The sequence below is a fragment of the Microcebus murinus genome, chromosome 2 (genome assembly GCF_040939455.1).
Source record: "Microcebus murinus isolate Inina chromosome 2, M.murinus_Inina_mat1.0, whole genome shotgun sequence".
Taxonomy (NCBI): domain Eukaryota; kingdom Metazoa; phylum Chordata; class Mammalia; order Primates; family Cheirogaleidae; genus Microcebus; species Microcebus murinus.
Window position 1 is genome coordinate 20,983,406 of NC_134105.1, and position 72,089 is coordinate 21,055,494.

General features: G+C 47.3%; 2 long non-coding RNA genes across 2 annotated transcripts; one reads left to right on the forward strand and one right to left on the reverse strand.

The window, feature by feature from the left end:
- The first annotated feature begins 6,833 nt into the window (after positions 1–6,833).
- On the forward strand, positions 6,834–24,406 carry LOC142876367 (uncharacterized). Its single transcript, XR_012923263.1, has 3 exons — positions 6,834–6,898; positions 22,963–23,200; positions 24,029–24,406. It is a non-coding gene; the product is annotated as an uncharacterized LOC142876367 (long non-coding RNA).
- Positions 24,407–45,048: 20,642 nt separating this feature from the next.
- On the reverse strand, positions 45,049–47,920 carry LOC142876368 (uncharacterized). The gene is made up of 3 exons (XR_012923265.1): positions 47,752–47,920; positions 47,241–47,376; positions 45,049–45,222 (listed from the first exon to the last, which is right to left on the reverse strand). It is a non-coding gene; the product is annotated as an uncharacterized LOC142876368 (long non-coding RNA).
- Positions 47,921–72,089: the final 24,169 nt, after the last annotated feature.

Below are 72,089 nucleotides of genomic sequence, written 5' to 3' on the forward strand. Positions count from 1 at the left end.
ACTGGGGACCAGCGCTGATCACCTGGGGGATGAGCACAGGCTTGGGGACTTTGCCTAGGGATGGTTCCCACCCAGCTGAAGGGGCTTTAAGAACAGCAGGCGCATCCTTCAGGCAAAGTCATGCTCCAAGGCAAAGGCCATTTGCAAGATGAACAATGGAGCATCCATCAACCCACAGGCCAACGGCCAGGAATTCAGAACCACAGGACAATGGGAGAGGCCAGAAATGAGGCCGGACAAGAGCCTGAGAAAGGGGGCAAATTAGTCTACTGAAGGAGGAGCATTTTGAAGGCCATCCTGTGTGGGAGAGAAGAGCAACACAAACTGCCCACCTTTGCCTTCCGTTGGCCTGACGGGTTTGGCCACCTCTGCTCAGACCATCTATCGTAGCCATACACACCAACTATACAATGTGAGAGCAAGTATGCTGGAACCGCTGCCTGGCTGTGAAAATGTAATGCCCAATAGTGCTCTGAGCGCCGAACTAAGTCCCTTTGTGTTTGTCCAAAGTTCTCCTTCTAAGGCTTTCTGTTATCTCAAACAACAGCAGACCATTTACTTTGGGGCAGTATTGAGATCATGCTTTTAGCGTCCTGTACCTGGAAGGCTGACCTGTGGTGCCCAGGTTCCTTGCCTGGAGTCCATATCCCTAATTCCATACCCATTCCTCCACTGGGATTGGGGACACCTTCAGAGCAGAATCAGTGACGGAGACAGAAACAAGATGGGCAGATGGAGAAGGGAGAGCCAGCAGGGCATGGGTGCACAGAGGGCATTTTCTTACATACAGACCCCAAACAGTGGATTCGGGGTCAAAATATTAATAGCAAACCTGTATTGGGGAAAGCAATTTTACCCAAGAGTTGCATATGAAGCCAAGCTGCCAGCCTTGCTAAGACAACAGAAATACATTCTCAAATATGCAAGGACTTAGGAAATATGGCTTTTACATCACCTTCCAGAAAAATCTACTGGAAGACTTAATCCACCCAACCGAAAGATAATTCAGAATAAAGAATTCACATTGCTAAAGCTGTGGTATGGAGAGACTGGAAATACTGAATCATCCTAAACATGGAATTACATTGGAAAAGCTGCTATAACTATGGTTATAAAACAGAACATAATTTTTATGGTCTTGAAACAAAAGCTCCATGATATTAAATGATTTAATGATAATAGCCTGGAACAAAAATCCCACCAATAAAAGAGAGAGGCGGGGCAGGGAGTGGAGTGGGGTGATAATGTGTCTCAGAGCCCTCTTCTCCCATAGAAGGATCAATACACACGTTAGATGACCAGTGGGGAAAGGCAGGTCCAAACACATGATTTAAAAGTATATAAAAAAAACTTAAACTAGAGCACATATCAACCAAAGTATAAAAGAAGGGGCAAAAAATAAATAAATAAAAACAAACCATAAGATAAATAACAGATGGCGAATGAAGCATCACAAAAGTATAAATATGTTATATGGAAATTAGTGAAAGAAACACCACCTAACATATCGCTATACCAATAATTGAATGCAAGATAAATAAAACCTGTAATGGATCCTCTCACATTGGGTTAAAAGATGCATTATTTTGTGTTCTCTACCAGAAATACCTCTAATGATGAGCAAAAAAAAAAAAAAAAATGGGCCAATAAAAGCAACACCAAAAAAGGAAAGACCCCAATGTAAATAAGAGTTCAAGAAAACACAGATGAGGCAAACGGAAAAACAAAGAAATTACACGGGACAAAGAAGCCCACTTTTTAATGATTAAGGGTACAATCACAGTGAAGATAGAATGGTCTTCAATCAGTCGTTCCAATTATAGAACATTAAAGTGTGTGAAATAAAAACTGCAGATTTTCTGCAAAGAAAAATCCAGCAGAAACGTAATATCAGGAAGAAACAAGAATCACTCTTGGTTGGCAATCTATCAAGAACTAAGGTTATTTGAGAACATAAATAGAATAATTAATAAGGTTGATAGATTAGAGATATGAACAACTCTTTATGCTACAAACAAGAAATATACCTTGTTGAAAATGTTTGTTTATTTAATGGATCAAATATTACATCCCAAAGAAAACCCCAATAAATTTCAAAATGTGGAAACAATGTCCTTCCCATTCTCTGACTGAGGTGGTATTGCAGGGGTGAAGAGAGAGAGGCTAAATCAGGTAGAAACTGCTCCACAAAATTATCTTAAATTCATATGAAAGCATGAATGTATGAGGATAGGTAGGAAAACCCTACGAGAGAAATTAAATCATAGCAGATATTGATACGTCTGAGAACTAAGTCTATAGTAACTGAAAGGTAATCAATGCAAGAGACGTGAGGCATGATCGTTGACACAGTGGAACAGAAAAAAAGAATAAAGAATGAAAAAATAGACCCACATATGTGCATATGTTAAGTACATGGACAAATATATGAATTATATGTGTATATTTCAACTGCACAAGGGAAAGATGGGTCATTGAATGAGCTAGATTGTGACCCTTGGCTCATCCCTTCGAGACACAAAAACAGAAGGTTCTAGAATATTTTATAAATGTAGGATAGGAAATAGTTTCCTAAGCATACCAAGAAGCCTGGGGATAATAAAGGGTAAGATCGTTGAACTTGACATAAAATTAGAAACTTCTGTGTGCCGATGAAACCACTGACCAAAAAAAAAAAGTAAAGAGGGAAAAACAGGGGAACCAATTGATTTCTGTAGAAATCAAGATAGGGTTACTCTTGGCAGAATGCATAGATTAAATGGGGAAGTAGGGGTTTTGGGGGCTCTGGCAATATTCTGTTTCTGAACCTGTTGCTGTTTATTATATGTATACTTTTCTATTAAACATTAAAAATATACCATGAACAAGGTTGAGACACCATGTATTTGCCACACATAAGACAAAGGGTTATTGTTAATGCACAAAATGTTTCACACAGTGTGGCACACAACATGAATACACAAAGAACTCCCTTAAGACAAGATGCATGTGCTAAGAACTCCCAGGGACAATCAGAAAGGAAGATTCCAAACAGCCAATAAGCAAATGAAAAGATGTTTAATTTCTCTGCTAATCAAAGAAATGTATATGCAAAGAAGGGCTGTTTTCCACTTACTAGATAGATAAAGACTAAGAAAATTGACAAACCCACTTAGTTTATTGGAAAATGGGCACCCTGGTGCACAGAGGATGATAGCGCTAATTGATTCAAACTTTTCAGGAAGGCAGTTTGGCGATACGTGTCAAAATGTAAAACGAGCATGCCTTTTATCCTTGTAATCTCACTCCCAAGGAATGTATCGATGCAGGTGGCCATACAAGCTAACAAAGAGGTGTGCAGCAGTGGTTCATTGGAGCATGATTTACTTTATAAGGTTCAGTAGCCACAAATAGAGAATTGATTTGTTATATTAATACAAATCTAGAATATGGAATATAATGCAATGATGCAAAATGATGTAATTCTGCAACTATATATATATATATATATATATATATATATATATATATATATATAGTCTTTCCACGGTGCCTTGTTTAGGGAAAATAAAAAGTGGCAGGAACTGAGAAGCCTATTCATTGGCGTGAAGAAATATAAAAAAGGATATTAACCAAAATGTAAACAATGGTTCTATTCGCATGGTATGATTTGGAGGAAATGTTTACTTCTTTGTACTTTTCTCTATTGTTTGAAGTGTTTATGATAAAACGTGATGTTTTTTAAAAAAAGCTTTAAAAATGCAATAAGGTAAAACATTTTTTAAGCTTGAAAAAATAAGAAAAACAACTATGGTAGTAAGCCACACTAAATTTTCAACAGAAAAAAAAAATCTTTACAATTAGTTTTCTTTTTTAGTTGGTATTCTGTTAAGTTAACCAGAATGATTTTAAGATTTAACTTAAGTATCCTTGTTTTGAGATTCAGTAGACGTTTTGGACACTATATATATACACACACACACACACACACACACACACACACACACATAGTGCTTTATTAAATGCTATTTACTTTGGAAGATGGAGCACGTTGTTTGCCAGTTACTGCTAGATCAGATCTGGTTGCATTTGCCCTGCTTCTGACTGGGAACCATATCCTAAGCTCACTTACTGATGTACAACCACCCACACATTCAGAAACTCAACTCCAAATTTATGCCTACTCCTGGAAGAGCTAACATTTGTTGGATATTTACAATGTTCTAAAGGTGTCACATTCTTTATTTCATTCTATCCTCACATCTGCTCTATGCTGTAGGCATAATTATTTATGAGGGATCTGAGGACTGAACCATTTAAGAGACTTGACTAGGATCATGCATTTTGTAAGTGGCTGAGCTCCGACACAAGGCGTGCCTCCCTCCAAAGCTCCAATAAACCATGTACAGTACCAAGAAATAAATATAGTAAACCAAGTGCAAGACCTTTAAAGAGAAAATTATGAAACTTTATTGAAGGCTATAAAAGGAAAACTGAACAGAGGGAGAGATATAACATGTTTATGGGTAGGAAGGACCCATATCCAAAAGATGTCAATTATTCCCATGCTAATCTATAAACACAATACAATTGCAATTTTAAAAAACCTCAATGGAACTTCAAGTGAGCATGATAGGCTGATTCAAAAGTTTTCATGGAAAATAATTTTGAAGGACAAGGACAACTTCCCTTCCCTTCCCTGATGCCAAGGTTAATGATAAAGTTCTAGTGTTTTATTATTTTTTTATTTCAAAATATTAAGGGGGTACAAATGTTTTTGTTACATGGATACATTGAATAATGCTGAAGTTAGGACTTTTAGTGTGCCCCTCAGCAGAATAATGTTCACTGTACCCGATAGGTAAGTTTCTATCCTTCATTCCACTCCGTGTTGCCCCCTCCCCCCCCGCCATCTTGGTTTCCTTTACATTTCTTTGTGCCCATAGTTTAGCTTCCACTTATTAGTGAGAACATGTGGTATTTGTTTTTACATTCCTGAGATATTTCTTTCGGGATAATGGTCTCCAGTTCCATCCAAGTTGCTGCAAAAGACATTATTTCATTCCTTTTTATGGCTGAGTAGTATTCCAAGGCATGTGTGTGTATGTGTGTGTGTGGGTGTGCGTACACACAACGCATTTTCTTTATCCACTCATTAATTGATGAGCACTTAAGTTGATTCCATATCTTTGCAATTGTAAATTGTGCTACAATAAACATTTGAGTGCATTTGAGTGACTTTTTGATAAAATGACTTCTCTTATTTTGTGTATAAATACCCAGTAGTGGGATTGCTGGATTAAACGGTAGATCTACTTTTATTTCTTTGAGAAATCTCCATGTTGTTTTCTATAGTGGTTGTATTAATTTGCAGTTCCACCAATAGTGTATAAGCATCTCTTTTACTCTGCATCCATGCCAGCATCTATTGTTAAATTTTGACTTTTTAATAATGGCCATTCTGACAGGGGTAGGTAACCATGTGCTCATTGTGGTTTTAATTTGCATTTCCCTGATGATTAGTGATGTTGAACATTTTTTCATATGTTTGGTGGCCATTCATTTGTCTTCTTTTGAAAAAATTCTGTTCAGTCTTTTGCCCACTTTTTGATGGGATTGTTTGTTTTTTTCTTGCTGATTTGTTTAAGTTCTTCGTAGATTCTGGACATTAGTCCTTTGTCGGCTATATAGCTTGTAAATGTTTTCTCCCATTCTGTAGGTTATCCATTTACTCTGTTGAGTATTTCCTTTGCTGTGCAGAAGCTTTTTAATTTAATTAAGTCCCATTTATTTATTTTTGTTGTTGCTGTATTTGCCTTAGGGGTCTTAGTCATAAATTCTTTGCCTAGGTCTATGTCTAGGAGAGTTTTACCTATATTTTCTTCTAGAATGTTTATGGTTTCATGCCTTGCATTTAAGTCTTTAATTCATCTTGTATTAAGTGGTGTTAGTATGGGACCAGGTGAATAGGGCAATGGAGAAACCAGAAACAGACTCAGATATACACAGGAACTTCATATGTGCAGAGGAAACGCTGCAAATAAGAGAGGAAAACTAGATAAGATGATAAATAACACTAGGAAATTGGGAAAAGTTTACATCTCACATGAAAAATAACTGTACAAAGTAAAACTTTACTGTGAAAACTATAAAAAATAAAATTTTCAAATAATTATAAAAACTAAGAAACTATTTTTATGATCATGAGGTGGAAAAGAATTTCTTATATAAATACACAAAAGCATAAACCATAAAGAAAGAGATTGATAGAATTGACTACAATAAAAGAACTTCTCTATGATAAAAGATACCATAATCAAATTTGTTTTTTTTAAAAAAAAACAATGCAAGACACAGACTGGAAGAAGATGTTTTCCCTGTATATTGTTAATAAAAATTATTATACATTATATGTAAAGAATTCCTAAAAATTATAAAGAAATGACAAACTACCTGATTTTAAAATCTGCACAAAGAAAGCACGCATGGCCAATAGTCAAAAGTGACATGCTCAATCTCACCAGAAATCAGAGAAATGCAAACTGAAGTAATGATATAGCATCTCATATTCTCACACCCAGCAGGTGGAAGTGTAAATTGTTGCAAACACTTAGAGACTGGCAACATCCTCTGAAGCTGAAGACACATGGACTCAATGATTCTGCAATTCCACCTGTAGGAATCAATCACAGAGACTCTTAGACATATGTGCACGGGGAACACTGGCGAGCAGGTGCCTCCACCATGTGCACAGTAGAGAAAATTTAACATCCTAAATAACCATCACTAGGAACATGGTATAATCACAGAAGGGAAAACTACAGAGCGGTTAACATTAATTAATTATGTCTGCAGGTATCAACATGGGTGAATCTTGTAGAGAGAATGTGAGAGAAAAAAGGTGGTGGCAGGAAGACAGGTAGGTATCAGGACAGTATAGTGACTACAGACGCAGGTTCAAAGCCCAGCACCGCTGCTTTCCAGCTGCGTCACCTTTTGTAAGTTGTCTTGACCTCTTTGTTCCTCAGATTTTTGATCTGAAAACTTGAGCTAGTAACACCTGGGTTGTGATGAGGAGTAAGCATATTAGGACCACTTAGACATGGTGCTTGGGGCACAGAAAGCACTTGGTAAGTATTAGCTATTTGGTAGACATACACATGTTCTCTGTGTTAGAAATTGGTGAAACCCCTGCAGAGGCAGGATAAGCCATGGGATTGGGCACAAGTTTGACTACACTTGAAACATTTTATTTCTTTAAAAAGCAAGGACGAATGAGTAGCAAGAGAGAGTTCCTTTATGGTGATGGATGTTTTGTATCTTGATTGTGGTGGTAAGTGTATGAATTTATGCAAGTGATACAACTATAGAGAACTTGACATACAACACACACACACACACACACACACACAAATGCATATTGAAACCAGTGCAGTCCGAATAATTCTATAGCCCAGTTAATAGTATCACGCCAATGTGGGTCAGATTCCTGGTTTTGATATTATTTCATAGTTATGTGAAATGTCATCTTGGAGGGAAGCCAGGTAAAGGTCACATGGACCTCTCTGTGCTATTTTTGAAACTTCCTGTGAGTCTATAGTTATTTCAAACTTAAAAGTTATTTCAAAATAAGGGAAAGAAGTTACAAATCTGAAGTAAATAAGCAAGCTTTTAAATCTCTTTGGTGGGTATGTATTTGTGGTGGTAATTATAATGAAAGCAATTACTCACACATTCTCATAAGCCAGGGGATTTATATGTATTAACAACTTTATGAAGCAGGTGCTATTATTATTCCCTTCTAAGAGAAGTTGAAGCTAGTGTACAGAGAGATGAAGTAACTCACCTAAGATCACACAGCTTCTGCGTTAAGGTGCTAGATTCCAACCCAGGCTGCCTAGCCCCTGAGTCAAGCCTCTTAACTGCTAGCTACACTGTAGCACCTCTCTATTTTATACTATATTATTTTCTGTAATTTACTATATGTTTAAAATATATCAATTTGTAAAAAATAAAATAAATATTGGAAAATATCTTTTCAAGACAGGGATACTATAACTTGCCTCGTGGAGTATTTGTAAGAATTCAGGGACATATTCATAGAGGATAGTTAGATCTGAGGGTGCCAGAGCCCACTTCTGACCAGCTCACCCCATGGCTGACCACATGCTTCACCATGTAAAGCCATGTGTGCACAGCACTCTACAGTCTACAGTGTACAAAACCTTCGAAAATCCGTGTCATCCTATTTGTAACTGAGAGAGTCCTGCATCAGGCCCACTTTATGGATGAAGGACTGAGGCCTGGAGCAGTCACATGGAACAGGGGTTCAAACCAGGTCCGTGTGAGGGAACAGCCCTTGGTCTTAGCCACTGGCTGCAGTGACCCTCGGGGACACTGTGAGGCACCTCCTGGACCTGGCCCAGGAAAGAATCCTGGCAGCTGGGATTTCTGTCATCACGCAGTCTTCAGGGGCTTGCTCAGAAGCCATGAGCGTCTCCACCACAGCCACACCCGCCCGGGCTGCCGCGCCCTAAGACTGACAAGGGCGGGACAGGCGTGTCCAGCAGTCGGGCCCCAAGTGGACCCTAGGAGCCACTCCGCTCTCCAGCTCTCCGGGGTCGCTCAGGCCGCGTCTGCACTGCCCCGGCCTGCTCCTTCCCGCCCTTCCACGGGTGTGGGCCCGGGAGCGCGTCCCAACACACATATTCCCGCCTCGCCACCTCCCAAGTCAGCTCCCCAGGGACCCGCAGGAAGAGGGGTCCGGGGATGGGGGTTTTCCTGGAGAGATGCAGTGAGGCCCGGGGAGGCATGGAGGCCCCCAAGGCTTGCTCTCAATCAGAAGCAGAGTGGCCTGGATTGAGAGCCCGGGGACGGGACACCGGGGGCCAGCCACGGAGGGCCGGGCGGCCCCTGCAGCCGCACAGACAGCGGCCCGTGGGCGGCCTGTTCCAAGGCTCCCGCCGAGCTGCGGCCGTGGGTGGGCCGAGGCAGCGCTTCCCATTTGTCTCTTATTTTTAGCCCAGTTGCCTCTGCTACAAAATCAATTATTCGAAGCACTTTCACTGCCTTACCCCCTCTGGATCTGCACTGCGGAATTTTGTAAACAGGGTTTCTTCCGGATTCCTCCCTGTCCAAGTTTGTGACTCCTTTCTCCAACAGCGAGAACACCGACTCTCATTATCCCCCCGTTTGACACCCGTCTGTCGCGGCCCCAGCCTTGTCCCCGCGATGTGCCCCCCCACCTCTCTGGGGCAGTCCACACCGCGCGTGTGGTGGGCACTACGAACTGCTGTCGGAGGGATGGATGAACGAGTGAACGTTGGTTCATTCATGAATGTGGGCAGCACAGAGCCCACGGGGGTTTATAGTAATTATATTATTATTATTAAATGAACAAATACACGTGGGAGGAACAGCAGAACTCGGTAACTCATCATTCACCAAGGGAATCAGGCCTGAAGTTTATCGTTCACGCACCTGTGAGCAATGTGTTACTGAGCCATTTGGGAGTGTCAGCAAGATTGAGAGGGATGTCTGTCCTATTCATATTCATAAATTCATCCGGCCCAGAGTAGAATTCAGTGACCATGTAAACCAGGGGGGAGGGACTCCAGTGAGTCCTATGTGGTACGAGAGGAAGGTCAAGGTCAGGGAGCAGCGCCTCTGGCCACACCTCGGGGGCTCCCACACTGCAGGTGGGCGTGAAAACCAATCAGCACAGCTTTTAGGGAGGAACGTCCAAAAGCAATACTAATAGTAAAGTGCTAATAAACGATTGGGCTGCTTTTCTGTGTCAACATGACCCCAGGAGATGAATACCATTACCACCTTCATTTTCCAGAGGAGGAAACTGAGCTCTGTAAACTTTTCTCCCTTTTTCGTATTTGTCACTCCTTTCTCTGACAGCGAGAGCCATGGCTCTTGTTTTCCTTAATCTATTTACCCGTGTGATCAGAAAGGCGAAGTCTTTCACCCACACACCCGCAAGCGCTTGTTGGAGCCGCTGGCCCGTCTATCTGGAGTGTGCGGTTTGACAAGATCTCTTCCGTGGTCCTCCTGACGCTGTTTATTTCGGCGGAACAGCACATGTTCCACCGGCTGTCCTTCTGATGATTAATTTTATGTGTCAACTTGACTGGGCTAGGGGATACCCAGATAGCTGGTGAGACATTACTTCTGGGTCAGTCTGCAGGGTGTTGCTGGATGAGATTAGCATTATCAGTAGACTACGTAAAGCGGATCTGCCTTCATCAATCTGAGCGAGGCGTCATCCAATCCATCCCCGCCCAAATAGCACAAAATGTCAGAGGAAGGGCAAATTCATTCTTTCTGTTGGAGCTGGGACATCCATCTTCCCCTGCCCTCAGAGGTTGGCATTCTTCCGACTTGTGGACTCACCCCCTCAGGCCCTGGTTCTCAGGCCTTTGGACTCAGACTGACTTATGCTACCAGCTTTCCTGGCTCTCCAGCCTGCAGCTGGTGGGTGGCGGGACTTCTCTGCCACTGTGACGTGTGAGCCAGTCCATAGATACATAAATACATAATCAAATGCTTCCTACTAAGTCAGAGGGTCTCAAGCCCTCCAGCATCTCATCTCTCTCTGGGCCAGGCCAAGGCCACTTCTGCAGGACCCTGGCACAGCTGGGTCCACAGCCTGGGCTTCATGGTGACGTGGGGCCTCACCAGACAGGAAGCTGTTTGGGCCAGTGTCTGCCTGGCCCTGCAACACAGGTGCGAAGCACCTTGCTTGACCCCAGAGGCCCTGGCTCCGCACCCCTGTCCAGAACTCGCCCTTGGGCTTGCTGCAGACCGAAACACTGCGGGGGAGGACAGGGGGAGGAGGCGCATTTGTTCAGGCTGAGGGACCTGTTCTGTAGGTAACCCGAGAATGTTCGGGAACGGAAAGGCCGCGTGGGGGCTGAGAAGGCAAAGCAGTCAAGGCGCCGCCCACAGCGGGAGGGGAGGTGTGAGCCTCACTGCCATCTGGGGGCCGTGTGTGCGGAGGACACGAGGGCCCAGCCCCCACGAGGGGACACTGGGGCACATCCTACAGGGGGGCCGGTGTCAGACCTGCCTGGTTTTATTTTCGATGTCTCAAAGAGGCATAGAACGTAAGGTCACCGAGATTTCTCCATCCTACAGTTACTACCGAATATCACGTACCTTTCATATCTACATTTTTTTCTCCTAAAATGTCAAGTAGCTCTTTCCTAGAAGCCCCGAATGGAGATAGGGGAGATTGGAGACTAACGTTGTCCCCTGTACGAGTAACGGGACTGAATGGCAGTAAACGGCCCACGTGGGTGTCGACACCTGGAACCCACATCGTGGGGACGCAGGGCACAGAGTCTTCGGAAGCCAGCCCGGCATCTCGTAAAGAGCTAAACAGGCACCTACCATGTGGTCTGCCCGCTCCTACCCGCTGCTGGGCATTTGCCACGTCCACACAAAGACATGTATGACATGTGTAGCTCCTCTATTCATGGTAGCCCAAAACTGGAAACAATCACCATGGACTGGTGAACAAACAAACAAACTAAACAAACAAAATAAATGTGGTATGTCCATGCAAGGAAATGGCACTCAGCCATAAAAAGATGTAAACACTGATACATACAACAGATGATTCTTAAAGGCATTGTACTAAGTTTTTAAAAAATAGACACAAAAGACTGAATATGATTTCACTTATATGAAATTTTAGACAAGGCAAAACTGTAGTGACAGGAGACCAGGTGACAAAGGCTATGACTTGTGGGAGGGGACTGACTATAGATAGACATGAGGGACTATTTTGGGGTTAATTGAAAGGTTCAAATTGTGATCGTGGAAGTGGCTAAAAAACGATTAATATGTATACATATGTCAAAACCCATCAAACTATATATTTCAAATTGCTAGATTTTATTATGTCCACATTACATAAATAAAGCTGATTTTTAAAGTGCACACCTAAAGTGCCTTTCAAGGCAAGTCCAGACTTTTGGGTGTATAAAATGTAGTCTGGGGGAAACCTGCTTCATTTCTCCAGTATTGTATGCCAAGGGAAACATCTCCCGTTAAGAACCTGACCAGAGGGAACATCAACTTCTCTCTCTTTATTTTTTTGCTGTCAACTAGCTGGGTGACATTGAAGTCAGTTTTTTTCCCTGTCTCAAAGGCCCCACTTGAAGGATGAGGTAGGGGGACCCTCTGAGGCTGCCCCCACTCAGACTCACAACCCTGCCGTGCCTGGGAAACACGTGCTGCCCCACCCTGCCCCTCCAAGCTCTCCTCTCCCTCTTCCCGGCTGTCCCCTCCGCCTGTGCTGTGGGCTTTCCCATTCCCACTCCACCCAGGGCAGGTTTGGTGCTAGTAAGGCTGGTGCCTCCATTTCCCAGGACCCCAGCCCTCTGGGAACCTCCACCTGCGCTGCCCCCTCGCCAGTTAAGCAGACGGGAGCTCTGAGTGACCCTCCTGCTCACTGCCCGAGCACCAGGCGCTAACTCACTGCGAGGAGCCAAGTCCTTGTGGCAGGGAACTTGCACGTAATTGGAAATATCTTTAACACCCTATTGATGGCTTTCCCTCTTACTGCTCTGTGACAAAATGAAACAGTAAAAGATATTGATTTTGCTCTGGCAGGGGAAGGGGGAGGAAGGCTGGGTCTTAAAATGAAATTATGGTTATTGTTCTCCTGGTAGCATTTCTTCTGTGCCTCTGTGACAGATGGCTCTTTAAGTGACAACAGATTTGTATTTCATTAGAGCACTTTAGTCAAAAGATCAACGATGCCTCCCAGAATCTCGCTGCCCACCCATGGGGCAGATGGACGTGGCTTGAGACGGCTGAAAAGACCCGGCTCGAATCAGGCAGCGGCCAACACACGCCGGACTCACAATTACTGCGCGTCGATTTCCAAAGTGATGCCGAAACCCGGCGGCTCGTACGGCCTGCTTGCTCTGTCTGTGTGGAGAAGGCCTTCTCTAACAAAGCGGTTCTTCCTCCGGGGAAACGGAGCCCTTTGCAGGCAGGATGGATTTCTGGCAGAGCGGGGGAAGAGATGAGGAGTCAGGACACCCCGGGCCATGCGTCCATCCTTATCTCGTGGCTTCGCTGCCAGGCCCACGTCCTTGTTGTTATTCTTGGCTGCTCTTTGTGAAGCATCCACGACACGCCAGCCGCTGGGGCCGCTTCCAACACGGGCTCCTGCGAGGCCATGCCGGCACCAGATGAAGGCAGGTACGCCGCGTGGGCTCCCGGGCAGAGCTGGGACTTCCAGCAGTGGAAGCCTAGAAGATTCCGGCAGGGCTCAGGAGCCGGGCAGCCTGACTTTGAATGCAGGCGAGTCCATTACCAGCTAGGTGACTGGAAGTCACCTACCTCTCTGTGCCTCCCTTGTGTCATCTGCACAGTGAGGGTGACCATGCACCACTAGTGAACACGAGCACTGTCATCAGTAAATGAATCAGTTAGTTCTGGGCTCAGGTTGAGGCTCTGCCACGTCCTGCCATGCATTCTTGGGTCAGTGACTCAACCCCCCTGGCACACGCCCCCCATCTCACAGGGATGCTGCAGGAAGGGGCTGGTGCCAAATGAAGTGCCCCAGTCGGGGCTCAGTCCCGGTGGGGGGCACAGAGGCCCACCCTGAGAGCAGAGCCTGCCAGCCTTCCAGGGCCTGGGGAGAAGCACAAGCAGACATTTATTTGCAAGAGGGATGGTTGGTTATCCCAGAAAGGACATGGGGGAAATGAAAATAAATCACAGCCTTCCCACCCAACTTTGTAAGCATCATTGATTTGAGACAGGAATCACTTCGGGGCTACAGACATATTGATCGATTGGGCCTTTTAATGTGATCTGTGCTGCATACACGATCGGTTCTGTTTCCCACCCCCACAAATGGTGGATATGTCAAAGCATGATCGGTTCTGAGCCTGCCCTCCTGGCAGGTCTAAGATCAGACCTGGTAAGGGAAAGGCACAGGGTTGAAGCTGCAGCATGAAAACTTCAGGCTAGACACCAGGACTAGACACCAGAAAGGAAGGACTTCCTTTCTGCTGTAATTTTACCCATTGCTAGAGTAGTTAAGGAATGCAGAAATCTAGAACAGTTCTTGTCCTAATAATAACTAGCACTCACTGAGTGCATGTGATAGGCCAGGCTGGTTCTAAGCACTTCCATGCACGGGCCCCTGTAATTCTCATGACAGCCCTAGGAGAAAAATGCTATTATTGTTATTCCTGTTTTATAATCAGAAAATTGAGGTTCAGAGGAGGCTAAGTAACTGCCTCAAAGCCACAACTAATAACTGGAAGAGTCAGGATTCAAACCCAGGCCTGGTTCTAGAACCTGTTCTCCAAACCACAGTGGTGCCTCCCTCTCTTGCTCGTTCATTCATTCATTCTTTGGCGATTATTGATATAAAGCCCCACCTGGGGCCAGGCCTTGCGCCAGACTCTGGGTGCACAGGCAGAAAGGAAACCCAGGCCCTGCCATGGGCTGCTGGGTTGGGGATGTCTGTGGCACCCGGGCTGGTGAGCGACACTCACCATGTGACACATTCCTGGTGTTTCTTCTCCTCTTTTTTCTCTCTCTGGTCTGTGCTCCTGAGCTGGCTTGGAGAGGTGTCCCCCAGGCCTCTGCCCTACCCACTTCCAAAATTACAAAATAAGCCCATCTGTGTACAGCGGAGGCTCCACTCAACCCTGCAGAGGCTGGGGACAGTGCACATCTCCGCTACAGCCACATCTTCAAGGGGAGAGCAGCTGCCCCACCTCACCTCCTTCCCAGGGAGGTTCCCTGGGGTGTGTGCACGTGAGCACTTGCTAAGCTGTCCCGTGCAGCGTGTGCACCCTGCCTGGTGAAGTCTTAGAATCCCTTCCCCTCCTTGCTCTTAAGGCCACTCACAATGGAGGCTAGATCCAGGGAGGATCACTTTGGTGCTTCTGCTGTCCAGGAAGTAGCTTCTGGCATAGTGGGGTGGCCCCTCCCCCACCTGTCACACAGGGGGAGGGCCCTCATCAGCCGGTTCTCCGAATCGGGAACCACCCCGCTTAGCAGGACCATTTGCTTCAAATACACCAGCTGTCGCAACATTTGTCAGCCCTGCCCCATTGGCCGGGTTCCCTGGGAGACCCCCAGCGGCAGGTCTGCCCTCTGAGTCTGAAATGAGGCTGTGGTTCAACAGGAAGCTCAGATTTCCCTGTAGACAAGGAAGGAAGCAGTGAGGGTCAGTCGTTTGGACTGAGCATTCTATGTTATAGGTTTAGATCTTGGAACACACATCTCAGCCGTCTCTGAGCCTCACGTGGTAGACTCATAATGGCTCCCCAAGATGTCCACCTCCCAATCTTCGGCACCTGTGAATATGTTAACTCACGAGGCAAAAGGAACTTTGAAGATGTGACTAAATTAAGGCTCTTGAGATGGGGGGATTATCCTGGATCGTCTTGGGTGGGGCTGCTGTACTCACAAGGCGCTGTATAAGAGGGACTGGGAGGGAAAGAGAAGACAGTGGAAGCAGCAGTAGAAAGTGTCAACCTCAACAAGCAAAGAGAGGCTCTAAAAGAGAGAAAATAATATTTATTCGGGAATAGGGCATTGCCATGGAATATGCAGGTGATAGTAAACTGTGTGTCTACTCGGGGAGGTAAGGGGAGACAAAGGTTTTCAAAGGAAGGTGAGGAGGATTACATAATTGTTTTGAGACAGTTTTCCTTGGCTACAAGTGTCAATAACAAGAGCCTTTTGTGATAGTTTTATAGGCATTTATGCATGAGTACTCTTTCCTCACAGCCTCCCCTGGCTCCATTTGTCACCGGTTTTTGTTGTTGTTGTTGTTGTTGTTTATTTATTTAACACGAGTGACTTCATTTTGAATCTGACAACTTTCACATTTCCCCTTTTTGATCAAGATCTTTCTTTAAAAGCATCACTGATCGATCATGCTGCAGTTAGGTCTCCATGTCCCTCACAATGGCAGAGACCTGGCCTGGGTGGCTGATCTGGTCCCACGTTGGAGGGAGTGAATGGTGGCTAAGAGTCCCTGTCAAAACCCTTTTAGCCACATTGGAGCGACTAGGAAGGAAGGTTTAGAGGGAGGGGCTCTCAGGCCAAGTCTACCTGGAGGCTGTTATTAAGTTCAATTTTGTCTGTTTTGCAGACATTGCTATCATCTCAAAGTGCCAGGGCAGCATTACTCTGTTAGGAGTTGTCCTTCTGCAAAAATTTAACAAGTAACAGATACTAAGTTCGAAAAGGGAAAATACAAAGTCAAATTAATGGTAATATGACAATCCAAGTTTGCATAATGGTTTTGAGCCATGAACCTAGGCTTAAAGGCAACCAACCAATTAAATAAATCAAATGACTTTTCTCCTGTCAAGGGAAAAAGGTAGACACAAAAAGGGGTAAGAGTTATTATGACAGGAGTCTTGTTTTGACATCTCAGGAAAAGCTGTCTACGGCATGAAAAATTCTACTTCTCATTTTGGTTTGCAGTTTCGATGTGTCTGGTTATGGCATCAAGCAGTTTGGTAAACTTTTTGTTTGGCTCATACATCAGGCATCAGACTTGGTCCTTAAGATTTATCCAGTTTCAGCTTATAGGGCTTCAGGAATAGAGAAGTTTCCATTTTTAGTAATTCCATGGAAGAAAGTTGGATTGGAGGAAGCTAGAAGTCAGGGTCAAGTCTATTCTATAGGCAGATGACAAGAACTTGGAAACAATGCATAGAGCTATAATCTAATAATAGGTATATTGTAGCTTTTGGGGAGGAGCGGGGGGGGGGGGGGGCGGAGGAAGGGGGTGGGAACATAGTTTTTTCTCTCTACATTGATTACATAGGAATCTCAGATTTAAAAACCTCTTGAATCTAGGAAGCCAAATCAAGGCAGGCTTTAGATTTTACCTGCAATCTTATGGTTCCAGAGCCTCATAGGAAGTGACAATTTTTGTTTACTCACTGTAAAGATGGGAACCCTTGAAGTCAGGCATTCTATGCAAATTTTTTAATATGATATTCCAGTCAAAGCCTTGGTAATAAAACCAATGTTTCCAATTGTCTCCTGCTATAAAGGGAAAGCAGATTTTTTACTGGACTTATGCAAATAACCATATTGCAATAAGAATATACTCACAAATATTTTCCTAACTTTGAAAAATTTAAGTAGGGAGAAAAAGAAAATGTTTCCATCATTGTCCACAAAAGTCTACTTTACCAAATCGCTGTAGACTATAGATAGCTTAAGAAAGAACTTTTCCTTAAAATTAGAAGACAGAACATTTAAGTAGAAAACCAACGTTTTGAATAAAAGTCATAAATACATTATCTTTATCAGTTACTTAATTTCATGTAATTAATTTTTGTTCTGCTTGGGTCTTGATTAGCACTTTCATGAGCCTATCAGTTTATTAGAGTTTTGAAAAAATTATATTTAGTCCATTAATCTTAAAGCTATTAGAAACCTGTATTTAAGAGTACTTGTTAGAGTCTTTTTTGTGTAAAGCAATTTTGGACTAAAGCTGATTGCAAATGCTTTTAGAGAAAAATTAAAATAATAATTGTGAATGACAACAATTTAGGATAGCTGATTAAGATCTGATGAATGTTCATTATAATCAATTATAATGAAAATTTAGTTATTTTATGGCATACAACATAATATCCAGAATTATGACTAATGACATATTAGATTTCTAAGAGTTTCATACAATTTTGGAACATTCATGTTAATAACACACCAATTCATGTAACTGAAAGAAGATCTAGCATCACTTGTCATTTGACAATGTTTCTCATACAATTGACCAAATAAGGCTAACCATTTGACATCTCTACAAGATGAGAGATACGTTCTTTGATGTTCTCTGGGGCCCAGCTGGAAAATTTCAAAGTTAATTCTAGGTCAGAAAGACTTAATTTAGATTGCGATCCTGCTGAAGCCTGCCAAAGGTGTCAAAAGGTTCAAAAAACACCTGGTCAAAATAGGATCATAGGTCACTGTGAAAATAATAATCATTCATTTAACCAAAGTAATTATCAAATGACTTCAAAAGTTATAGAGAAATTTGCATGAATTTAGGCTGGGCACAGTGACTCAAGCTGTAATCCTAGCCCTCTGGGAGGCTGAGGCAGAAAGATTGCTTGAGCTCAGGAGTTCGAGACCAGCCTGAGCAAAAGTGATATCCTGTCTTTACTAAAAGAAAACTTAGCTGGGCATTGTGGCATGTGCCTGTAGTCCCAGCTACTTGAGAGGCAGAGGCAGGAGGATCACTGGAGCCCAGGAGATTAAGGTTGCAATGAACTACAGTGATACCACTGCACTCTAGCCTGGGCAACAGATAGAGACTCTGTCTCAAAAAAAACAAAAACAACAACAAAAAAAGAAATGTGCATAGATTTAAATAGCCTTAACATGTTCAACGCTCAGTTTTCCTAGGTAATCAAAAATCTAATAAAGATAACACAGAAAATTATGTTGATAAAACATAAGTTCTTTGGTATTTTAGGCAACTTACAAAAAAAGGTAAAGAAAATGCCTCTGCAGTGTGACGGCTTCTCCTTATGGGAAGCCCAGTGTAGATATCCTAGAAGTTGAATCTAATAAAAAGTCTTGAATTTAATCAGACACATGAAAAATGTGTGTTCAGGGTTGTGAGTGTACATCCTATTACAGAGGAATGTTAACAAGAAAACTAGTATTTTGAGCAGGGGAATACATACATGGCTCTTAGTAAAAGTAAAAGCAAGTGAAATTTCAGAATAATTCAGACACACCAAAAGAAGCCAAGAGCACAGAATTAAGTTACAATGGAAGAAAACATTGCTTTTCTATGACTTTAAGAGAGACCATTTCAGTGCCAAGTCAAAACAGTGGAGTCAGAACTGGAGAAAAAAGTTTCAGGTGCTGATGAAAAAGTTGAAGGAGAAAGTTATCAACCAAACCTTCTCAAGGGGAGAAAGGGCCGAAAGCAAACACGCATGACCTGAAAGTTGTGGGCTGCAGCATACAGCAAAGGTTCAGCTTCTGAGATGTGAATCTCAGTAGCCTTTAAAGGAAAACTCTATCTTGAGAAATGAAATTACTATTTTGAAAAAAAAAAAAAAAAAACAGCATTTCTAACCTGAAACTAGGGAAAAGTAAATGAAAACTATAAAACAAAAAACCCAGCAGCAGTTTAGAGAAGTTTACTGTTAAAAAAAAACACAGATTTCAGAATTAAAAATTAAAATCTCTTGTAATTTTTATCAAGAGCTAATCAATACTTCAAGGAAACCTTATTGTTCTAACATAGGGGACTAAATTTTGGGTTTTGTATTAGTATATTTTTAATATCAGAACTCAGTCTTTAGAGAGACTTATAAATAATTCCCTTCTGATTATAGCTGACTTGATCACACACACAATCCCTTTTATATATTCATCCTTCACAAACCTTAACATTACTCAGACTTTTTAGAACATGCTCAGTCTTTCTGCTTTGTACTATAATTCCTCTTTCTTAAATAACCAGCTATTTTACTTTAGGATAAAAATGTATAAAATGCACAAGATTCTTTGTTATACAAAATTACTTCTTTCTTTTTAACCTTCCTTAACAAAAAATACATCTTCATATTTATGACTTTATTCACATATCTTACCTACTTACTGGTTCCTTTCTATCCTGTGTCTATTTCCTTCCTAAATTCATAGTCTGAAACAACTTTTAAATAACTTTTGAATTAGACAAAATTACTTTTTTAAAATAAAGAATACATTTTTATGCTTTTAAATAATTTTTTCACTAAGACATCTTATATTTTGGTACATTTTGTATAAAGAATTATATGCATTTATTTGAATTTTAACTCTTAGTAACCTTAATTTTCAGTGAAATTCTAGAAAGCAAGAAAATTTGAACTGCCTACCACATATAATTATTTTATAGATAAAAGCATTTTATAATTTCAAAAACATATTTGCCTATAACATAATTTTAAAGTATATTAATAGGCCAAAATATATTTAGTCTTTCTGTAAAATTTAGAAAGCCAAGAACAAACTTATATTTATGCTTGGCAATTTGTTTCAGTTCTTTATGCTATTTGGAAATGACCCAGACATTTAATGAGTATCCATTATTCAATTTAACATAACATAACTTTAAGATTTCAAATCATATGAGAAGTTAACTTATGTTTTATCTCATTTGCACTTATTTAGTTTATTTATTTTAAACAATTATACCTAGATTACTTATGAAAACTGAGATATTTGACAAAACTATTTCAAGTTATTTCCCTGTTAATCATTTTTATATCCTGTGAATATCAGGTGTTTACCTAAGTAAAAAACTTACACTTAAATATATAGGTATCTTGCTGATAACTTTGAAGATACAGCTTTATGAAACCAACAATATTAAATTAGTCTTACTTATCAAAGAATTGGACAAAGAAAGACCTTTCTGTTTAAGGCTGGGTTTATAGTTTTTATAACCTTTATGTCAAACCCTGACACCTCAAAACATCTAACAGAGACAAGTAATAAACTTTCTGACCAGTAAACCCAGGCAAAACTGTATTCTGATAATTTTTAAGACATTTCTGCTTTTATTTTTACCAACAATTTTAAAACCAGCTTATTTATTAAAGATTTACTTAAGTGAACTAAAAGGCATTTGGGTTAATTAGTATACATTTTATAGAAGTGCTTATTTATCTAAGCCAAGCTGAGTAGAATTTCCTAAGGGGTGGTTGGCCAACTACACCAGATTATACCATGTAGATACAACATACACCATAATATATGGACATACATGTGAACACACCTAAACACATACACACACAAAGGTCTTACCGCTTTTTCATTTTAAAGTTTTAGTCATGAGACAGTATAAAACATACAGACTAACTGGGATACAAAAGACAGTTGGATTCAAATTATGTTTATGACCTAATTGGACTTGTTCACATGGCTAAACTTTATTTGCTCTGATAGGTAATCTAATGAAAGCTGTGGACTAAAGTTTAGGATAAAGAAGTTTCCATTGTAGTTTGGTTTTGAAAGAACTTTTTTTTCAGTTTCAAGTGAGTTTAGGATTAAATTTTCAATATTTGCATTTTAGCTAAGACTGGCTGAATTTTATAACTAAAACAAAGTCTCCAAGTGGCCTTGAATTTTTAGTGACAATCTACCTTTTGTTTGCCAGTGTGGTTTGTTTGCTTAGTCAATGGGGACAAGGAGGCATTTTAGCAGGGGTTTTTTTAAAGCTTTTTCTTTTTGACCCTGGTGTGGCAGATGAAGCAATTTTTATGCCATCCTGAGATATCTCATATTGTTGCTCTAATCTGAAGATTTTCACCTGTTTGATCTGCGACCCTAACTTTTATAAACATGTATCCAGTTCTTCCCTTGTGGACTATCAATTCTTCAATTTATTGATCCATCACCATCGTTAGTCAAGCAAACCTAAATTTACATTTCTAAAAAGTGTCTAGGTTGTTGGTTCCCATAGAGCTGTTGTAATTTGTAAAGCCATTAATTTGAAAGCTCTTTAAGACTTCTTAAAAATGTATTTATCTTGGCTGGAACGCCATAAACACTGAGTTTTTAATTTCAATATTGGTAGAAAGCTCCATAGATTCAAAGTAGCCAGAAAAGACAGAGAGAGAGAGAGAGAATTTAGAAGGCTATACATGTTAACTCTATAGTCGCAGGGGTTTTTAAATAATGACATTTGAGCTCTCATTTTTTGGATGTAATTTGCCCATCAGTTTTAAAACATGCGTGAGAATGGTCTATAAACTGGCTGGAGTCCCAGAAAGCTTGTTAAGCCTCAAAATTTGAAAATCCCATTCCATTTCTTATTAATTTTTTGAGAGCAGACAAAATCCTATACATCCTGCTAAAAAATGTCAGGAGTTTGGACAGATGTTTTAAATGGCAACAACCACCCTAGCTACTTTTAATTAGCCATCCTGAACCCAACATTTAGAATGTTTATTTTTGCTCTTAGAACATTTTTAGGAAAAATGCAAGGGAAAAGAGGCAAACCATTTACAGGATGCACATGACCAAGCAAAATAAAGCCAAGATAAGACTGATCACAAAAAAATTTTAACCAAGGTGTGCAAATCAAATAAAATATTAAATTAGTCATGCAGAAAGAACCAAGAGTAAATTCACCAGAGAAGATATGCTTCTCAGACAGAATACAAATTTTGTAGAAAACTGAGTAGAGTACTCAAACCAGAAAGACACTTGTCTTTATACCAGAGAGGACATGTCAGAAAATTAAAAAAAAAAAAAAAGTTTTATATCATCCCATGAGGGATATAAGGTCTTTTATTAAAGGTGGCCTTATAACCAAATCAAATCCTAAGTAAAGTCAAAAATCCTCTACTAAACATCATCCTGAGAGAGCTCATCAGGGCAGAAAAAGTGAGCATGGAAATGAGAGCTCAAAGGGCTCATGTGAGCACTGCACACTGTCCCAAGAATTGCTGATTTCTTTCTATAGTGATCCTTTCTTCAAATCCCACTTATGACACAATTTATGTCAACCTAAATAGCAGAGAGAGGCTTTCTAAAAGAAACTGATGTTTATTTGGAGATAGGGTATTGCAATGGAAATGTGCACGCCATAGTAAACTATGAGAAAAATTTAGGGAGGTAAATGAAGACAAAGGCTTTTAAGGAAAAAAAAGTAAGAATGATTACATAATTATTTTTAGATAATTATCCTTGGTGACAAGGATCAATAGCAAGATGATTCAAGTCCAAGGTTGGACAGTCAGTTACTGGACAGATGCCCCCACGGAAGTATTTTTGGCATAAGATTGTGATGGTCTTTGTGAAAGGTTATGTTTTTTGCAGAGTCTTCTTTGACAGTTTTGTTATCAGGTGTTTATGCACAAGAACCCTCTCTTCATAGCCTTTCCCAGTTCTATTTGTCAGATTTTTTTTTTTTAAACACAAGTGACTCCATTTTGATTCTGACAACTTTCACAGAAAGGAGATATGAGGATGTAAGCAGAGAGTTCGAGGTCAGAGAGAGGTTTGAAGATACTTTGCCATTGGCTTTGAAGATGGAAGAAGGTGCCATGAACCATGGACTTGGGGCCGTCTCTGAAGGTTGGAAAAGACAGGGAAATGGATTCTCCCCTAAAGCCTCTGTAAAGAACCAGCCCTGCCAACACTTTGACTTTAACTCAGTGAAACTGATTTTAAACGTCTGACTTCCAAAATGGTAAGCTAATAAATTTATCTTGTTTTAAGCCACTAAACTTGTGGGAATTTTTTATAGCAGCAATAAGAAACCAATATACCTCATCTTCCTCATCTGCAAAATGAAGATAATGATATATACTCTAGTAACTGCGATCTAATGGTACATAATCGTGATGAAATGGCAGAGTAGAGAGTTGTCACGAGAACAGCTCTACAGTCTAACTTCCTGGGGTCATGTCTGAGCTCTACCTCTTGTGAGGTGTATGACCTTAGGCAATTTATGTCACCTTCTACACTGCCATTATAAACCACTGTCCGTCCTGGAGGGGACCAAGCTCTCTCTCACCTCTGCTTCATGCATGTGCTGCTCCCACACCTAAAGCAGCACCCTGTCCCCTCCCCCAGATCAAGATCACTCATCCTTCAGGCCCATCTCTACTAGGAAGACATCTGGACCCTCTAAGACAGGGCCAGTTGCCCCTCCTCCATGCTCCAGAAACAAACAGTGCACACCCTCTCATAGCTCTTAATGGCTGCAAAAATATGTCAATAAAAAATGATTCATCCTGTGCTTGGTGGCAGGATTGTGAGAAATAAAAATAAAAACCCTAAGCACCCAAACTGACTGAATGAAACCCCTATTGGCCAAGGGGACCCTGGAGAAACCTTAAATTTGACTTCCCAGCCATGACAGGATGGGAGGTCAGACACGCCTCATTACGCCACCTCCCTCACTAACTGCCACATGCCTTCTTCCCCAAGGGTTAAACAGAGCCAGCCCTTTGGAAATACTTGCTCCACTGCTGATTTCAACCAACCACCTAATGCTGCACCTCCCTTTTTGTAGTTTTGGCACAACAACTGACCAGCATCTCTTCCTGATAAGAGACCGCTGACCATGGAGGCAGCACAGACAGGGTTTTGTGTCCTCAGCTTCACCATTTGATGTCAGAGGGTTGAAAACCCTACCCTCGGATCATGCTAACACCACCATTCTTTGAACATGGATCCCATGAAGGAACATGAAGCTCAGTTGCACATGTACATGTTTCTCCTTTCATGAATATTTGTGACTCTTCCTATAGCTTGTTAAGTATGTATATTTGGCCACTCCGCTCAGCATAAATCCTGTTCCCATTGCTGTTCCCATTGCCTTGCCCTCAAAGTACTTGTGTCCCACTCCTGGCCAGAGGCTATGCTTCCCAGGCTGTCAGAATGGCCACTCTGCAGGCGGCAACTTTTATGGGAAATAAAGCTCTCTTTTCCAAACGTATGACCCTCGTCACTCTTCAGCTGACATCTGTTGTGGTATGAATGAAGCAAGACCCTTACAAAGCACCTGTTCTAGTCTGTTGTCATCACCTCATCTAAGGTCTGCTTCCCCTCTAGACTTAGCTCTTAGTGGCTTGGGGTACAAGGCTGGGGTTGTCTGCCTCCCCGGGATACAGCGCTGAGCCCGGCACAGAGCAGGAGCATAATTGTCAAAGGAAGGAAGTTTGGCCGGAACCATTTTCTGAGACCCCTCTCACCACTGAAACATTCTGCCTATAAGCAGTGTCAGAGATGAACCAAGAGAAATCGAGCCCCAGAGAGGGGAAGTGACTTGCCCCAGGCCAGGCAGCAAAGTGTTGGCCCAGCCAGAACTGGAACCCAGGAGACCTGGATTGAATAGTGACCCACAGAACAATTGTCCAACCGGAAATGTGAAAGCTTATTTGGAATAAGGGTCTTTGCAGATGTAATTACGGTGCGGGTCTCAAGACGAGATTATCCAGGTTTAGAGTGGGCCCTGAATCAAATGACAAGGGTGCTTACAGGACACAAAAAAGGAAAAGACACACACACAGAGAATATTGTGGTGTGAGGTGGGGGGCAGAGTTTGGGGTGATGCGGGGGATTGCAGGCAGCCACCAGGAGCGGGGCGCGTGGCCTGGAAGGGACTGTCCCCCAGAGCATCCAGAAGAAACGAGCCTGGCCAACACCTTGATTTCAACTTTAGCCTCTGCCATTGTGAGAGAATACATTTCCATTGTTTGAAGCCTCCGAATTCGTGTTAATATGCTACCGCAGCCCTGGGAAGCGAGTGCGAACCTCGCCCAGTCCTGCGCGGGGCGGTTCCCGCAGTCCACCTGCAGCCTTGGGCGATGGCAAGTTTGTCAGTTCATGAAGACGATTTATTTTCCTCTAAAAGATAGCAGCTGTAGAAGGTATCCAAATGCGTATAAGCGTGTTAAAATCACGCTATCAGCACACAAAGCTTAGAAGCGTAAATGAGAAGGCCAGCCCCCCAGGCGGGCCAGGCCCATTCTGCGCATGCGTCGTGACCGTGACTGAGCCGACTTAGTAGGCACCTGCTAACCCAAGCGGGAAGTCACGTGCAGGAGGGAGACGGACCCCCAGAAAATGGGTTTCAGATGCCTTCGCTATTCCAACCTACCAGCAGTCAGGGCAGAAGATGAATTCTATACTGTCTTATAAAAGTATCAGGCCTGCATCCTTCACAGAAAATCTCAAATGACTTTTACTGTAAGGAGGAAAACCAGCCACTTGTCACATAAAAGATGACAGGTCCTGACACAGCAGAAAAAAATGTTATGGAATGCAAAGAGGGAAGAGAAATGCAGACTGTTGAGATTCTGCTGTGTGTTTGATACAGGGACGGGCACACTATACATTCGTTGTTTTTAATCCACACGCAAACCACGTGAGGCAGGGGTTATTGGATTAGGGCCCACCCACATGACCTCATTTAACCTTAATTACCTCTTTAAAGGCCCTATCTACCGATACGGTCACACTGAGGGTTAGTGCTGCAACATATGAATTTGGGGGAGCACAATTCAGTCCACAACACCCACTCACAGAATAGTTGCTTTCCTTCTGATAACCTTGAGTTTTCCTTGTCTGTAGGCCTGTGTACCCCAAGGGAGGGAGCTGTACCGTGCCCCCCTGCACGGGCGGAAGAGACTGCTGCCTGTCTGCGTGGGGCTCCTTATGCCACGGAATCAACAGAAATATAAAATAAAAAAACACAGAAAAGTACGGATTAGAGTGATTGAGCCTAATTACCAAGAGGAAATTTGTTGGTTGCTACACAACTGGGGGGAAGGATGGCTGTGCCTGGAGCCTAGACTATTCCCTGGGGCACTTTTAAGATTCCCCATGTCCATAGTAAAAGTTCATGGAAAATACAGTATGCAAGGGAGGCAGAAGTATTGAGGACACAGACCCTTAGGGTTACTCTGTCAGATAGAGCACTCTGCCCAGCTGAGGATCTGGTCAAGGGCAAAGAAAATATGGAAAGACAGCGAAAGAAGGAAGTCACAAATATCAACTATGTGTTTGTGACCAGTTACAGAAAAAAGGACTGTAGTAGCTTTGCGTATTTTCTCTTTGCACACGTTATGGTATCTATCCACGTGTATGAATTAGCTATGTCCTTTCCCGTTCATGGTTTCATATTCACGTTATTGGGGGACAACTTTGCAATGCAGCCTTTGTGCAGCTGAATGTCGGGGTGCTGTGGCTGAACTTAAGGAGTAATGAATTGAAGCAGTGATGGCCAGGACGCTCTCTCTCCTCATTTTGGCAAAAGAGTGAGAACTTCTTCACTTGTACAAAGGGTAGCTGCATCTCGTTAGAGGGAAACATTAGCTGTGTCATTTTTGTGTGGGAGTTCAAACACGTTTGTAAGTTGAGTAGCCTGGGATTGATGTAGTGCCTCTCGCGCTAAATCTCCCTTTCTGCTCTGCACATTGGCGCTGGAGCTGGACCCTGGAAACCCCTCTCCTCTACCACAGTATTACTCCTTCCCAGCCTGCCGCACCGCAGGGCGCTGCTGTGCTGTAGCAAAGGAAGGGGCTCCTCTTCCTGGTTATGGCGGCTTTCCCCACCTTCTACGAGGCTGTCAGCCGTCTGTGGGGTGACCAGTAGGGTTCCCTGGGTGTCCCTGCTCCCCAGTGGACCACTTCCTACGGATCCGCTCTGGTCTTCCCACCCGCAAGCGTCTCACCCGCCTGGCCAGCTGCTCCTGCAGACACCTCTGGCAAGTTCTGATGCCACCAGCATGCCATAGGCTCCCGTGCAGCCACCGCCCCTCCAGCGAGATCCAGACCTCAGCCGTGATGGGGCGTGGCGCTGGGAAGCTACTCTGAGTCCTTCCTTCCTTGTTCTCTCCCCCTGGGCACTAAAGGAGGTAGCTGCGCCCTGCATTTGTTAATCCTGTATTCCAGAGAGTCCTCTTTCACTCCCGTTGGTATTTAACCACCTTTTGCAAGTCAATCATTCTTTGCACTAAGTTTTCCCTGTTCAGATTATGGGTGGAGTTTCTGTCTTCTCTCTGGACCCTAACTCACAGCGTGATTCAGGCGAGCAGTGGGGGAAAGAGGTAGGTAGGACAGATTTAGATCTCAGACAGAGGTGCTCTTATTAAAGTATTAAATATCCCCCGTGAACAGTCGACACAGTTTATGGGGGCACCCTCCGGGCGCCCCCACTGTCTTGGGATTTGAGGACACAGCGGTGAGCCAAAACAATAATGCCTGCAGTTATGTGGCTCAGCGTCTGAGACACGGTGGCAGAGCCGGCTTTTCCGTTAATCATCTGTGTGGCCTTGGGGTGACACTTCATTTCTGAGAGTTTGAGTATCCTCATCTGAAAAATGTGAACAATAACAGTACCAGAGGTGTTCTGAGAACTAAGTGTGGCGTTACATCCCAATAAACTCATTGCAAATTGAAAATATTGTAAGTTGAAAATGCACTGAAGGTACCTAACCTACCGAACACCATAGCTTAGCCTCGCCTACCGGAAACGTGCCCGGAACACTTACATTAGCCTACGGCTGGGCAAAACCACCTAACAGAAGCCTATGTAATAATAAAGCGTCACATACCTCTTGTAATGTATTGAATGCTACACAGAAAGTGAAAAACGGAATGGCTGTACGGGTCCTGGAAGTGTGGTTTTTACTGACTGGGTATCACTTTCCCAAGACGTGAAGACAAAAAATCTTCAGTCAAACCACTGTCTGTAAATGGTTTCAGGCTGTGAAGGCTGAATAACTTGCATTTACTTTTATTAATAAACTGCAGAAGGACAGTGACAGGAAGCACAGTGCCACCTCCCATCTTTACAGAGGAGGAAAACGGTGCAGAGAGGTTAGAGTTGCATGGCAAACTTGTGGCAGACTTGGACCCAGAACTCAGTGACGCCCAGCCAGGCCCCTCCCCCAGCTGGCATCGTAGTGGGGATTGCAGCTAGGTCCTGCAGACTGGCTTGAGTAGAAGGTGGGGCTGCGATGAACTGGACCCCGCCTGAGTCCGGCTGAGCTCTTTCCTGAGGGTGACTGGGGGTGGAGGGACCTGTTGAGGTTGCTGCCACTGGGAGCCATTTAGCAGGCGTCACTTGGGCCCTGGGGCCACTTGTCTCCCTGGTTGCCTCACCTGCCAGTGGGCAAGGCTTGAGGATTATATGCCATTTCACCTTCGAGATGCTAAGAGCATCACCGACTTGGAGCGCTAGCTGGGCTGGACCCTGGGAGCTGGCTCTGCTGGCAGCCCCTCCCCCTCCCTCTCTCCTTCCATCGCTTTCTCTTGTCCCGCCCCATTCCTGCATCTTTTCCCTCCTCTTCCTCATTGTCATCTTCTCTTCCTTCTCCTTTCTCTTCTTCCTTCCTCCCTCTGGCCCCTCAACCCATCTCATCCTCTTCTCCCTGTTCTTCTCTCAGTCCTTTTCTATCACTTTCCTCTCCTCCCCCATCCCCTTCTTCTCCTCTAGTTCTCCTCCTCTGCTCTCCCTTCTTCCCCTCCTCTCACCTCCACCTTCTCTTCCTTGACCCCGTTTTCTCCTTTCATTCCCCTTTCTGTTCTCTCTAGGGAGTCCTTCTGGCCCCCATGAAAAGGGGCCACGCTTGTCTCTAGCCTGCACTCAAGGCTTCTTGCTAAAAATCCACTGTCCTTGGGCTTGTTGCCAGCAGCAATAACACTCCTTCTCTCCCTCCTAATTAGCTACTGCCTTTGGCTGTTTTGACTGGGCCTGTGCAACGCACTCTGTTTCTGAACAGAACAGCTCTACCTAAGGGCTTCTGTTTGTGGAGCAAGGCAGTGTCTGCCCAGCAACTATGTGATTCTCAGCTCCAGGACCTGGCTCCTGTCGCGTCCTGAAGAAGGAAAGAGCCAGGCACTGGGCCATCGGCCTTGGGCTTCTCCTGCAGGAGGAAGTTCCTAGAGTCACAGGGTAGTTGATAGAGAGGGCACACTGAGCCTCACGGCTGGCCCCAGCCCACCTGCCCTGCATTGTAGGAGACCCTGCTACAGTTCTGTGGCAAAGACATAGGTCTGAGTCTGCAGATTTGGGTTCAGATCATGCCTCTGCTCCATCCTTCACTAGGCTCTCTGAGCCTCACTTTTCTTGTCTGTAAAATGGGGGAATATTACCCGACTTACAGGGCAGATGCGGGGACAAAAAGAGCTGCTATAAGAAAAGCACCTGTACAGTTGGTGGCACCTGGCAGGTGCTCGGCAAATGTTACTTCTTTATTTCCCTTCCCCATCGCCCAAACTCTCAATGCAAACTACCCTCAAACCAAAGGAATGTGCTCACATTCATACATTTTCTGACTGAAGTGTCTTGATTTTTCTTCTCCACCAGGAGAACTCTTAATCATCCTTCAAAACCCATCCTCAAATGCCACAGCTGCCGTGAAGCCTTCTCTGACCATATACTCCCCCTTCCCTGGTGGGATTAGTCTCCTCCTTCACATGCTACTTAGTCAAGGCTCTTCAGTGTCCAGAGGCAGCTCCAATGAAGGGTATTTAATAATGTCTGTTGCTGCCTTTCATGGAAATTGTCACAACTGGACTTCCTGGGGACCAGGCATAGGAAGCCAAAGGAATCAAGACAGGGTCTCTCTCTTCTTTCTCATATAGACCTTGTCTCTGCTTCTCACAACAGATTTTCTGAACTCATCTGTCATTGTACATGTGGTTGAAAGTGGCATCCACAGTCCTAACTGCATATGGCCCTTTGGTGTGAATAAAATGAAAGACAGCTGTGAAGATGACCAGGGATATTTCCCTGAGCCACTCAGTGCGGCCAAAGGAGGGTCATCACATAACCCATACACAATGTCACACCTTCAGTAAAGGGCATGTGGGAGCAGTCCCCAGAGAAGGGGCAGGCACACAATTCACCACACCCGCCAGACTTCCCAGGCGGCTCTGAGCACGCTGCTATCAGGGCCTTGGCATGGAGCACAAGGCTCTGGATCCACTGTCTATCTGCCTTTCCCACCAGAGGGCAAGTTCTTCTTTGTTGCTGCAGCTTATGGAACAAGCTGGGACAGGACAGGTGCCAATGCTGCATGGAATGACTGCAGGAAAAGAGAGGCAATGAAAAAACAAGGGTTGTTGTTCTCCATGATGCTGCCCTATTCAAATTTGTTTCAAATTCCTTATTCCTGTATTCTGTTATCCAGAGAGAACTATCACTCATGATTCATCTTAAGTCTGTGTCCACTCACATAGCCATCCATCCACTCCACCACTTACTCATTCATCCATCCATTTTCTTTCCATTTTTTACACATCTTCACAATATTTCTTTCCTCCATCCCTCTTACAATTTATTTAACCATCCATGCATCCATCTATCCATCCATCCCACCCATCCATCCATCATATCCATCCATCCATCCATCACATCCATCCATCTATCACATCCATCCATCCATCCATTCATCCATCACATCCATCTATCCATCATATCCATCCATCACATCCATCCATCATATCCATCCATTTATCCATCACATCCATCATAGCCATCCATCACATCCATTCATCACATCCATTCATCCATCACTTCCATCCATCACATCCATCCATCACATCCATACATCCATCACTTCCATCCATCCATCCATCACATCCATCCATCCATCACATCCATCCATCACATCCATTCATCCATCCATCCATCACATCCATCCATCCATCCATCACACCCATCCATCCACTCATCCATCCATCACATCCATCCATCCATCCATAACATCCATCCATCACATCCATCCATCACATCCATCCATCACATCCATCTATACATCCATCTCATTCATCCATCACATCCATCCATCCATCACATCCATTCATCCATCCATCCATCCATCACATCCATCCATCCATCCATCACATCCATCCATCAATCACACCCATCCATCCATCCATCAATCACACCCATCCATCCACCCATCCATCCATCACATCCATCCATCCATCCATCACATCCATCCATCACATCCATCCATCCACCCATCCATCCATCACATCCATCCATCACATCTATCCATCTATCACATCCATCCATCACATCCATCCATCACATCCATCCATCCATCCATAACATCCATCCATCACATCCATCCATCACATCCATCTATACATCCATCACATCCATCCATCCACCCATCCATCCATCACATCCATTCATCCATCCATCCATTCATCCATCACATCCATCCATCCATCACACCCATCCATCCACCCATCCATCCATCACATCCATCCATCCATCCATCACATCCATCCATCACATCCATCCATCCACCCATCCATCCATCCATCCATCACATCCATCCATCACATCCATCCATCCATCCATCACATCCATCCATCCATCCATCACATCCATCCATCACATCCATCCATCCACCCATCCATCCATCACATCCATCCATCCACCCATCCATCCATCACATCCATCCATCCACCCATCCATCCATCACATCCATCCATCACACCCATCCGTCCATCCATCACACCCATCCATCCATCACATCCATCCATCCATCCATCACATCCATCCATCACATCCATCTATCCATCCATCACATCCATCCATCACATCCATCCATCCACCATCCATCCATCCATCCATCACATCCATCCATCACATCCATCCATCCACCCATCACACCCATCCATCCACCCATCCATCCATCACATCCATCCATCACATCCATCTATACATCCATCACATCCATCCATCCACCCATCCATCCATCACATCCATTCATCCATCCATCCATTCATCCATCACATCCATCCATCCATCCATCACACCCATCCATCCACCCATCCATCCATCACATCCATCCATCCATCCATCACATCCATCCATCACATCCATCCATCCACCCATCCATCCATCCATCCATCACATCCATCCATCCATCCATCACATCCATCCATCACATCCATCCATCCACCCATCCATCCATCACATCCATCCATCACATCCATCCATCCACCCATCCATCCATCACATCCATCCATCACACCCATCCATCCATCCATCACACCCATCCATCCATCACATCCATCCATCCATCCATCACATCCATCCATCACATCCATCCATCACATCCATCTATCCATCCATCACATCCATCCATCACATCCATCCATCCACCATCCATCCATCCATCCATCACATCCATCCATCACATCCATCCATCCACCATCCATCCATCCATCCATAACATCCATCCATCACATCCATCCATCACATCCATCTATACATCCATCACATCCATCCATCCACCCATCCATCCATCACATCCATTCATCCATCCATCCATTCATCCATCACATCCATCCATCCATCCATCACACCCATCCATCCACCCATCCATCCATCACATCCATCCATCCATCCATCACATCCATCCATCACATCCATCCATCCACCCATCCATCCATCCATCACATCCATCCATCACATCCATCCATCCATCCATCACATCCATCCATCCATCCATCACATCCATCCATCACATCCATCCATCCACCCATCCATCCATCACATCCATCCATCACATCCATCCATCCACCCATCCATCCATCACATCCATCCATCACACCCATCCATCCATCCATCCATCACACCCATCCATCCACCCATCCATCCATCACATCCATCCATCCATCCATCACATCCATCCATCACATCCATCCATACATACATACATCACATACATCCATCACATATATCCATCACATCCATACATCACATCCATACATCCGTCATGTTTCCCTGGCTCTTTTCCCATTTACTTATGCCTAATAGAACCCAAATATCCATCAAAGCATCCTCAGCTTCCCTGTAGATTATTTCACATGCTTCCTGACAGGACTCAACTCTCCAGTGAGGCATCAAGTAGAATCCACCATTTACTTCCAGTTTTCCTACACAACACTACTGAAATACACACACACACACACACACACACACACACACACACACCTCTGCCCGGGACTGTTGCCTTTACTGGGTGCTGCTCCTGCTGGCACCACAACTGCCTCTTCTGTCCCCACCCCTGCCTGGAGCCCCTGAGGAGCCAAAGCTGCACAGTGGTGCATGGCAATGTGATGTCCCAAAGTTGTCACATTTGTGGTTGTAGTTGTTTCATGGAAACACCTTTGCAGGTGACAAATATCAAGACAAAATTCAGGGGTGGGTGGGATGAGGAACAGAGACATCCTGAGGGTGCCGGACACAGCAGGCATGAAAAACCCTCAGCCAAATTAAGTCATGAATGAGTGGGGAATTTAGGTCTTGTGACACCCCAGAATAGATATACCTGCTGCCTCGGGCTGAATTCATCCACGCCAGCTCTCCTGGAGGGCATTTTCTGGGTGATTGTTCTGCCTTTGTGTCCCCCATCCAGGGAGAGACAGGGAGGAAGAGGTATCTATTTTTATACCTCCTAGAGCTGCAGGGGAGCAGGGAAGCAGCCCGCCGGCTGCCGGCACCTAGGCAATGTCAGGCAGCTGATTAGGGGAGGAGGGGATAATGAAGGCTGCCACCTTGGTCCCTGACACTACCCAGAAAATGCCCTTAGCAGCATCGTGGGCAGCATGCTCAGCTACTGTCACTCAAACCCAGACATCAGAACCCACAGAAGAAACAGCACAGGCTGAGCCGATACCTGTCCCATTATTATATATAAGTACTATAGATATAATACATACACATACACATATATGTGCAAACATGATTATTTAATGCTGGTGGTTGCCCAGCAACAGAAGTTCCTATAATTGAGGAATTCCCCCCTTAGGAGATAGAGCTAAAAATGCCAGAGACGTTCTTTCCCAGCCCCCTTTGCAGTTTTTGAGTGAGGTCACATGATAAGGCTCCTCCAATCAGATCCCAAGGGGAAGTGGTTCTCCTTGCCCAGCCTGCTCTGGCGGTGATGGTGGTGACGGTGGCAGCAGAGGCAGGAACATGCCTAGCCAGTGCCCATGAGAAACTAGGGGTCAGAGGTCCACTGCAGCCAGAAGGCTCGGACAGTGGTGGTGAGGGTGGTGCAGGCTGTGGGTGCAGGACTTGGTGGAGGAGGCCGGGCTGCTTCATCAGGGCGTCAATTTGGGGCACCGGTCCTGGTGCCATAGCCCCTAGCCTGGCTCCTAACGCTCCCAGTGATTCTGCAAATAATTCTCATCATTTTTAGTAGCTTTATTGAGATAGAATCCTTAAATTCGCTTCCTTTTAAGTGTAAAATTAAAAGAACTTAGGTAAATTTCCAGTGCTGTGCAGCCTTTAGCACAAGCCAGCTTTAGAATATTTCCATCACCCCAACAAGAAACTCGGCCCCATTTGTAGCTTACACCTCCCAGGCCCAGGCAAGCACGAATCTTTGTCTCTCTGTGCCTTTCCTTGACATTTCATACAATGGTTCCATGCACTATATGGTCTTCTGTGTCTGGCTTCTTCACTTAGAATAGCATTTCAAGATTCGTTCATGTCGTGGCATGTATCAGTACCATGGTCTGTTCCTTTAGACGGCTGAAGGTATTCTACTGTGTGAATGTACCACTGTTTATCCATTGACCAGCTCCAGGGCATTTGGATTCTTTCCAGTTTGGGCAAGTTTCGGGGGCCCTTCTACCACAGGGACTCTACAGGTCTAAAAATTTCTTTCTCATCCCTCCATCCAATAAATGTCTAATTAATGCACAGATCTCAGCTGACCTGCTACCTCCTTGGGGAGGCTTCCTCTCCCAGGAGTAGGCCCGGATCCTTTGTGTCCAGGCACTCTGGGGCCTCACCTTCCCCCTTCAGAGCTGATCTCAGTTTGCAATTCATAGTCAGCCCTGCTCCTCCTCTTCTGCTAGACTGTAAGATCATCAGAACAAGGACTGCATCTGGCTTTTCTTCACCACCACATTCTCAGTTCTCTGAGCAGAGCCTGGCACACAGTAGGTGCTCACTAAACACCTGCTTACCAGATGCATAAACAACCTACTGTTTATGAAGCACCTAATGTGTGCCAAGCACTGTGCCACATACTTAAGTGCCTGAACTAATCCAGTCCTCCTCAAATCCCAGCTCGATCCCCCTCGCAGGAATAGCATAACTGCTGCCCAGCAAGGTAAGTGGCCAGCCTAGACTCTCATGGCCAGTGGATGGCAGAGCCATAGCTCAAGCCCACATGCCTCTGAGCCTTAATCACCTCACTTCTGTGCTCCTAATATACAAAGCCACTCTCGGCCCTGCTGTGGCACTAATTAGTCTGCACTGTGCTTGCCCACTTAGGCACCTCCCTCCCTGTGCCCGTGAGCTCTTGAGGGTGGACATCCTGACTTGTGTCCCCATATCCCCCCAGTACCGGGCCTAAGGACGCCCTACAAGACCAAGGATGAATGGGGAGAAGTGAAAGCAGATACAGCCCAGACTCAGGCTCATCAATACTTGTCAATTGATGGAGCCCAGCGGGTGCCCAGAGCTATCTGCTACAGGAAGGTCTGCAGGAGAGAAGCACAGGGCTCCCAGAGGTCAGCATCCGCATTTCTACTGGATTAACTGGGGTCCCCTTGGGGTGAGCTGGGCTCTGTGCTGCTGCCTGGGGCAGCGAGGCTGCTCCAAGGTCTCTGCTCTCCCACGCTGATGCACAGTGGCCTGCGTGCCCTGCCCGCGTCTAAGCATCTCTAAAGACCAGCAAAGGGCAGGGCAGACACCACAGCTGCGCTGGCCGAATAATGCAATTAGCCCTTTAATGAGGAGCCTGGGGGCATCCCCTCCTCGGACTGCGGGCCCAGGACCCCACTCACAGCGACTATGAATTCCTAATCACCGTCCAAGTTCTCGCGTTCTCACCAAGCGCAGCCACAGCAGATCAGAGCATCTCAGCGGCTCTTGCCAGATTCTTTCCAAATCAATAGATCCATAGCTGTCGGGAAGAAACAAATCAGGGTGAGCTGAGGCTGCAGGGAGAGCCCAGTGCATGGAAACCGATCGGTCAGGAGGCCTGCACGGACGAGGCCGTCCATTCATTCTGATCCATACACGCCATGGGCTGGGCAGGATTTACCCGCCCTCCCAGGACCGTGTGATCAGCAGACCCAGATATAGGGGTAGAAGCAGTCTGTCTGCTTTTGGCTAGTCGAACCTCAGGGACTGATCTCCAACAGCCCCGGGTTTGAATCTGGCTCTGCCATCTCCAGGTGGAGTGGCCTTGGGCAAGTCTTGTCACCTCCGTTTCAACACTTGGATTGGCCTAGGGCTGGGCCTGCAGGGCCTGGAGAGCAGAGCTCAAGGTTTGGGTCTTTGCTTTAGGAGCAGTGGGAGCCTCTGCGGGGCTTTCAACAGCAGGAGGGTAGGAGGGTTTGCATTTCAAACAGATCATTCAGGGCCTTTGTCTCAGCCCTGTGTGGATTGTGGGGACAAAAAAGAGAAAATGCTGCTGACAGCTCAGACCAGTGATGGCGCAGAGCCCAGAGGCTCTGGACAGATGCCTGCAGCCCCGCCCACCGCAGCAGCCCCGCCCATCACAGCAGCCCCGCCCACCGCAGCAGCCCCGCCCATCACAGCAGCCCCGCCCACCGAAGCAGCCCCGCCCACCGAAGCAGCCCCGCCCATCACAGCAGCCCCGCCCACCAAAGCAGCCCCGCCCATCACAGCAGCCCCGCCCACCGAAGCAGCAGTGACCCCCTCCAGCCCATGGAGGGGGCAGGGGGGAAGCTAAGCACATTACACATATCCTCACTGCGTTCTTAACAGCACCCAGTAAGGTGAGTGTTATTACCACCTTGTGTGACAGGAGGAGAAACTGAGGCTCCAAGAGGTTATTGACTGATATCTGTTAGACCACAAAATCCTAGAGTGGGAGGGACCTTAGGGACTATCTTGTAGAGGGGGGAAACTGAGGCATGGAGGAAGGTAGTGGCTTGTCCACAGTAAACTGTCCATTACACTTGAGGGCCAAGCCATCTTCAAGGCTGGAGATACAGAAATGAACCAGACATGGCCTCTACCCTGAAGGATCTCCCAGTGACTGGAGGTGGGTATCGGTGGGGGCTCTGATATAAACTGTTTTGATGTTGACCATGAAATGGGCGGGAAGGGAAGTGTGTGGAAGGTGCAGACACAACGCAGAGGAGGAGATGAAGTCCATGCAAGTTGGGGTGATCAGGGAAGGCTTCTGGGAGGAGGAGGCAGCACCAGGAGGGATATCGAGTCCCACGCCTGCCCTCCCAGGGATCTTCGTGCTTCTCTCCAACCGCCTCTTAAATGGTGGCGGCAGTAGTGGAGGATGTATGAAGCCAGTTTCTTGACAAGTCACCAAAATTCAACTGAAAAAGCCCCTGAGCACAGACACCCAGGGTCCATCACGGCAGCCTGTTCACAGCTGTGAAAATCAGAAACGTGAAATATCCATGATAGTTAAATTATGGAGACTTTGTACAAGGCAATCTAGGCACCTGTGAAAAGGAACACAGCGATGGGGTTGGGGGTGGGAGGGAGGGAGGGGATGTGTAAATTCAGTGGTGCTTTGTTCCTGAGTGAAGGGCCTTGCTTTGCCCAGCTGGGCTGAGAAAAGGGCAATCACCTGTCGCTGTCCTCTTCTGGGTCCACCCTCCTCCCCACCCCCACTTTCCTGTCTTTCCCCTGGGTCTGGGCTTTGCCATATGGATGTTACACACCTGTGAGCCTTCTCCTGGCCCCGCCTGAGGCAATGGCATTCATTCACTTTCTCATGCTTTCATTTACTGAGCACCTATTTTGTGCCAGGCACCATGATGAACACGGGGAGCATGTGCAAAAGCCCTGGGACAGCAGGCAGCAGGGCAGGGACAAAGACCTGGAGAATAGCCAGAGGGGCTGGGCACAAACCAGAAGTGAGAGAGGGGCTGGCTGGGGGTGCACAGGGGTGGGACAGGAGCTGCAGGCCTCACCCAGGACTGTGGCACTTGCTTCTAGATTAATTGGCAGGCTTCGGGGAGTTCTAACCAAGGTATAACTCAAATAGATCACGTGGGAACTAGATTTTCCAAGTCCCAATCGCCTGCCCTCAGGCTGAATCTTGTGCCCTTGGGGACACAGCAGGGAACAGGCTTAGGGGGCCCCTGCTGCCAGGAGCCAGTCATTCTGGGTGCATGTGTAGGTGACAGCTATGCACGAATATGGTAATTAAGCAGGAAATGTGTCAGGTGGTAAGTGCGTGAAACCGTGAAACCGTGTAAGGGGGACAGAGAGAGATCAGGGGCTGTTACCTGACAAGGTGGAGGCCAAGTAGAAACCCTGATGACATGAGATATGAGGAATGAGCCATGCAGGTGGGGGAAGGGGAGAACATTCTAGGCAGAGGGACCAGCAGGTTCAAAGGCCCAAGGTGGGAACGTGGCCGGAGCTAGAGAAATGCCCAGGAGGCCTGCACAGAAGGAGGGGACTGGGGCAGTGTGGGCTGGGCCTGGCTGGGCCTGGTGAGGACCTTGGCTTCTGCTCTGAGCGCCAGGAGGAGCCCCTGGGGGCCTTGAGCAGAGGCAGGACACACTCTGACTTCAGTTGTCCTAGGATCTGGCTGCTGAGTGGCGAGCAGCCCGCAGGGGTGGCGGTGGGGTTCAGGGAAGTAGGGAGCCCACCCTCTCTCACCGTGGGCCGGGCAAGGGCTAAGGCTGGCCTTGGCTCCCTGCACTTCCTGTTGGGTAACTTGCCTTTTCCGCCTGACCACGCATCAGGGAATTGTCTAGGTCAACACACAAAACCCTTTCTCACCCTTTCTGCAGCTGCCCACACGGCACACAATCTCCTTAACCACCTCCTCCCCGTGGACATTTCACTTCTCTCTGATTTGCACAATTACAAACAGGTTCATGGTCACCTATTCCGGGCACCTCTGCTCAGACGCCCTTCAAGCTGGATTTGGGTCACTCACCGAGAAACGCCCCGACCCACGCAGGGAGCTTCTGTACATCCTTGGAGAATCCCTCCCTCCTCCTCTGCTCCCCACACCACCCCGCACCTCAAGGGCGGGACCAGACCTGGTTCAGCCGACACAGCGCCTGGCACCGTGGGCACAAAAGCCTGTCAGTTTAATACCAACCAAACAAATGTTACCATGAAAAGTAAATGAAACATTTAATGTACAGCTCCAGGTGGGTGCCTGGCATGTACCAAAGTTCAGTGAACAGGTCTGCCCTCTGCTCCCCTGCCCCCTCCAAGGCCACCGTCACAGAGGGAGGTCCAGCTGTGAGCCCCTTTCCACACCATGGGGACGTAAAGGAAATGTGGAGTGGATGACGGGGCGGGGTGGGCGGGGGCAGTCAGTTCTCCCAGCTCAGTGTGACCCCATCCCCCATCCCACTGGGGCCTCTGTCCTCCCAGGGTGTGGTGGGAGCCCCCCCCCGGCCAGGCAGCCATCCTGTGCTCCCGGTGCCCCACGTCTCCTGAGGCCTCGGAGGGAAGAAGCCCAGGCTGGGGACTGGGGGCAGGACATTAAAGGCTGGGAGTCTGGGGTGCTGAGGGGATGAGGACTGGGAGGTTTGGGGGTTGGGGTGCTGGGCCCCACTGCACCCAGGACCCAGATCCCAGGTCGGGGGCAAGTGTGCACCCTGGTATGGGCGGTGTGGGGGCTGGCTGGGAGGGAAGAGAATTTTCTGCACCCAGGTAGCACAAGAAACTGGATTCCTGACCCACAGAAGTAGATAAAATATGGGTGGGTGTGTGTTAAGCTGCTAAGCTTTGCAGTACTTTGTTCCTCAGAGAGAGCTGGTATGTGGAGAATGCACAAAAACGCCAGCCCAGGTGCCCCTCAGAGCCAGGTGCCCCTCAGAGCCAGGTGCCCCTCAGAGCCAGGTGCCCCTCAGAGCCAGCCCGTCACCGTCATCGAGCCCTCCCCCCATGCTCCACTTCTTCAACCCCTTCAACAGCACAGAACCAGGGGGTGAGGGAGATCAGCAAGCCTTGAAGACGTGCCCTGCCCTCTCCTCCACCACCTGCCCCAGGCCAGCCCTGATGCCGCTGCCAGTTGGCTTTTCCCAGGCACCACTCTGACCATGCCATCTCCCTGCCTAGGACAGTCAATGGCTCCTCATTTCCTTCTGAAGCAAGCCAGCCACGGAGCTTACTTAGCAGGCCAGGCTGCTCAAGGTCAGGCCTGTGCCCTCCCAAACTCCGGAGCCAGGCCTCCCGCCACAGTCCAGATCTGGGCTCTGCCACCTGCTGGGTTAGTCACTGAATCTCTCTGAGCCTCAGTCTCCTCGCCTGTAAAGGGTGGGCTGTTCTCCCTCACAGAGTTGCGGGGATAGGTGAGTTTGCGAGTGTGAAACGCCCAGACCGCGCCTGCTCCCGGTGAGCTCTCGGGCTCAGCCGTGAGGCTAATATCTGGGGGGAGTTGGTCTGACCCACACAGTTTCCTCCTGGGATCGGGCTTCCTCCCAGCCCAGCACACCGACCCTTGGACTGGGCTCTCAGAGCCAGTGCGTGTCCTTTCACCTCCACCAGACGAGCTGCATGGTCTGTCACTCGCAACCACACAGGCCAAGCCTGCCCACCTGTCCCCGTCCTGTCCTGCTCCTAGACCCCAGCCCTCCACCGCAGCCCCACAACTGCCCTCAGACACGCCCAGCACGCCCACGCCTGCGGCTTCACCTTGCTGTCCCTCTGTGGCGGCCCATCCCCCAAACTCTCGGTGTCCCCAAACGCTGCGCGTCCTTCAACACCCAGGGACCTTGAAGGCGGAGCGCAGAGGAAAGAAACGGACTTAGGAGTCGACTTAGGAGGTGTGAGTTTCATCCCCGCTCGCCCCTCACTTGCCGAGTGAGCACAGACTCGTTATTTAACCTCCCCGAGCCTCGGTTCACTCATTTGACATGTGCAGATGGTGACGCCAGCCCACAGGGTTCCTGAGTAGACTGGGCACAATTATTCATGAGAAGGGCCTGGTGCACTGTGGGCGCCTAATAATTGCTGGCTGACAGTCGGTGCCGGGCTGACACATGCCGGCTTTGCCCCCACTTCCCCTCCAGAAGGGCAGGCAGGGACCCCGGGGAATCTCGCCCGGCAGCCTTGCTCTGGGAGGGAGAAACAGACACTGTTCTCATTCCAAAGAGCAAATGTCAGAGGCTCGGGAAGGATTCTGAGGTTCTGGAAATAAACACCAGGTGCTGGAGGGAAGGGGGGAGGGAGGGAGAGGAGGGGTGGGGTGAGGGGCTGACAGGAGGTGCCAAGACTGGGAGAGGCAGAGAGAGAGAGAGAGAGACAAAGAGAGAGAGAGAGACAGAGAGAGAGACAGAGAGAGAGAGACAGAGAGACTCTTCCATTACAGACTAGTCTTCACTTAAGTCCCCCCACGCATCCACATACGAAGTGGCTTGATCTGTAAAATGCAGGTGGTAAACTAAGTCAGGGGTGGCAAACTGATGGCTGCAGAATGTCTCCACCTGTAGACATGCTTTGTTTTTTTCTGCCTACTTTGTCAAAATATGATGGACTTCCAATGTCTACCAATTGGGATATTTGCACAGCAATCCAAATCTCTGTCTGGCAGCATCGGCAGGCTGCCCATGGTAGAAGGGTGCACCTGTTCAGTTTGCCACAGTCCCCACCACGCCCGACTGCCCCTCAGCTCCGGACTGAGCACCAGTATCTTTGGCATCATGGTTGCCCTGTTTTGTCCCTTACACTGGAACACTCCCTTGGCCTCTGAAGATTCCAGGTGATCCCTGGACCAGAGGATCTAACTCTAAGATCTACCTGTCCACTGTGAAAATCTATGATTATTTCAGCTCAATGTCACTTCCTCAGAGGGTTTCCCGAGACAAGACAGCCCTCCCCCAGCCTCGCTGTCTATCCATTGCTCAGGAGGTGGGTATTGGTGGGGGCTCTGATATAAACTGTTCATTCAAGAGACAGTGAACCAGAATATAGTGCATGGCTGTGCTACATTCAGGTGTCTCATCTGAGACACAGCCCTAGGCTGGGGACAGTGGGGACAAGAAGAGGAGGTTTGTCCTAGATGGTTCGAAGCAGAACCACTCTGGACCCAGATCCAGGCTGTCTTTGGGAGGGGCAGGGGCCAGGGCTCTCCCTGACGTGAGTGGAGTTGGGGCCCTTTTGGAGGAGACCACTTTTGGGGTCTGCACCTGGCATAGGTGAAATGGGACCCAGGGGCATGTGGGTGGCTTCTAAGGGAGGGCCCGCCCAAAGGAGCCCCATACAGTCTCTGAGTGAGGCGCCTACGGTCAGGCCTTCCTGCCACAGCAGAGGATGGCACGGCTGCAAGCCCCCTCCCCATCCCAGAAAACCTGGAGCAGCCAGGAGCACCCCTGGCCACTGACCTGCTGGGTGACCCTGGGGAAGTCCTTTGTGGACCCCACGCCTCCATTCCCTCCCTGCCCCTAACAGCCACAAGCCCCCCTCCCAGCCTCCTGCCCAGGGTCCAGAAGGGAAAAGGCTACGGAGTGGGGCAGGCCCGGGCTGTGCTGGGAAGAGACATGACACCAGGATTTATCGTCCTTGCAAGGGCCGGGCAGCGGCCAGAGGTCCCTTCCCCAGGTGTTCGCTACTGTTTGCTGCATCCCTGCTGGGAGCCCGGCCTGGGTGAGGCCCGGGACCCAGTGCTCACCCCAACACCGCCAAGCGGGAGGCAGCTTTCCTCCATGCAGCGGCTCAGGGCCTGAGGATGAGGGTGGCCCCTGCCCGCCTCTCAGGAGCTGCGGTCCACGTACAGGACAACCCGAGCAGGTCTGTGGAGCTTGTGTCCTGGTGAATGAAGGAATGTCGGCGGGAGCAGGAGACTCATATTTCTGACAGGTTCATTGTATGCCACGCTCTCTGCCTGTCATGCATGTAGAATATTTACTTCTCTCCGCCAAAGCACATAGGAGCATTATTACCCTCACTATGCAGAAGAGGAAACTGAGGCCCAGACTGAAGAAGGTCCCACAGATGGCAAATGGTCTCAGGCTCAGCCTAGCAGCCATGGAAGTCCCTGCCACGGAGTGTCCACCCAGCCTCACCCAGCCTCAGCTCCCACACCTGTGGGGCAGGGGCAGCTTGCAGGATAGGAAGGTCTCACTCCAGTGTTGAACTGTCCCCTGTGAGTTTCCTCCTGGAGGTCCCAGCTCTGCATCCAGCGTCTTCGCAGACAAAGTGGAATCGTCCACTGAACAGCCTTCCGGCCACGGCAGCCACAGCCACGGATGACCACGGGAACAGCTGGCTGTGTCGCATGCTGCTGCTTGCGGGCCGTCCATGTCTGTGTATGGGATGAGCTATGGTCAAAGTTAGTTTTTAAAAATATGGCTATCCACTTGTTCCAACACTATTGTTGAAAAGACTATCCTTTCTCCACTGAATTACCTTTGCATTTTTGTCAAAAATAAGTTGTCCTTCTGTGTGGATCTCCTTCTGCACTCTCTCTCCATTTTGTTCCATTCATCTATTTTTCTATCTTGATGCCAATGCCACACTCTCTTGATTGTTGCAGCTTTATACTATGTCTTGAAGTCCAGTAGTGTTAGTTCTCCAAATTCAATCTTTTTAAAAGCTGTTTTGGCTATTCTTTTGCATTTTACGAATTTTGGAATCAATTTGCCAATTTCTGCAAAATGCTTCTGGGATTAGATTGAAAATATATAGAATCTACAGGTTGATTTATACAGAATTGAAATACTAACCATAATGGGTCTTCTAATCCATACACACAGTGTATCTGTCTATCTACTTGGGTCATTTTAAAAGCTTTATACTTTTCAATGTGTGGCTATTACACATTTTTATCAGATTTGTACCTAATGATTTCATATTTAATATTTCTTATGCCATTGTAAATGGTATTGATTTTTTATTTCAATTTCTAATTGTTCATTGCCAATATGTAGAAATGCAATTGACTTTTCTATATTGATGTTATATCCTTAGACTTTTCTAAACTCACTTTTCAGTTGAAGTAGTTTATTTTGTAGATTCCACAGAATGTTCTACATAGATTATCGTGTCATTTGTAAATAATGACAGGTTTACTTCATTCTTCCCAACAACTGAATTATTTTCTTTTTCATGCTTTGTTGCATTGGCTAGAACCTCTACTACATTGTCAAATAGAAGTGGTTATAGAGGGTCCTTCCCTTATTTCTGGTCTCAAGGGGAAAAGCCTGCAGTCTTTCCTCATTGAGGATGATGTTAGTTGTTGCTATTTTGTAGATGTCCTTTATCAAATTGAAGGAATTCACTTTTAATCCTAGTTTGCCGAGAGCTTTTATCAGAAATCTTAGATTTGTGAAATGGTTGCACTGCATCTTAAGCATTGATCATGTGGTTCTTCAATATTAATTGCATTGATTGACTTTTTAATATTAAACCAGCCTCACATTCTAAGAAAAACTCCATGATGTATTTTCCAATGTATGTAGTATTAGATTGGATTTGTTGAAATTTTGTTCAAAATCCCTAAACCTATCATCACGAGGAATATTGTTCTGTAGTTTTCTTTTCTGGTAATGTCTTTACATAGTTTTTATATCAAGGTATCTTAGTCTGTTTTCTGCTGATATATAAAAATGCTTGAGACTGGGTAACTTATATAGAACAGAAATTTACTTTTCACAGTTCTGGAGGCTGGGAAGTCCATGGTCAGGGCACTGGCAGATGCGGGCACAGTCTTGCTTCCACGATGGCACCTGAGTGCTGGATCCTCCAGAGGGGAGAAGCTCCGTGTCCTCACATGGCAAAAGGGTGAACTCCCTCCATCAAGCCCTTTTACAAAAGCATTAATCCATTCATTAGGGCAGAGCTCCCATGACCTGGACACCTCCCCAAAGGCCACACTTCTCAATACTGTTGTGTTAGCGATTAAGCTTTAACATGAAATTCAGAGGGGATAAAAAAATTCAAACAACAACGCAAAGTTGTGTACATTTGTTATTACTTCATCCTTAAACATTTTTGTAGAATTCTACAGGGAAGCCTTGAGCAAAGGGAGATTTTTAACTACAAGTTTAATTATTAAATTTATTTAAGGACTGGCTATCAAATAAATTATTAAATTTATTTAATATCCTGACTATCAATTTCTTCTTGAGTGATCCTTGGTAGTTTGTGTCTTTAAATAAATTTGTCCACTGAAGTTGTCACATTTATTTGCATAAAGTTGTTCCTACTATTCTCTTATACGCCTTCTAAAATCTGTAGAATTGGTAGTGATGTCTCCTCTCCCAGCCCTGATATCAGTGATTTGTATCTTCCCTCTTTCTTTCTAATCCCTCTGGATAATTATTTATTATTTTATTGACCTTCTCAAATGACCAGATTTTGGTTTCTTTATCATTATGTTTTTCATCTCACTAATTTCTGATCTGATCTTTTTCATCTCCTTTCTGTTTTGGGTTTAATTTGTTCATCTACATTCTTACAGTGTAAGCTAAGGCCATCGATTTGAGACCTTTCTAATTTTCTAACATCGATGTTTAGTGCTGTAAATTACCCCGTAAGTACTGCTTTAGTGGCATGCCATAAATTTTGATATGTTAGGATTTAATTTTCATTCAATTAAAAATATTTTTCCATTTTCCTTTCCATTTATTCTTTAAGTTGAATTGTTTAAAATTATATTAGCTAGTTTCCAAATATTTTGAGATTTTCTAGATATCATTATGCTATTGAGTTTTCATTTATTTTTTATTATTGGTATATAACATACTTTGTATTATTAGAATCCTTTTAAATTATTGAGACTTGCTTTATGTGATCTGTTTTGGTAAATATTTCATGTACACTTGAACATAATATGTACCCTGCTATTGTAGACAGTTTTATAAATGTCTATTAGAACAAATTGTTTAATAGTGTTGTAAAAGTCTTTTGTAATATATCCTCATTTACTCTCTGTCTACTTATTCTATCAGATATTGTGAGAATAATATGGAAATCTTCCACTATAATTATAGATTCGTCTATTTTTCTTTGAAGTTCTATCTATTTTTGCTTCGTTATTTTGAAATTCAGCTCTTCCACATATATATTAATATATTTAGGACTGTTATGTTCTCTTGATAAATTGACATGTTTATCATGATGAAGTGGCCCTCTTTATTCCTGGTAATAGTATTCTTTGCTGCGAAATTGCTCTGATGTTAATACAGCCACTCCTGCTCTAGATTAATCATTGCTAGCATGATATGTCATTCTCCAACCTTTTACTTTTAACCTATCCGTGCCTTGATATTTAAAGTAGATTTCTTATGAACAGTATACAGTTGAGTCTTGGTCTTTTATCTAATCTGATGGTCTCCACATTTAATTGAGGGTGCCTAGACCATTCTCACATAATGTGATTATTAATATGGTTGGTTTATATACATAGCCTGCTCTTTGTTTTCTGTTTGTCACATCTGTTCTTCATTTACTTTTTTCTTTTTCTACCTTGCTTTTGAATAATTGAGTATTTTTCTATTTTATCTTCTTTGTTGGATTTTTGCCTATAACTCTTTGCTTTCGTATTTTAGTGGTTGCTTTAGGGTTTACTGTACATATGCTTAGCTTATCACTGTGTCCCTTGAAGTATTATACCACTGCACACATAAGCACCCTAAACAGCATGCTTCTGTTTCTTCTCTCTAGGCCTTTATGTGGTTGATGCCATTCACTTTACTTCTGCATATATTGTAAACCCAACACTGCATTGTTGTTACTAGTCTTCAAATGGTCAAATCTCCTACCTTTGAAGGAGATTTGAATAATAACAGAAAATATGTTATATTAGCCTGTGTAATTACTATTTCCAGTGCTCTTCATTCCTTTGTGAAATCCATATTTCCATCTGGTATCATTTTTCTTCTGCCTGAAGGACGTCACTTAACATTTCTTGTAGCGTAGATCAGCTGGCTATTTCTTTCAGGACTGGAACAAAATCTGAAAAGACAGCAGCCAAATATTTTCCAATTTTGATGGCAAGTAAGAACCCACAGGTCCAAGAAGTGCAACCGATTCTAATCACAAAAAACACAATCAAATCATAATGAAAGTGTTCAGAGTGAGTGATAAAGTCCTAAAAGCAGCCGGGGGGGGGGGGGGCGGGGGGGGGGTGAGGTGAGAAGACACATTAAGCACAGAGGGACACATATAAGGATGACAGCAGACGTCTCCTCAGAAATAATTAAATGAGAAAATAGTGGAGAAACATCTGAAAATGCTGAAAAGAAAAACAAAAACTGTGAACCTAAAATTCTAAACTATACAAGAACATCTTTCAAAAACAAAAGAAAAAACTTTTTTAGACGTACAAACCTGAAATACTCGTGGGACTTGCCTTTCCTCTCCCATCTAACAGGGATCATTGTGTCTTCTTTGCCTGACGCCTGATGTCTAGAACATTGTTGTTGCATACATTTTGTCCAGCTGTTTTAGTTGTTTCGGGCAAAAGGGTAAATCCAGTTCCTATTCATCCATCTTGGCAAGAAGCGGAAGTCATAGCAAGCCAAGTACAGCCGTGTGACCGTTTTCTATGGATGGGACACAAGTAATCATGTGGACAGCTTCCAGGTTGTGTCCTGAAAGAGAAGGGCTCTGCTTTTCATGTCCTCTTGTTCTTCCTCCCTACTGGACGGAGTAGGGGCATGGAACTGAGCTATGCTGCACAAAAGTCATGGGGCCTACAAATTAGGAGCAACAACAAAAGAAGGAAGCAGTCTAGGCCCCCCGCACAGAGTCACCTCATTGGCTTCCATAGCCAATGCTACATTGCTATGTGAGAGACCAATACAATGTTGTCTTGTCTAAGCCACTGTGGTGTGGAGTCTGACTATGTGACTCTTCATAGTACCCCGATCTAGGCACGTGGCTGTTTGGGGGGGGAAGATGGCAATGCTCCAAAAAGCCCCGGCAAAGGGCCCGAGAGAAACGCGATCTCATTTTGATGTGCGGCTTGGGCCCTTGAGTGTCAGGGAGCTGGGGCAATTTGCTTAGAAAAGGACACCTTGGAATCTGTGGCTTTGCTGATGGAAGCCAGTTCCTGCCGGGGCTCCGACCACAACAGAACTTGCAGTGAGTGAGGAGGAGGTTCCCGCTGGACCTGGGGAGACGGCCCTGCTGGCCAGCTGTCCCTTTTCCTCCCCGTCTAGGCCTGGAAATCCTTCCCAAAGACCTAAACTATTCTCAGCCTCAGCCTCTTCCCGCTGCCTTGAGCTGGGCACAGCCAGACTTCAGAGCAGGGAAGCAGGGAAGGAAGGAAAATTAATGGCACCACTGATGGGGCTGACGATTATGAACGGCTGGCTGTCCAGCGCCCCACTCATCACATCCCCTACGAGAACCTTCCAGGCGGGCGGGCGCAGGGACCGAGCCCTCCTCCCGCAGAGCACGCTCTGCCCTTATCACCAGACCGAGCGGAGTCATCAAATAAATCCAACATTTAGATAAGAGGGGCCTGCAGAGGACACTTCCCTGAAATTCAGCGGTAATAAAAGAGAAAAATGGACCGGCTCGCTCCAGATAATCACTGCCGGAAAAGTAATTACGCCGCTCCTGTCCTGAGCCAGGATGCTGGTGGCAGAGGCACCTGCCCAGGTGATTCATCAGCCTCGGATTTATGAACTCCTCCAGGGCTGCCTGCACATCTCCTCCCCTCCAGTTTACCTGAGACACCCTTATTCAGATTTTGTCAAGATTATTCATCTTCTCTGCCACTTCTTGTGAGCACCAGCACTTCCTGTGTAGGTGGCACAGTCAAATATTGACTTGTTGGCAATGATCCAGAAAGAAATGACCTCTTCAGGAGAGCCAGTTGTTTCAAACTGCCCGTGTCCTGATGTCCCATGCGGATCCTTGAGCTCTTGCTATCACGATCAAAGCAAACAGAGAGCCCACTGCCTGCACAGGGAGGGACTGAGGCTGCACAACAGAGCAAGGAGGGCAAGCCTCAGTTTCCACATCAGTGGAATGGGACTAAGGAGAGGGCTGCGTGAGTGTTTCATGAATGCCTGTTACTGAACTGTGGAGAAGTGCATGTGCTACTTCGTTGTACTCCCTTGACCTCCTGTTATGTTAATATCAAAAGTCACCAACCTGGCATAGCCACAAAAACAGAGATTTCTGACATTGGAAATGGCATTACAAGGTCTTGCAGTCCATCATCCTGATTTCAGGCTGGGAAGAATGTGTTCCGATTTTATCAGTGAATTGCCGAGGCACGGAGAGACAAAACTGCCTATCAAAGTCCCCCAGCAACAAGACGCCCAAGACCCTTGATGTCCACCAGCAGCAACCACAGCCACACGGCCACAGGAGTGACGAGGCCATGGCAGCTCCCGGCCCTGCTGCCAGGCTCCCTGCCCTGGGCCTTGTTTCATCTCACTTTATCCTCACAACAACCCAGTGAGGTGCCTACTGCTATCTTTCACTGTGTTTAATGTTTTTATTGTCTTGTTTTCTCACTTCAAAAGAAATATGTCCTTGTTTAAAAGATTTTATCAATAGAGAAACTCATTTCAGGTAGGAACAATAAAATAAAAATTCAGATATAGCTGCAATCCTGTCCCAGGGTTTCTCATTGCCCCCCTCCCACCCGACATCGGCCACACAGGCAGGCTGCTGGCAGCAGGGGGTAAGAAGGGGACCTGCAGTGACATGAAGTCAACTATGGGGCTATTGGGGAAAACAGGGAACTTGGAAAGGCCCCTTGCTCCTTCCCTTCCTTCTCTAGGTATAATTGGAACCGGCCTTCCCAAGAAGCCTCTAACATCTTCTGGTCATAGTTTCAAAAACTATCACTCATTGCATCACAGGGCTGCTCAGGTGGGTTCTGCACAGAGATGGTGTGAGAGGGGGGCCGAAAAGCTGCTCCTCCTTCCCCAGCACCCCAAGCCCACCCCACTGCAGCACAGCCCTCTGGCTGCCCCGCCCACCCACTCCAGCACAGCCCTCTGGATGCCCCGCCCACCCCACTGCAGCACAGCCCTCTGGATGCCCCGCCCACCTACTCCAGCACAGCCCTCTGGATGCCCCGCCCACCCCACTCCAGCACAGCCCTCTGGATGCCCCGCCCACCCCACTCCAGCACAGCCCTCTGGATGCCCCGCCCACCTACTCCAGCACAGCCCTCTGGATGCCCCGCCCACCCCACTCCAGCACAGCCCTCTGGATGCCCCGCCCACCCCACTCCAGCACAGCCCTCTGGATGCCCCGCCCACCCACTCCAGCACAGCCCTCTGGATGCCCCGCCCACCCACTCCAGCACAGCCCTCTGGATGCCCCGCCCACCCCACTCCAGCACAGCCCTCTGGATGCCCCGCCCACCCCACTCCAGCACAGCCCTCTGGATGCCCCGCCCACCCACTCCAGCACAGCCCTCTGGATGCCCCGCCCACCCCACTCCAGCACAGCCCTCTGGATGCCCCGCCCACCCCACTCCAGCACAGCCCTCTGGATGCCCCGCCCACCCCACTGCAGCACAGCCCTCTGGATGCCCCGCCCACCCCACTCCAGCACAGCCCTCTGGATGCCCCGCCCACCCCACTGCAGCACAGCCCTCTGGATGCCCCGCACACCCACTCCAGCACAGCCCTCTGGCTGCCCAGTCCACCTGGGAGGCCAGAGGCTCCTCGTCATCTCTGCACTCTGGTTGGACTTATGGACAATACAGAGGGTTCTTGCTAAACTGTGCCTGGCAACGGCTCTGAGAAGTTGTTCAAAAGCCTCCTCTGTGAGGGAGTTGGCAATGCCAGTCCGCCTCTGAACACGCGTCTTCTCTGTCTTTGTTTCCCCTCAGTGCCAAGCACGGGGCCCCGCACATAGCTGCAAGTTGGGAGCAGGCTGGATAAATTTGGTAGAACTTGAAACAGGAATTGACCCTGTGTTTAGGGTTGCATTGGAGTGTACAAGGAATGGGTTTATAAATCAAAAGCCTTTTCTGTTGTCCCCAGAGAGCACAACACTTCAAAGAAGACTTTAGCAAATCCTCTTGTAAACTGTGGAATCCCTTTGTCTTGTAAATAATCCTCACTCCTGAACTGGGGCACACACATACACGGAAACACACACACACACACACATTAATACATACACACATCTATGCACACACGTATAAATAATACACACACACAAACATATGGTACAAAGGTAATATACCCTTCTTGGGAAAAGGAATTCCAACAGCAGAAGAGAAAATGTAAAATTTTAAGCCTTTCTCTGACATTTCCACTCCTGCTCCTCCAAGACACTCACTACTAAAATTTGGGGTATTGTAGGAGCTGCTTAGATTAGGAACGTCTCCCCACTCACCCTCAATAGGATTTGAACAATTTTTTTAAAAAAAATCACACTGAGTAAGCAATGCCAGGACACACAGTGACAGTTTGCCGAAAGGATTTCTCTGTCCCCCTATTCCTTGGGAAATGCTGCCCCTGCTGCCCCGCCTTCATCTTGAAGTGGGGGTGACTATCATTTTTCTGCCTGGTCTAGGTCCCCAGAATTGACACTGAGCACTGTGTCCTGCAGTTGGCAGGGGAGACCGAGCTCCCCTTCCGCAAAGCCTCAGTCTGCAGGACGGAGGTCCTTCTGCAAGAGCTGGGTCCTGTTCCTTCTCCTGGCATCTTCGGGGCAGGGACTTGGGACCATGGTTAATATCCAGTCACAACTCTCTTGCCTTATGCAAGACACTATTTAAAACTTGCCATTGTGGAAGTTGTCAGAACCAAAATGGAGTCCCTCAGGTCAAACACTGACAAAAAGAAGCTGGGGAAGGACATGGAGGGAGGGTTGTCACACACAATGGCCTGGTAACAAGAACTGCTCCAGAACACTCTGCCAAAACCACAGCCTCACACACAAAAATACTTCTGCAAGGACATCTGCTCAGCAATGCCCGTCCAGTCTTGGTCTGATGCCACTCTTGTCACTGATCCTTGTAGTCAAGGATAATTGTTTCATAACAACTCATTTTACTTTTTTTTTTTTTTTTTTTTGAGACAGAGTCTCACTTTGTTGTCCAGGCTAGAGTGAGTGCCGTGGCGTCAGCCTAGCTCACAGCAACCTCAAACTCCTGGGCTCAAGCGATCCTCCTGCCTCAGCCTCCCGAGTAGCTGGGACTACAGGCATGCGCCACCATGCCCGGCTAATTTTTTATATATATATCAGTTGGCCAATTAATTTCTTTCTATTTATAGTAGAGACGGGGTCTCGCTCTTGCTCAGGCTGGTTTTGAACTCCTGACCTTGAGCAATCCGCCCGCCTCGGCCTCCCAAGAGCTAGGATTACAGGCGTGAGCCACAGCGCCCGGCCCTCATTTTACTTTTAAAAGCCCTTGTCTTCCTTTGCCTTCCTGAACATACCTGAGGTTCACTACGGCGCATGTCTTCCCCACTGCAATGCTCACTCCCACTTAAACTCATTATCTTTGGACAGTCTCTCTCTGTTTTGTTATTTAGGTTGGCCTATTTTCTAATGAAAACATTTAAAAGGGGCAGACATAGTTTCTAGAGCAAGTAAATTCTAGAAAGCACCCACCACCAACCATCTACTCTTCTCTCCCTACAGGTGTGTGGCCTTTCTTCCAAGAAGTCAAGGTTCTGTAGATATCTGTACAAGAACAACCCATGCTGTTCTCAGCTTAGTCATCTTGTCTCCTTCCCATGAGAAGGGAAAATGGTTACCTTCATTCATTCAGACATTCAACAAATATTGAGAATTTGCTCTGTTCTAGAAACTGAGTTAGGTGTTCAGCGTAAATCAGAGAATAAAACAGGCTGAATTACTGAATTATCTATAAATCATTATCTTTAGAATAACCAAAATAAAGAAGTGAATGACATAGTATGTCAGAGGTGCTAGGTAGGAAGGGACAAGGGGAGTAACTAGAGGGGCCAAGGGAGGTGCCATTTTAAATAAAATTGTTAGGCTGGCTTCTGTGAGAAGGACTTCTGAGCCAAGACTAAGTCCTCCAAAGTCCTTTTGAGCCAGGACTAGGGAGTAAGTCCCAAGGATGTCTGAGGAGGAGGACTCCGGGCAGAAGAGCAGCAAACACGAAGGTCCTTGGGCAGGACAGACCTGGCATGTTCCAGGGAACGCGAGGAGCTGGTGTGGCTGGAGGGGGGGGGCAGGGGAGAATAGCAGGGGTGAGCTCAGTGAGGGGGCTGTGGCGGGGCCACAGTTCACGCAGGGCAAGGGGCCCATCATGAGGACTCTGGGGTCTTCGCTCACAGATGAGAGCATTGTAAGTTTCTGAGCAGAGGAGAGATGTGATCAGACAAATCTAACAGAATCACAGGAGATCTCTCTACTGCCCTGCGAGGAATAGATTCTTAGGAGGAAAAGGAGGAAGCAGGAAGAACAGTTAGGAGACAACAGCAATAATCAGGGAGAGAGGACTGGGTGGGGACTGGGGAGGTGATGAGAAGTGGTCAGTTCTAAAAATGCTTTGAAAAAGAGCCAGCAGGTTTGCTGACAGATGTGATGTGGACGTGAGGGGAAGAGGGGTCCAGCCCGGCTCCAGGTGTCTGGTCTGAGCTGCCCTAACCAAGACAGGGAGATGGTGACTAGGCCATCCCATGTACAAGCCTGGAGTCCAGAGAGAGGTCATGCTGAGGCGTGAATGGGGGAGCGTTAGCATAGGACCTGCATGGAAAGGCCCAAGGGAGGAGGGAGAATGAGAAGAGGACCAAGGACAGAGCTCGGGGCAGCTCAAGGTTTACTGGTCAAGGAGCCAGGAAGGAACCAGCAAAGGGAACAGGAAAGCATCCTGGGAGACAGGAGGGAAACAGGAGAGGGTGGCATCCCAGGGGCCAAGGGGAGAGAAGGTTTTGGAGAGGAGTAAGCCACTATACCAAATGACCACAGGACAAAAGTCTTTGAAAGTTGACCGTTGGGCTTACCAGTGAGGAGGTCATTGGTGACCTTGACAAGAGTAGTTGTGGTGGACTGTGAGGGGTTGAAATTCAGGTAGATTGAAAAGAAAAGCAAATGGGAGGAGAAAAATTAGAGATGGCAAGTACGGTGTTTTACTGTAAAGGAAAGCAAAGGCAGCAGGAGAAGGTTAATTCTGCTTTTGATTTTGGGTGTTTTTTTTTTTTTTGAAAATGGAAAAATAATGTGGTATTGGTACACTGACGGTAATGACTCTATGGAGAGGCAAAATTGATGATGCAGGAGAGGGGGAAGGAATGCTGGGGCAATGACCTTGAACAGTGACAAGGAAGATAATCTTGGACACAAGCAACCTCAGACAGTTCATGTTGTCAGAGAGTGTCAGATTTATAAAAGATTTCCCCAAGAGTCTCCTAGTACAAGTGTTCATCCATCAAGATATTTATCTGTGCACATACAAAATGGTCAGAAGTTTTATGCAAAGTAGAAGTATGCTGTTCATATTTTTCATCAAACCTTTTTATTCAAAATATATGAGGGACAGCCTTCTGAGCCAGTGCATAGGGACCATGCTTGTTATCTTTTAATGACTGCTAGAGTTCTGCCACCGCTTATGTAATTAATTTCCTATTAATAGGCATCAGATTAGCCAAGTTTTTGCTATTACATTTTTACAAATGATGTAAACACCCTTGCATACATAAATACGTATCCCAGAGTTGACGTGATCTAATACCAGAATTTATAATAAATTGCTGAATCAAAGGGTTCGGATTTTGATAGATGCTGTACAAATGTCCTCCACTGAGGTTACCTGTCATGAATATCCACCAGCAGGATGCGAGAGGGACTGTAACGCTGGGATGGGAGCAGGGGGCTGGTTTGCGGTTGGACTTGGGTAGCAGACTTGTTTAAAGTAGTTCTGGTTGAAAATGGGGTCACAGTCCTGGCCCCCCAGAATGCAGGAATGTTCTGAGGAGGCTGGTCTGGTCTGGGGAGCTGGCGAGGCAGAGAACTAGGACAGGGAGAATCGAGAGGCAGACAAAGAGGCAGGAGCACAGATTTGGGGGCGCTGTTCGGGACCCTGGGGCCGGCCGGGCTCGCCAGCACCTCGCGGTGGGGCCCGGGCCAGCGCCCGGCCTCTCACGCCTGTTCACGGCAGCCCGCGTGCCAGCGAGGTAACAAACATGAAAATGCGCTCGCGAGACTTGGGGCCCAGACGGCAGGCTGCCCGCCGACATCAACCTTCCTCTGCTTTCCTACTAAAACAGCCCTGTTTTGTCGGGGACCATTTTCCTTTCTTATAAACATTACATTTCTCACCCCTTCTCCTCCTAGTCACGTGACACAGCCCCCATCAATGAGACCGGAAAACATTACCTATGCTACCTGCCCCACCCCAGAGATGATCATGTGACATAGCACTGGCCAATGGGACAGGAGCAGAGGTTGTTGCAGAGCATTCTGGGAAAGCACCCTACAAGGGCTGGAGCAGGCTGGGCTGAAGACAGTCACCACTTGTCCTGACGTGGCACACAAGGCCAGGGCTGGTGCAGCCAGGCTGTGACCTCAGGCATCCATACATGCGGAGGCCACCAAGGGGAAACAGAGGAGGAAGCTTCTGGGCCTTCATTAGACGATCCTTGAGATGAGAAAAATAAACCCCTAATCCGTTCAGCCTCTGTTGGTCATTGGGAATGCCATTCCTGAGTGTACCAGTGGTAGTGGGAGGTTGAGGATGGGGGCCCAGGGCGCCAGGCTGGACTCTAGGAACCCTGGCCCACTTCCTCTTCACTGCTGGCCAGCTGTGTGTCAGGAGCCCAAGTAACTGGGCCTCTCTGAACCTCATTCCTCATCTCTAACTAGGGCAGCAGTCCCAGTGATGTCAGCCAACCAGAGATCAAAGGAGGAAACAGTGACATAAACCCTTGGAAAGCTTCTGTTCTGAGATGCAAGGAGGCAGGGGGCTGTTCCCGATCTCTGACATGTCAGCCAGCATGATCTTGGACAAGCCCCAACAACTCTCTGGCCTTCAGTTGTCTCATGTTTAAATAGGAGAGTGGATACAGGGCAAGGAATGACAGTGTTCAAGGGAGAAAGATGATGAGTGTATAAATAGGCTTCAGGATGGTTGAGAGTCCCAGCCAAGGGCCATATGCTCAGGGCTGGTGCAGCCAGCAAGACGAGTGGTGTGGTGGGAGAGCATCAGATTGGGAGCCAGGAAGCCTTCCCCCTGGAGCACTCCAGCTGTCCCAGAATGCCCCTTCCCCTGGGCCACAGTCTCCACCCTGCAAAATGCAGGGTTTTGACTAGATAGCTGTGAAGAATACCCCCATCTCATATATTCTTAAAGTTAACATTTCTGCTTCCACAGACACACAGGGAGGTGGAGGAGGGGTGGCAGAGGTTGGGATCAGCTGTGCAGTCTGGAGTGTGGAGTGTAAAGAGCCACAGGGTCCTTGGAGAGAGGGCTCTAGCTGGGCCTCCCTGGTTGCACCTACTGGAGCAGCATCTGCCCAAATGGGAGAAATGGGATGAAAGGGGCCTCGGAGATGAAGAGGGACCCCTGTTTCTGCCAGCCAAGTGCATGGTGGACTCTGGCCCACTCAGCTGCCCTATCTGGTTTGAGTGAGAGTGAGACAGGTTGCACTCTTGCAACCTCTTGCAGACAGGTTGCTGCAATTCTGCTCTAAGCAGATGGATTCCTGCTGGGGTGAGCCTTCCATAGGAAGACTTGGGTATTCCACTAATGAGCTGTGTGATCTTGATTTAAAGTTTATTTTGTTTGACAGTAGTATGTCTACTCCTGCTCTCTTTTGGTTACTGTGTATATGGAATATCTTTTTTCTTTTTCTTTCACGTTTAACCTAGTTGTGTCTTTGGATATATGATGGGTCTCTTATAGACAGCATGTAGTTGGATCATGGTATTTCATTTTTTCTTTTCTGACTGGACAGTTTAATGGATTTATGTTTAAAGAAATTACTGATAAGGAGGGACATACTTGTGTCATTTTGTTCTTTGCTTTCTTGTAATTTTTTACTATCCCACATTTCTTGCATTGGTGTCTTCTTTCATGTTTACTTGATTTTTTTTTTTGTAGTGAAACATTTTAATTCCCTTCTCATTTCCTTTTGTGTATATTCGATAGCTATTTTATTTGTGGTGATCATGGAGATTACATTTAATGTTCTAAAGTTATATTTCTATAATTTAAATCTATACCAACTTAACTTCAATAACATACAAAACCTCTGATCCTTCCCATCCCTTTTCAGTTATTGACATCATAAATTATGTCTTTATACTTTATGTGTCCAAAAATATAGACTGATAAATTTTTATACATTAGTTTCCTAAATCATGTAGAAAACAATGGAGTTACAAACTAAAGTTACAATAATTCTAGCTTTTAGACTAATAATTGTTTTTCTAAATGCATTAGTCTCTTAAAAATGTAGAAAACAGAAAGAAGAGTTAGAAACCAAAGTTACAATAATTTGAGTTTTTATAATTGCCTTTACTGGGATCTTTATTTCTTAATACAGATTTAAATTATTTCCTACTGTCCTTTAATTACTCTGAAAAACTCTCTTTAACATTTTTTGCAGAGCAGGTCTAGTAGTAACAACTCCGTGAGCTTTTGTTTAACTAAGAATGTCTTAATTTCTTCCTCACTTCTGGGGACAGATTTTCCAGATATAGAATTTTTGGTTAATAGTTTATTATCTTTCAGTACTTTGACTATATCAGCCCTGTGCCTTCTGGCCTCCTAGGTTTTCTGATGAGAAATCTGCTGGTAATCTTATTGAGGATCCTTTGGATGTGATGAATCACTTCTCTCTTGCTGCTTTCAAGATTCTGTCTTTGTCTTTTGACAGTTTAACTATGTATATTGGTGTTGAGTATTGGTGTTTGAGTGCATCTTACTTCTTACTTGGTGTTCACTGAACTTTTTGGATGTTTATATTCATATCTTTCATCAAATTTGGAAAGTTTTTGACCATTATTTCTTCAGATAATCTCTCTGTTCCTTGCTCTTTCTGTTTTCCTTCTGGGACCCTCACAATATGTATATTGATCTACTTGATTGTGTCCCATGGGTCCCATAGATTATGTTCATTTTTCTTCAATCTTTATTCTTTCTGTCCCTCATATTTGATCATTTCAATTGCCTTATATTCAAGTTTTCTGATTCTTTCTTCTCCCTGCTCAAGTTTGCTAAGTCCATTCAGTCTGTTATAACAGATTGGGGGGCTTATAAACAACAGAAATTTCTTTCTCATACTTCTGGGAGGTGGAAAGTCCAAGATCAGGCAGAAGCAGATTCAGTGTCTGGTGAGAGCCATATATTCTAGGTTTATAGGTTTATAGATGACCGCTTCTCATTGTGTCTGTACGTGGCAGAAGGAGGGAGGGATCTCTCTGGGGCCTTTTGTATAAGGGCACTAATCTCATTGATGAGCTATTTACCTCTCAAAGGCTCCATTTCCAAATACTCTCACTCTGGGAATTAGTTTTCAACATATGACTTTTGTGGGAACACATTCAGACTGTAGCATCAGCTTGTGAATCCCTTTTAAAGATTTTTATTTCAGTTATTGTATTTTTTATCACCAGAATATTTTAACTCTTTTTGTGTTTTCTACCTCTTTATTGATATTTCCATTTTGTTCATACATCATTATCTTGACTTTCTTATTCTTTGACCATCTTTAAGATAGTTGTCTTAAAGTCTTTGTCTAGTAAGTCAACCATCTGATCTTTCTGAGGGACAGGTTCTGTTGATTTATTTTCTTCCACTGAATGGGCAGTACTTTTGAAACTGTTTCTTTGTATGCTATATGGATTTTTTGTTGAAAACTAGACATTTGAATCTTATAGTGTAGTAACTCTAGAAATTGGATTCTCTCCTTCTTCAGGGTTTGGTTGTTGTTGTTGTTGTTGGCTGTCTTTGTGCCAGGGATCAGTATGAGGCAAAAACTCAAGGTCTTTTCAGAAATTTTCTAAGCCTGCATGTTCCCCTAGGCATGTGCAGTGACTTTTTAAATTCCCCTGTGTATGTAATTGCTTCCAAATGCCCTAGTTCTTAAATGTCTGATGCCCAAAAGGAGAAAAGGGAAAAATAAAGGGGAAAAATGTGCCAGTCCTTTAAGTTATCTGAGAATCTTTTCAGCCAGAGGGGTAGGGGCTTGCAACAATGGCAGTAAAGATTGTGCCAGTGGCTACTCACCTCTGTGTCTGCATCTCCACAGTCAGAAGCAATCAGCAGTCAGAGCACAGATCCCGATATTTTGAGGGCAAGGTCTTATTGCCCACCCAGGCTCCCACAAGCTGCACACAAGCTACTTCGCAAACATGTGCACGGCTGCTTGTCACATGGCTGAGGGGTGGAGAATGGGTAGCTGCTACCCAACTAAGAGCTGAAATGAATAGAAATCAGCTGCAATGTACTGTCCAAGCCCATCCCTGGAATTTTCAAGACTTAGAATAGACTGTAGATTCCCAACATAGTCACATCAGACAGATTTTGCCAATGCCATTGTTATGTAGGTGGGAAGGTAGAGGGGTTCCTTGGGCTTCCTACTCCTCCATCTTCCCCTGAGCTCTGTGACCTTGAGACAGTCGGTTGACCTTTCTGGGTCTCTATTTCCCTGCTTATGAAAGTGGGGCTGAGTAGATTTTAAGTATCGTCACCACAAAGAAATATGTGAGGTATGCATATGTTAATTAGCTTAATTTCACCATTCCACAATGTGTGCATATTTTAAAACATCATGCTGTACACCACACATATATACAATTTTTAGTTATCAGTTAAAATAACTGAGTAAATAAGACAGTGTGGTTGGTCTGAGAGTATTGAAAATACTTCCAACTCTAAACACCCAGGATTCTATACCTATGTTAATACCAGCTCCAATCTCATTGTATTCTTGAGAAAATGACATGAAATCAACCATGATGCATAGGATTTGTGTTTTTCCCTCTTCCCTTACATTTTTGTTAATATGGTTGTTTTTGTTACCCCCACCCCAAGCCCAGTGGAGGGCACCTGGGGGCTTTTGTGGCCTAGTGCCCTTTCATTCTTTTACTGATAAAGCAGTGCCCTGTCCCCTTCTCTCAGCCCACATGGCTTGGGCAGGGTTAACCTCACTCATGGATGGACCCTGATTGTCTTAAGCCGGCCGGCCGGTACATTCCAGCCCTCTGTCCCGTCTGATGGTGCATAGGTGAGGGTGTGGTTCTTAGAGTTAGTGGCCCAGAACTTCAGATCAGCCCTGAGGAAGAGAAGCTCCCTCTTCTCTGTTGGATACCAGTCTGGACGGAAACCACTGAGAAGGGGACTTGAGATGGCCTTGCATGTAGAGAAATACCAAAAGATGGAGAAAGAAGGAGCAGGTCCTGCTGGCATCATTTGAGCCCCCGAGTCAAGCTGCTCCAGAAGGCTGCCCTGTCTCTGAACTTCTCTGTTTATATAAACCACTAAATGTCTTCTGAACTCAAGCCAGATTGCTCTCAGGGTCTTGTCACAGAAAATAGAAAAGCCCAATTGTTGTCCCCCTCCAGTGCCCAAGTCTCCACGCTGAGACTAGCATAAAACTTTGCTGTCTCAGCCTCCCCTCTGGGGGTGTGAGTCAGCTCATCTCCTGCTGCCCATTCTCCTCATTTTCCTCCTTCCCACAGAGGAAGCGGCACGAACTGCCTGTAATGACATCTCCAGGGGTGAGGGCACATTAGCCCTGGTCTCTAATGAACCAAGTAGCCCTGTTGCTGCAAGACCTGGCATCACGCAGTGACCTGCAGGGCTGCCGAGTCAGCACTGTGGGCTCCTGGTACCCATTTGCCTTATGGCGGAAGAAGTTTGAGGTGGAAGCCACTGGTAAGATTAAGGCAGGGGCCTGGGGTATCCCACGAACCATACAGAGGCAAGGCCTGAGTCTGAGTGGGTAGGGGTCTTAGGAGGCCCTAGATGACATCTCTTACTCTGAAGATGTGCAGACCAAGCCCAGAGAGGGCCAATGGCTTGTCCTATGTCACACAGTGATTCAGGATCAGAGTCAGGCCCAGAACCCGGTCTCCCCACTTCTCCTTAGCCATGGTGTTCCCAAAAGGCCAGCTCTGCATCCTGCTCAGACGCACCCATTCCTCTCTTCATCCGTCCCCTGAGACTCCCTGGAGAGTTAGTCCTGGGCAGCACCCCACAGCCCCCCACGGCCCCCACAGCCTGAGCCCTCACGGCACTGGGCACTGCAGATGCTCCCCAAGCCCCGTTCCGTTTTCCTGCCCAGCAGGCCCTCAGCGGTGAGTGCCACGGGCCCTGGTGTGGTTTGGATACCTACCTCCTCCGCATCTCACGTGGGAATTGGATCCCCAGTGTCGGAGGTGGGACTGGGGGCTTGGGGTCATGGGGTCATCCCTCATGAATGGCGGCGTGCCCCTGCAATAGCGAGTGAGTTCTCCCTGTCACTAGTTCACTGGAGAGCGGGTTGTTTAAAGCGGCCTGGCACCTCCCCCTCCCTGTCTTGCTCCCTCTCTTGCCAGGTGACATGCCTGCACCCCCTTCACCTTCTGCCTCAGTTGGAAGCTCCCTGAAGCCCTCAGCAGAAGCAGGTGCCGGCGCCGTGGCCATGCTTGTACGGTCTGCAGAACCGTGAGCCAAATACGCCTCTCTTCTTTATAAATCACCCCGCCTCAGTATCCTTTATAGCAACACAAAACAAGCTAACACAGGCCCTGCTGCCCACTGGTGCCCGGGCCCCTCAGACGACAGCAGTGGGACAGGCACGGGCTGGACACCAGGCGCCACATCACACCCACCGGCTCAGCAGTCGTCTGCGCGCCCGGCTCAGGTCGCCGGCGCTGGCTGATCCGAGCGCCTGCTGTGTGCCCGGCACCGAGCCGGCAGCTCCCTGAGACCCGCCCTGTGGCCTCGCAGCCACCCTGTCGGGAGGTTCATAGCTCCGCCTTCCAGGTGGGGAAACTGAGGAGCTGAGAGTTAAGTCACCACCCCAAGGTCACCACCTGACCCCAAGGAACGCTGAGAAGTAAGAGGAGAAGGGGACACACATACGTCCCTCCCTCCCACTGCCCATCTGCGGAGATGTGGTTTTCAGCAACCTGCAGGCACAGCCCGAGCTGCAGTCCCCTCACACCTCCCTCCTGCCTGGTGTTCACCTGGAATCGTCCTGTGATCCCACCGGGCAAGCGTCAGAGATCGTCGCCTGGAACCGGAGGTCGTGACCACCCGGCCTGCAGACGCTGTGAGCCCAGCCCTGCTCCCGAGGACGTGTCCAGCAGTCACTGGGGCACTGCGTCGCAGAGAGGCCTGCCGCACTCGGGCCTCGGTGGCAGTTACACGATGGCTTCTTATCAAAATGATTTATGCAGGTTGAAAGGTTTTGGATGAGGATTTTAGTGATCAGACTCCTGAACTTCAGACAGATATGTTCACAATCAGGTAGATGTTTGGGTAAAAAAATGATAGGATCATGAAATTTTAATCAAATTCTTATTTGTGGTGAATAATTGAGTGTGGAATCGGAGCCTGCCGGTGCTCAGGGCTGTCTCTGTAGGGATGAGTGCCTGCTTCTGGCGGAAAAGCACTAATACCCGGGCACAGGGGCAGTGCCACGGTCCTTCTCCTCGCCAGCCCTGGGCGCGTCGCCGCTCCTCCTGTCTGTTTCTCTCCCGCTCAGCCAGCAGGACGTGGGTGAATGGGAGGAGGAAATGGAAGCCAAGAAAAAAAAACATGTCGGCTGGACATGTGGGCAGACCATGGAGTTCGGAGTCAGCAGAGCAAGACGGGAATGTGGTCCTGTTTCGCCCAGCTCTGTGATCTTGGGCAACTCACTTTACTTCTCTGGGCATCAGTTTCCTCATGTGGAAAACAGGGACTGTAACTCACATCTGCTTGGAAATGCTAATTTCCTTTCCCCACGTGTCTGTCCTTGCTCAGCCCGCCAGCCTACCGGGCACTCTCGTCTGCACCCTCCACCCAGACCCCAGAGATTATAGTAGGACTGGGGAGGCCTCGCCAGGCTGGGCATATCTGGTCCTCTGCTTTGGGAATCTCAGTTGGGGATAAGGAGACAAAACCAGTTAACTGAAAATCCAACCCGGAAGGTCATGTAGCTCAGAGGCAGAGGCCACCGTGGTGGGTCACGAGGGAGCAGAGAAGTGGGTCAGCAGAAAGAGTGAGGAAGAGTGTGGTGCCTCCTTACCCTAAACCTTCTCTCTGCCTGTTTCTTTGCATGGCTTTGTGTAACAGCTACGGCTCTTTTCCATCGCACCTGTCAGAACAGTCAGTATAAACTCCTTACGCAAGAAAGGAACTCACTGGCTCGTGTAAGAAAGCAGTCGGGGTTTAAAGTTGGTTTGTCATGGCTTAGTGGGGCCTCCAGTGACGTCACCAGGACCTGTTATTCTTCAAGTCTCCTCCACATGCTGTCTTCATTCTTAGGCTGCACGTGACACGCTGGCAACAGCAGCTCTAGACCACAAACTCCCAGGTTCAAGGTTAGCGTCCAAGAATTGCAGTTCTTTCCCGGCAGCCTCCATTCATTATTTCACTTAGCCTGCTGGGTTCTAGGTTCACCTGTGCTGTGGCGTGTATCATAACTCCCTTCCCTTCTAGAGCTGAGCAGTGTTCCTGTTTTCCCTTGTACTGTGATTATCTAGTCATCTGTCGATGCACATGGGGTTGTTTCTGTCTCTTGTTCTGCTTGTTCAGCGATTGTTCTGCTGTGAATATGGGTGAACACGGGTGTCCCGACCCGCGGGACCTTTTGTTACTCGCGGGGGCGAGAGAAAGAAACGAGACCAAGCGAATGATTGTCAAGGTCTGCTTTACTTAGATTCTTAGTAGGTTTTATAAGCATACAAAAACAAGGAAGTAGAAGCAAAAAAAATAGAGTGTTGACGATGAGGCTTGGGTCTGGGTTAATCAGCCCCAATCAGCGTCTTATCGGTATCCTGTTTTTGACTGGTTACTCATCTCCAACCTGGCAGGTGGTCGGGAACAATTGCAGTCAGCACTCCCTGGAGCATCCCGTGGTCAGCACGTCATGGACTGCATTCTTCTCGGAGCTATAGCTGGAATTTTCCAGGGCGAAGTCCGTGTGTAGGACGAGTCATAGGGGAGTTGAGGGTCTTTGAGGGTCCTTGCCTCTAACACACGGGCTAATCTCCCGTTCAGATATCTCAGAATCAACTGGTTTGGGACCTTCATTACATCTGCTAAAACCCCTTCACCTTTGCCATCTTCTGTTGGTGTTGGCCTCGAGCACATCCCAGGTTCAGCCTGACAGGGGGGTGAATTCCAGGGTCACCGGGGGGCCGCCCGAGGATCTGTCTGCCGAACCATTTACTAGCTGTGCAAACTTGGGCCACTGTCCTGCCTCTCTGAACCTGAGTTTCCTCCCAAGTAAATTGGGGCCAATACCATCCACCTCACTGCGTTTTTGTAAAAATCAAGTGCAGTGACAGGTACCTCGTCCTTAGCCAAGGCCTGGCTCATAGGGCTGCACAAGGGGCATTACTTTCCAATGGCCAAAATTCAGAAATGTCGTACTCCAAAAGTGTTCCGAGCCCAGAATACATCATCTCATAAAACCCTGCTGTAGAATATGATTAGTCAAAAGGCACTGAGTGGCTTCTGCTACTAATAACCATGAGTAACACAGTTTGCTTAGGAAATGTAGTCCAAACTCCAGGCACAAGCAACACCTTCTCCCTACCCCGGCTGCTCCTGAGAAAGGAAAGGTATCTGGGGGAGACCCAAAGCAGGGTGGGCAGCGCAGAGTGGGCCAGGCTGCACGGACAGAGGGAGGCAGGGCTGTTGGGGCCCAGGAGCTCGGATGTGCCTCTGCTTCCTGTATTCGCATCCATTGTCATAATGAGGGTAATGGCAGCCACTGGCTGGGACTTGTCGTGCGTCAGGCTGCGTGTGTGTGCACGCGTGTACATGTGAGCATGTCACCTCAGTAACTCTCACAGTAACTGTCAACAGCTGCCCTCGAAGGAAAGGACTAGTCTGAGCCCATGTTTCAGCTGAGGGAGCTGAGACTGAGCAGCTGAGGAATTTGCTGAGCTCACAGCTGGGATCTAAACCCCAGGTCTGTGACTGACTCCGGCCCCGCCCTGACCACTGCGCCACGGCCTCTCCCCTCCTGGTGTCCATGTGTGCTGCCTACCGGGCTCATCTCCACAGCCGCCCTGGTAGGGAGGGGTTCGAATCTGCCCCCCACCGACAGATGAGGAAATGGCCCAGAGAGGGGAGGCGACTTGCCCAAAGTCACAGCTGAAGTGGTAGAGCAGGGCTCCCAGCCCTGTGGGCCTGACTCCTCCTCCAGTGCTCCCTCCCTCCCCTGCTCCCCACCACCCCCCACACACCCCTGAGAGAAAACTGCAGACAGACGGGGTGCCTTCTCCCTATGGTGGGGCAGCCCTCAGGCTCACGGAGGAGCCTCTCAGCCTCTCCCGCCTGGCGGCCAGGCCCCTCCTTCTAGGTCTACACTGCAGCCCATCTCCCCCCGCTGAGCCCTGGGGCTGTTGCTTCCTTAATGTGCCTGCTCTAATTATAGCCTTCAAGGAGAGACTCCCTCCAGGAGGGGAACACAGAAGCCTGGCTGCCGGTGATGGAAGGCATCATCCTGTCCCCTGGTGCACATGGAGGGCCCGCAGCCCCTGCAGTGACATGCTGTAGCCTCCCTGAGGGCTGAGCAGCCTGGACACGGTGCATCTCCCTGTCCCACAGTGTCCACAGCTGGGTCCAGGCAGGGTGCCAGCCTCATTTAGAGCAAAGAGGCCAATCCAGGTCTCTGGGGCCAAGTGGCCTGGTGTGGGCTGGTGCCTGCGGTGTCAACAGCACTAGGATGCCGGGACACAAGGGTATGGTCATCTTCTTGAGGCCTTGCGATGCAGCCAGGCCCGGCCCAGTCTGGATGCCACCACACCCAGAAAGGTGGGCAGCAGGGGACACTGCTGGGCGCTGGGCAGCTTCTGGAAAGCCCTTCCCTGAGGCCACCTGGAGCCGCCAGGCCCGGCCTGGGTTCTCCTTCCCTTGGCTGGTCCATCTCCAGCCCCTCCGCCTTGATCAAGGATCTTGTCTCCCCAGCGCTCAGGTTTTCCTTCCCTTGGCTGGTCCATCTCCAGCCCCTCCGCCTTGAACAAGGATCTTGTCTCCCCAGCGCTCAGGCCCGCTTCCTCCTGGACTGACTGGGGAACGGTCCTCTAGCCCGAGCTCCACACCCTACTCTGTCTCTCTGGATGGGAATTGTCCCCTGGCCCTGGCTTCCTGGGCCCCACCCCTAAGGCCACCCCCAGAACTGGGCCCAGCCCAGTCTGTCTCGCCCCACCCCCAGGGAAGAGAACAAAGGACAGGGACAGCCTCTTTCGCCGACATGCTCCCCTCCAGCGGTGGCTGCAGGGACAGTGGGTGTGCAGGTGCCCACGTGGCAGCAGAGCCCAGGGGCTGGGGTAGGCGCAGGAGACAGACCACCTTGCTTTGCCTCCCACCCTGCCACTTGCTAAATGTGAGGCTTCCGTCAGGCTACCCAGCCTCTCTGAATCCTGGTTTCCTCAACTGTAAACAAGAAATAATACTTACCTCCTTTGAAACCCAGTTTTCCCCTTGATAAACTACAAAAAGCATTTATATATATGTTCATTTACTTCTAAGCCTAGCCAGGTCAGGGGCCTTGTCTGTCTTTCACCACTGTCTCCCTAGTGCTCATAGTAGGACCTCAACACATGTGTGTTAGATACATGCATGGACAAGGTATCTCCGCCGGCCTCAGTGTCCAGCCCTCCTGGGTCTTAGGGCACTGGCAGGAGACCCCAAGTTGTGTGCCCACCCATCCGGGTCCCAGAGGCCTGGAGTCTCAGTCTCCCTCTGCAGCGCCTCCTGGACTTCGTTCTGCAGGTTGCCTGCCTAGGCCACCTCCTCCGGAACACTTTCCCTGGAGTGAGACTGTTGAGGTGAGACCATGGATCAAGCGCACCAAGCATTGGGAGAAGCTGCATAGACGGAGCTCCATCTCCTGTCTCTGGTCCCGGCTCAGGCTGCCGTGTTAACTCCACCCAGGCCAGGAAGTGTAGGCAGCTCATGCCACTGGAATGCCCTCCGGAATTCACCGCGCGGCCAGGCTGGGCACCCATCGCCCTTCTCTGCACCCACTCTTCACTGGGCAGCCCTGTCAGAACTGCCGGCCACCCTCTCTTTGTCTGCCCCCTCTGGCCGCCCCCTTCCCCGAGGGAAGCCCCCTTCCTGTTCTGCCCAGTGTCCCGGGCTCATTCCTCGGTGGATGGGACAGAAGGCAGAGGCAGGGGCTGCTGGGGAAAGAGCAGAGCCCCTCCCCCGCCTCCTCTCCAAGGCAAAACCATCGCCCCTCAGGGAAGCTAGGAGAGCCATTCAGACATCCCTCCCCTGGGCAGAGCTGGCGTGGGGAATGCGGCAGGGGCGAGCTGCGTCACAGAGCAGAGAAACTGACCCGAGACACAATGAATCAGCTGCACGCGGGGCCCCGCCACCCCTTCCCTACCTCGCTGCGCAACAGGTCTTTATTTCCCTTGTAGTTCATGCTTCAAGTGGATTGCTTTTCTTCTCTTGACATGAGTGTAATTCATTTAAGGTTCTTTGATGGTTATTTTATTTCTCCCAGGTATATTCTATATGGGAAAATCAATTCCAAGAAATTTTGAGATCCATTAACAAGTGCTAAGCGGCCGGGAGTTAGAGGAGAGGGCTTTAGCAGAGACGGGGAGAAGGTGCACACTCCGATGGGCTGCTCTGTGCGGAGCCCCGGAGCGGGACCCGCATGCGGGGTTTAGGATCTTCAACCCTGAAATTAAAGTGCACTTCGGAGTCCAAAGAAGGTGATTGAAACTCGTGAGAACAGCCGATCAGCCCTGTGCGGCGGACGCAGGAGGCTCTCAGAACCCAGCTGTACAGCTCCCCAAGGCGCCAGCAGCTTAGCTAATGGCCTTAGTGTCCCCTTGTCCCCTGTCAGCGCAAACATCAGTCATTCCACACCTGCCTGGGCAGTAAGGAGGGACGAAACTGCGCAGAGTCCCTGGGACTCTCCCTGCCTACCCACCCTGTGGTTAATTCAGTCTGGCAAAGCAAACTGTTGGAAATGCAATCATTTATGATAACAAGGGAACTGAAGAATACATTGAAAGTATCAAATACCATATCAGGAGAGGTGATCGAGTGAGACACGCGCGGGGCTGAGTGCCTGGCCTCTGCGTTGGGCGGTTTCCCAGGCAATTTTCTGCTTCCATAATTGCAGGGTCAAGAGCCGAGGTGATGGGGCACAGGGTGGGGGCAGGGGCGTGCTGGAGCCCCAAGAGCAGCTCACAGAGCCGCTGGGCTGATGTTCAGGAATTCTTCAGCTGGTTAAACACAGACAATATTAAAAATTAAATTACATTAACTTATGATGAAATAAATTATATTAAACACAAAGGCAATAAATACTCAAAACTCATCAATTCCTCATTACTTTATAATATTTTACTACTGTGTACGCTTTTGAGATTATTTACTCATATTGTATCTGTACGGTAGAAATGTCATACCATGATGTGTTACTCTGTGTCTCTTCCAAACTCCACATTAGTGACACAGCATTGGTAATTTGACATTGGCCATGGGGCAGTGTCACACCACGGAGCAAATACCGCATATCGGGGCCCAATGAGAAGACAGAAATTGCAAAAGTAATTTGAACATGGAAAATTTAATATAAATAATTATTAACTGGTAAAAGATGATTAACTACTAAAAGAAATAAAACAGAGTGCTAATGAACATAGAAATATAAAGTGTGGGGAGCAGCTACTGCCTCTAGGGCTAAGGAAGAGTCCTCGAGAAAGGAACAATGTTGGGAGAGGGTGACACTGTCCAAGGCCAACACGCAGACACCCTTGGAGACAATACGGCTGTGCCCAGCGGATGAAGAAGTGTCGTGGCTAGAACTGTCCACAGTCAGGGCAAAACCAGAGAGCAGAAAGCTCCCACTGGGCAATAACAAAACTCACTGGAAGGTGAGAGTCACTGGGTCACTCTAATGCCACTGGCAGTCATGCCAGAGGAGGAGGAAGGAAAGAGAACCAGACCCCGGACAAGAAGTCCCATCCTCTTACACAGCCTTGCAGTGTGTCCCCAGAAGTCCCCACTGACTGGGCCCAACATTGCACCTTCTGGCAAAGGAGAAACGTTGCCAGAGTCCAGCCTCGGGATCACGGAGCAGGGCAAGGAGGATGAAACTGAGGCAGTAAATTGTGGGCACAGCCCCCTAATTCTCAGAGCATTAAGAGGGGTCTTTTCTAAAGACACCAAGTGCCAGACAGGGGAGCACGTCCAAGGCCGCATTTGATGCCAGAATCCTCTCCCTGAAAATAAAACATTGATCATAAAAACAACAGCAGCTCCCAGCCGGGTGATGGATGCCGTTTGTTCCGTATACTATCTCATTTAATCCTCACAGTAACCCGAAGAGGCAGGCAGCTTCGTAGTCCCCGTTTTACAAATGAGAAACTGGAGGTCAGAGAGATGAAATAGTTTGTCCTGAGAAAACACAGCAGCTGTCATCCCAACCCAGTTTGTCCTGATGTTATCTATGTGATTAGTCCTTGCGCACCCGTAAGGAGCTGGTCGCCTCTCGGGGTAGCCCGGCCATCTCTGGACGGCGTCCGCTGTTGAAGTGCCTTCCTTCAGCCCGCATTGAGGGCGGGTACCCCTCCTTCCAGGGCAGCCCTCTCTGTTTGTAAGTGTTTCTTTTGTCTACCCAGGCTCTCCTTCTGCAGGTCCGGCAGCCCTGCCCTCCCGCATCCTGCCTCTCAGCCCCTTCGCCGACGTGGCCGTGCTCTTCTGACCAAGCTCAAATGTTCTCTCTCCCTTTTACATTTTCTTGCAAAATTAGATGCAATTCTGCATGGATGCCCTTCCCAGGTTCTGCATGGATGCCCTTCCCAGGGCAGGGCCCCATTTCCTGCCTCCGCCTATCCCAAGGCTCTAGCAAAACAAGTAAGATAATTTCTCAGAGCCTCAGGTTTTTCTCTTCTATAATTTTGGGGCAAAAATGTCCAACTGGGTTTCTGTGGGGTCCCATAAAATAACGTATGAGAAAGTGCCTGGCACCGTGTTGACTCAATGAAGACTGGAAGACACTAGGTCTAGTCCACAGATACCTGGGGGAGACCTGGGCATCATTCCCAGCCCGTCTGTGGGGCAGAGCAGGAACTAGACTCCAGGTTTCCTGATACCCAAGCCTGTTTAGAGACAAAACTAGCTTCTCCTCTTGGAACCAGCAATGAATCATGTCACATACGGGTGGCCACATGCCCTTTCTCAAGCTTCAAAGATGCCAGCGTTCATCAGGAGTCATGCTCACAGTGACAGCCGTGGTGCCGGGATCAGCCTTTTCTCCTCGCCTCCCCCTCCCCCAGGGTGATGATCCACGAGGGACAATAGCTAAGCCACTCTGCAGAGAGCTCCTGGTGAGGGGTGCGGGGGGGAGGGGCCCTCCGAGGACGATCGCGCGTGCCCTGTAACGACGTTCATTAGTCCACCTGACATCAACATGTCCTCAGGTTAATATGTTTCACTTAATGAGGCATTTATTTGCAGTTAGAAAACTCCTGAAGAAGCATGTTTGCTGCTGATGAGCTGGGCTGATAAAAAGATTAATACCAGACTTGAAATAGTTGATTAAGAAAATGAATCTAACTGGCTTCTCCATCAGATACAAGCGGCACCTAAATTGCTTTGTGTTAAACTGCTCACATCTTAGGGAGAGAAGCAGGATAAAAACCCTGGCTTGGCGCTGGGGTTTGTCCTCCACCTGCCTGTTTCCCTCCCCCACCCACACCCAAGTCTGAGGATATGGAAATGCCCAGGGCCAGCTTGTGGGGAGGGGGGACGAGAGTGTCTGATTAAGCAGCTGGAGAGTCCGGAACGTAGAGAAGCCTCACATGGTGGCAGAGGCCACAGTGATGGTTTGACGTAGGTGGGAGTCCGTGACCTGTCCTGTCATTTGACAGCTCTGCCGGGTTCCCTGCTGTAGCCCGGTGCCCAGCACCTAGTGGGGACCCAGTAGGCATTTGTGGAACGGGTGAAACAGACCGCAGCCAAAGGTGGCTCTTATTGCTAGTCACGAAGCCACTGACTGTCAAGAGGGAGCAGGTGCCTGATGTCCCGGACACATCTGTGGGTGAGCCAGTGTTCGGTGACTCCTGGCCCAAAGGCCAGGGATGACCCAAAGACCAGTTTTCTTTGGTCACTTAAACAGTAGCTACTCCCACGTCACTCTCCCCATGGTCACTTGGAGCCACCACCAGCCATGAGTGATGCCAGCCAGTGTGCACCCTCCTCCCTCCTGGGACTGGGCTGCCAGGCCAAGCCAGTTCAGTTGGCTGCGTCTGCCCCAAATGCAGAGAAAACAGATGGGATTGTCACCCTCACTGTCCCCCCCTGCCTGCCCAGGAATCACAATTCTCTCTGAGGGCAAGTCCAGCCCCAGATGGAGACAACGAACGTGTGTGTGGTTGGTGCAGAGAGGGGTTCGATCTGCAGAGGAAAAACCGTGGGCTTTACAGAAAACAGGGACGTTTTCATGTCTCAGTTCTGCCACTTGCCAGCTGTATTAGCCGTCTTTCGCTGCATCACAAATCACTCCAAGTTTCACAGCTTAAAACCACACCTACTTGGTTCCTTGCAGCTTCTCTAGGTGAGAATTTGGGGCACAGCTTAGCTGGCTTCT